This window comes from Magnolia sinica, chromosome 3 (assembly GCF_029962835.1).
Source record: "Magnolia sinica isolate HGM2019 chromosome 3, MsV1, whole genome shotgun sequence".
Classification (NCBI taxonomy): Eukaryota; Viridiplantae; Streptophyta; class Magnoliopsida; order Magnoliales; family Magnoliaceae; genus Magnolia; species Magnolia sinica.
This window is the reverse complement of record NC_080575.1, coordinates 59,515,523-59,587,611: the sequence shown is the minus strand read 5'-3', so window position 1 is coordinate 59,587,611 and position 72,089 is coordinate 59,515,523. Positions and strand designations below refer to the sequence as shown.

The following is a 72,089-nucleotide window of genomic DNA, read 5'->3' as shown; positions in this document are numbered from 1 at the left end:
AATGAGGCACTACGGAGGTTGTCGGCACCGGATTCGATGATTGGGAATTTTATGAGCCCGTTTTCTGAGTTTGGGGCATGACAGTGGATCTCTCCGAAAACATCACTGTGGGGTCCACCGAATACGTCAGCGTAATGAATTTCATAGGATACGCATGGCCGTGAAATTCGGGACTTATGGGGAGTTGTACGTGCATGATCATCGCCGAATGGCTGATCCAAACTGTCCAAAATCTTCAGAGGGTGGCTACAACCTTAGCCATGAAGAAAAAAAAATCAAGTCTTGGATAACAACCGTCCAAAAAATTCAATTCAAATACAACTTGTTGCGTTTTTCTTTCGCATGCAAAATGTGTTACGCATGCAGCTTCTTTTGTGTAAAGCGCCACCACCTCTGCTGCAAGCCTCCACCGACTCCCCTCCTTATGCTTATAAAAGGGAGAGAGAAAGAGAGAGAGCATCATCTTGGATGTGTGAAGAAGCAAAGGCGAGAGAGAGAAAGAGAGGGCGTGGGACGGCTCAGGTTCCTTCTTCCTTTTCCTTCTTTGCTTTCTTTATATCTTTCCTTTAAAAGATCTTAGCATGATCATGATTATGTTAGGTTAAACCTCTTAGCTAGGGCTAAGAGGTGAAGCTTGTAGTGTGATGGGAGACTTTTCTTTATGTCTTTAATTTATGTTTAAGTTGAACTAATTTTGATTATAGTTTAATTATAAGGAATGTTTTTAGTTTTTAATGGTTTATTATGACTTAAATTAAAATGGATCTGCAATAGCTCTGAGCATGTCCTTTTCATTATTATGAGTTTGAAGTTAGGAAGCCTCGTTGTTCACCATCGTCTCATGGACATGGTTGGATGATGGAATCCTTCCTTACGTTCATAACTCTCTTAGATTGGATGTGGATTGGTTAAATTCTGTTGTTTACTTTGTCTCATGGGCATGGTTTTGTGATGGAATCAATTCTAATTCTCATACCTCTCATCTCTTGAAAACTAGATCAAAGGAAGTTCAGATTTAATTTTGATGAAATATCTTCCAACTAGATAAAGATGGGACTCTAAATCCAGTTGTGTTTGTGAGTCAAGCATTGATCTCCCTGATCTCTACAAGTGGATCCTTGGCACCCTAGTTTCTCACTTTTGAATTTTACAAGTTTTAGTTTAATATTTCACCATCATTCTCTTAAATTTCCCTGATTTAGATTACATCTTCTAGTTCTAGTTACTTTTAGATTACGTACAAGGTTCAGTCCCTATGGATTCGACCTCGGTCTCATCGAGATTATTACTACATCGCAACCCTATACTTGGGGTGGTGAACAACGACCTTGATTATTTAGTATTTCACATCCTTGATTAGAAACTTTAACACTATGATTATTATCAAAGATTTGAGATATGCTTAGCAGATTGTGTTTCAAACCTTCAACATATAAAACATCTTTAAAAACAGGAAGATTGAGAAGTTTTACATTACCTCTTCCACTGATTTTGCAACTGCTGCCATCTCTAAATGTTACCGAGCCTCCATCAATGTGATTGATGTCTGAAAGTATCTCCTTATCACCTGTCATATGTCTAGAGCATCCACTGTCCAAATACCATCTTGAATGGCTACTAGCTTTGAAAGTTGTGTGGATAACAAGACACTTATTTTTTAGAACCTACTTCAATATGGTTTTGGGTTTAGGAGGATCTTTAATCATATAATTAGTTTGAGAGCAATAATTTTTCTTATTCTCACTTACTCTCATAATTCTAGAGTTGGATTTCAAAAGCTCCTTAATTAAGTCCACTATCTTATCTGCAAGAGAAGGATTATAAATCTTCTTTTGATAATTGAACTTAGTTTTTGGATAAAAAGGTTTTTGACAAGGTTTTTTCTTTATTTCCCTTGTAGTTTCTTTTTTAGATTTTGAAGATTCACCTTTAACAAATATAGGAGTAGTATTTTTAGATTTTTGTGAATGACTCTTGATATAATCCAAACCAGATTTGTTATTACTTCGACGAGATGTAGATAGTAGCTTTTCAAGTCTCGGGTCCCTATGGGTATATATCTAAGTCTCTTTAGAATTTTTTAGAGAAGTAATTTCTAATAATAAATTTTTATTTTCAATTTTGAGATCTTCAATTTTCAAATTTTTTATATTGAGTTCAAATTTGGTTTTCTCAGAATAATCAGAAAAATGTGATTTCTCCAAAACAGCTTTTTCAAGTTCTAATTTTAAATATGCAAATTTATCCTTTTGAATTTTTATTTTGTTACAATCTTACAACTTTCTTTATATAAGGCATCATAAGCTACTTGAAGATCTTCTTCATTTTCAACATCACTTCTTGGCATTTCATAATCAGATGTTTCATCTTCATTTGAGGAAGTAAGTCTAGCTAGCGTCATAAATGCCTTTTGATCATTTTCAGTTTCATGATCTGATTCGTCAGTTTCTGAATCGGATTCAGATTCAGACGATTCATCCCATGTGGCGATCATGCCTCTTCTTTTAGATTTATCCTTTTTAGGACATTTTGCAGGTGAATGCCCATATTCAGAACAATTGAAATATTAAGAGTCTTTAGATTTAGATTTCTAATTTCCTTTTCTTTTGTCAATCGGTTTTTGAAAATCAGATCTGTTTTTATTTTTAAAAATCCTATAAAACTTTTTAGTAAGCATAGCCATGTCATCCTTATTTTCTTCATTATCTGAATCTTTTGATTTGGATTTTGAGGATTTTAGGGATATGGATTTACTTTTGGGAATTTTGAAATTCAACTCATAGGTTTGTAGAGATCCCACTAATTCCTCTACCTTCATTGTATCAGTGTCCCTCAATTCTTATATAGTAGCGACTTTAGAATTAAACCTGTTAGAGATTTTTACACACACTTTGCTTTTAGGGACTTTTTCTCCAAGTCCCCACATGCAATTAACAATGTCATTTAGTTTGGTGAAGAAATTCATGAATGATTCGTTTTCTTCCATATGGATTTCTTCAAACCTTGTTGTAAGGATTTGAATTTTAGATTTTTTGATAATGTTAGTTCCTTCGTGTGTCATTTCAAGTATATCCTACTCTTATTTTGCTGTATCACATGAGATGATTCTTTTGAACTCATCTTGTGATAAAGCACAAGTGATAGCATTAAGTGCTTTTGCATTACCGCTACTTTCGCTTTTCTGACCCGGAGTCCAAAGATTATAAACTTGTATTTTCATGGACTTGGTTCCATCCACACCTACTACTTCTAAATTGGAGGGACCCATTGGGTTATGGTAGCTTGCTACACACTTTCATCAATAGATTTGAGGAAGATCCTCATTCTAACTTTCCAGTAGGAATAGTTCAAGCCATCAAAGGGCGGTGGCCTGAAAATGGATAGACTATCAAAATTTGACATTCCAATAGCTCTGGATCTAGCTGTAAGAAGTTAATAAAAAAAAGAAGAGTAACCTCACTTTGATACCACTGGAAAGGATGAGCTATAAATGTCCTAAAGGGGGGGGTGAATAGGACAATGCCAAATAATTTGATACAATGCAGAATAATGAATCAATTAAATATAATATTACAAAGTATTGAATCCTTGATATCAAATACTTTGGAGGATAACCTTTTACCTAAAAAATTTAGGTAGGACAACTTTATTTCACAATATCTTTGAAATCAAAGTATCAAACTAATTGTAAAGAGTGACAAAAGCACAATAGCACAATTAATAATATCCATCACCACATTGCACAAAAGAGTTATAGTGGGTCGGTGCCTTAATGCAACCTACTCCACTCCCAAAATTACTACCCTCCCAATTTTGGCTTTCACTATTTCAAGGTTTTCCAGGATCACCTTAATAACCTTATACAGTTATTTCGATTTTTACGGCCTATCACAATCAAACCCACTTTGTGATTTTACGGGGTCACCACAAACAAACCCACTGAGATTTCCAGGCTATCTCAAAAAAAAAAACCCAAACTGAAGTAATTAAAACAAACTGTACTTATCTTTAATTTGGCAAGTCGAAGTCGTAGCTGTAGCTTAAGTGCCGCAATCTTCTTCTGGGGATTATGATGAAGCCAATGAATGAGTTCAACCCAAAAAGATGTAAAGGGATCTAATAGATTTTCAATGAAATAAATGAAACCCTATTGCTACAGATTCAATTATCATTCTTTTCAAAGTAGAGTATAGATTACTCTTATCAAAACGATTTAATCTAACTTTGAAAAGGAGAATAAAATAAGCTAATAATAAAATATGAATTACAACACAAATAACTTAAAGAAGCTCGAAGGATCTTTCTATACAATGCAATAAAAGAATATGAATTTTTGTGATTTAGAATGTAAGAGAAAGCCTCTATTTATAGCCAAGGATCTGTGTAGTTCAGCTGGCCCAAGATTCAAATCGGTTGGCCAAACTCTAAATATTACGTTCCAATCAGAATCTGAAAATCGTGAGATAAAATCTTTCAAAACTTCGGTTGGCCTAAGTCTAGGTTCGGCTAGCAGAACACCCAGTTCGGCTGGCCTAAGCTCAAGTTCGGCTAGCCTAACTGACCTGGATTCTGAAATCGTTCCATTACTGGAAACTTGACCAAACCACCTTAGGCTGGCTAAAGTTAGGTTTGGTTGGCCGAACCTACCGCAAAATAAGATCTTATGTGATCTGAATTTTGTCCGCATTTTGTATGGTTGGTCCAAGTAGTTAGGCTGGCCAAACTGGATGTTGGGCTGGCCTAACAAGTGTGTATTTGACATCAAATGTGGTTCAAGATATGCATGAGTAAAATACACCTAACCTATGGTCCAACTAGGTTTATACCACCTATAGGTTGACTTACACGAAGTGTGCTGAACTTCTAATCATGAATGATCTTGCATTGAGATGTTGAATCTTCTTTCTAGGTACTTGATTGAGTTGATAGCTTGTCTTCAGTCGAGCTTGTGATCGTAACCGGACTACGAAATTTAACAAACTGATACGTGCTTTAAGTATAAGCACTTACACCACCCCTTACATAAATTTCTGAATGTATTACAACTTAGTGGGGCCCATTGGTATACCTGATCACATTATCTAACCTTTAGGACAATCCAAACTGTTGATCAATAAGGCCCACCTTATAAAATTCTTACATTCTCCCAGTTGGGCCACATTGATCAATGTCAATGATTAATCTTTTGAAAACATTTTGAAAAACATATTTTTATTTGAAGAAACATCCAAATGGTAAACCAATGCAATTGTTGGATAATACGAGTAATGCTATTACAATCTGGTCCATCAAGACTGCTAGTATCAGATCGCGGTAGCCATCATAACATTTAATCTAAGCAAAGTAGGACTAAACGCGGCCATAAATACTATCAGTCTTAATATAGATCATGAACTAGGAAGTGTGGTATAAGGATTACACAGGTAGTGTGATGACATGTGCCTATCCTTAAGAGGTCCTGAAGCTTTTAAATGTCTCCGATGAGACATGACTATAGTTCTTGTCACGCCCCAAATTTGGGGACGGACAACTTCCGTAATGCCCCGAATCTAGCACGCGACTTCCATACACTAAGTCCCAAGTTCGCCGCACCACAAGGAAGATTTTTGACTTTTTTTTAAAGATAATAATACCTGAGCATGATGATCCGTAATCACAATACTAAGCAACAGTCTCCATTATAATCTTGATGGTTATAAGTACAATGCTTTTCCAATAGGTACACAACATCAATATTGCCAAATCACAAAATAGATACAATGCATCGAGAAAGCTATGTCCTCTAAGTTACTCTTGCCCTGAAAAAAATGGGAAATAGGAAGCTTAGGCAAAATGCCTAGTGAGTACACTTGTGTGTGCTTAGTGTACAAGCATGCAGTAATATCAAAATATCAAAGTACACAAGCTGAAGCATAGTGATCAAGTAATGCTACATAAGGCCAAGAGGGCATGATGTAATGCAAGAGATGATATGCAAAAGTATGCCGGGTGTATGCAGGAATACAAATCCTCCTCTAAAAGTCCACATCACAATACAGTTATCATCACGAGGAATCACCAGAGCCTAGTATCCAGAACAAGTTCGAAACTTGTTGAATAGAGGCCTCGCATACCCGCCTTGTCAGTGGGGGGCTTATAGCCATGCCAATACCCACCCGACATGCCTGTAGTGGACCCATTTCAGGGGTTGGTCAAACCCAACCACATTCTCTCCAACTCTTCAGCTAGGTGTGGTTGAACCTCTTCTCACCCGACCACGTTGGCAGAAGTCAGGCTACTATGGTCTTCGGCATTAGGTGACCCATGGCATCCACTTGGTCTTAACGATGAAGATCGAGGGTACCACTAGAGGTTTAGGGAATTTCACCAAGGGGTCTGGGACCCAGTATAAGAAACCCAAATTTTTGGTGTCCACAAATACCAACCACGATGCTGATGTGGTGGTCTCATCAGTATAACCACGATGCCGCTGTGGTATTCAATCCATCTCATGAGGATGCTATGCAAAATGCAATGATAATCCATAAGCACGCTATGCATGTAAGCCATATATGTATACGAGGCAACCCTAATACCAATCGGGCTCCTCTGCCAACCACATCCGATTTGCAATCCACGCTCATCGTGGAAAGGATATACATGTAATATCAGCATTGGCATAAACATAAATTACAATGAAGTATCAAGTGAGCTTTAGGGACATCAACCCAGGGACCGTGCTCGATATATTCGCTTAGGGACTTCAACGTAGGGACTAAGCCCGCGGTCTCTTGGACCAGATAACATCCGCACATACTCCATCATGTGCACCCCACACCAACATCCTCTACCACATACTCCATCATGTCCACCCCACACCAACATCCATTACCACATACTCCATCATGTGCACCCCGCAGCAACATCCTCTACCACATGCATATGATCTCTGCATGATCAAACTATGCACACCATGCACTCCTGATCCATGATGCATGTACATGTATGCGTGTGTATAGATGCAATATGCACAAATATCATTAGACCAATTAAAATGATCACGGTACCAACATGGAAAAATAGTATTCTAATGTGCACTCTTCCTCGTGATCATGGGGCTACATGAGTGTCCACACTTCCACATCACAAGTGTGCACCAACCACACAATAGCCCAACTAGAATCAATCCATCACTCAACACCAATCGCATGGCCAAAATCTCATACAGTGTCACCACAAAAGATTGTATATTAAACATATTCAAGGAATACGCACATACCATAACATGTATTAAATCCACATATAAAGATCTAAGCATTTGAACATAAGCTAGCATTATAACACACAATCATTGCGTCAAGCTACATGTATCACATCACACAATCACCTCACACTTGTCATCACTATATTCATAATTCGATTTCAATCCAACATCTCAACAAGTCTAGCTATCGTCTTAAGTGGACTAAGGCCCAGTTCATTACTGCACTTGAATGGGCCGGTTAGTGGGTCGCTACATCCTAATCTTATGGCTTGTTGGGTGGTCCATTTGATTATCATAAATGGTTCATTCGAGGACTCAATCATAACTCATTCACAAGGCCCAAATGGGACTTGGCATACATACATCACAAGGAGTCTCATGCACTTACCAAGAAGCCTGAACATAAGCCCAATATGCACTTCTCATGGAGTCTTACGTTCTCAGTAAGAGGAAGTAACCTATGGGCCCAATAGGTTTACCACTAATGGGCCCATAAGGCGTCCACCCAAGATGAGCTTTAAGGCTAATAGGCCCACCACTCTAACATCATTGGGAACATATTAGTGGAGTCCACAAAGCAAGCCCAATACTATTAATAAGATGGGTCCAACAATCAATTTGACACACGTCCTAAGTTCACATACCTAAGAGATTACATCATCGGCATAGTCCACGAGTCTGGAGTGAGCACATAATTCTTATATGCCCACATGGTCCTGTGGCCACTCCATTATCAGAAGTCCATATGGTTGAGTGGCCACACAAATGTCACTCTACTTGCCACAATAAAGGATTTAAGGTCAGATGGTTACTTATTTTTACTACACCATAGCTCGCATAATGGGGCAACTACTTTATTAAACTTTCTCATGGTCAGGTGGCCACTACCACAATTTCACATAGATTAGTACATATACGATTACTATCATGATCTACCTGTTCAATCAAGCCAATCGATAAAAGCACTTCTATTTCATCCATATTTTAAAATATCCAAACATAATTGAACAATCATAACCCTACACACGAATACAAGGCTACACTAATTATGCTAAGTCTTAGGCAACAACCACCTCACACTTCACACGGCTAATAATCTTGGTTTAGTGTCACATGATGAATGGACTAAGGGCCACATTTAATGACATCACATATAGTTTAGCGGTCCTTACTTCCATCTTATTAATAAGCATAATATAAGGTCCATAATTATGTCACACTATACCAAATTGAGGTCCACTTTATCATCAAGTTGTACATCATAATTCACATGACTTAAAAAATCCACACGTACAATTTGATTGTACATGATTCGAGTGGCCATGCCTATGCTCATAAGCATGTGGTTGAGTCATTGGATGGCCATTAATGCTAATTGATTTCATACGGTTAGGTGGCCTCGTGTGCATTTCACATTCATCTAGTTAGATGACTACATATACTTCACCATTGCCTATGATTAGGTGGCCATACATACATCAAATACCTACATGATTAATGGGCCACATAGGTATATCTCACCCTCACACCACTAGAGTCTACGGATGTCATGCCCCAAACTCGAAAATCGGGCTCATAAAATTCCTGATCGCCGAATCTGGCGCCTACAGCCTCCGTATTACCTCATTCTTGGCTCCTAGCGCCCATACGCCAGATTCTGATCCTAGGATCCTACAAGGAGGATTTTCTAATGTACATTTATCTACCAGGCCCTACCCACATCAATGTCCGCCATGTGTGCCCGCCCACGTGTGCAACAGTGACAGAGTGTCACAATATCCACCACCGAGGGTAGAGCCAAGTCTAAGTACAATAAGTGGGCTTCCTTACCCTCTCTACCGGGCAATAAGCTCGACTTCCCTATGGGGCCTAATATATACATAAGGTGGGCTCCAAGGTGAAAGAAATAATCTTACTAACAACCAATGGGGGCCCAACATCTTGGGTTAGCCCAATGAGAATAGATGGATCATGTAAATGAGGCCCAATGATTAGGGTCAACCCACTTAAAGAATGATGAGAATGGGCATAACAAGGCCTAAGGAAAGGTCACAATGAAGACATTTAACCATCATTGCCCATCAACATGGACATTTAACCAACATTGCTCCCAAGGAGTGGCCCACATAGAGCTAAACATATAGTGGGCCTATGGCCTCATACAAGGGCCTAATATATATCACCATGGGCCTCACTCAAGGGCCTAATATACATCACGATGGACCTCACTCATGGGCCACATATACATCACAACGGGCCTCATTAAATGGGCCATAAATACATCATATTGGGCCTCAACATATGGGCCAATATATATATATATATCACATCGGGCCTCATCAAATGGGCCCCAAATGCATCATATTGGCCTCACTAAATAGGTCACAAATACATCACCTAGGACTCATCAAATGGGCCTCATATACATCAAGTGAGCAGCATCACATGGGCCTCGTATACATCAAGTGGGCCGCATCTCATGGTCCTTATACACATCACAATGGGCCCCATTACTCGGGTCTAATATATATCACAATGGGCCCCATTACTCGGGCCTAATATACATCACAATGGGCCCCATTACTCGGGCCTAATATACATCGCAATGGGCCGCATTACATGGGTCTTATATACAACACATCGGGCCTCATCATATGGGCCTCATATATATCACTATGGGCCGCATCACATATGGGCCATAATTACATCACATTAGGCCTCATTCATAGGCCACACAAATATCATATTGGGCCTAATGGGGCAGCCCATGATCTAGTAAATGGAATGACAACATGCATAACATATACACCAAGGTGGGCCTTACAGGTCGCCCCTATAGTTTAGAAAAATAGATGGATGGTGTCCTTACAATACACATATCAAGGTGGGGTCCCACAAATCTGGACAATGTAGATAAAATGCATCACGGTGGGGTCCACATCTGTTGGACAGCTTGGATAAAGTACATCATAGTGGACCTACTGCCACTAGACCGTTTGGATAAAACACATGGGTGGACCCTATTGCCGTTGGACGGTGCAGATAAAATACATACATTATGGTGGGGTCCGCATCTAGAAAATAGACGAATGAAGCGGCTGAAACACGTACAGCATGGTGGGCAAACGTCCAGGAAATGGACGGATGGTGGATATACAATACATACGTTTAAGTGGGTCCTATGGATGGTGTGTATACAACACATACAATAGGGTAGGGCCCACCGCTACTGGATGACATGGCAGGTGGATCTCATAGATGGACAGTGAGGATAAAACACTTACATCATAGCGGGCCCGTCAGACGGATGGCGCAGATAAAATAACACATCATGTGGGTCCCACGCCCATCAAATGGACGGACAGCGAGGATAGAACCCATACATCGAGGTGGGTCCATGTCTAGGAAGGGATGGATGACTAGGATATAAAACACTTATGTTGTATGGGTCCCACCGTCCCTATTTGGATGGTGGACTGCATGGATGAACACATACATCAAGATAAGGCCCACTGTCCTAATCTGGTGGGCCACGTCAAAATGGATGGGTGGTGGGCTATAAAGCACATGATCAATGGTGGGCCCCATGTGCTGGAGTCAACACGGATGGCGTCAGATGCAACAGATCAAGGTGGGTCCACGTGGTGGCCCACCATAGCTTTGGATTAGATGATATTTGTGTTTTTCGTTCATCCAAGGCCTGTCCTAACAAGCAGGCAGCAAGGTGGGCCTCACGATCGGGCGGTCTGGAACAGGTGGTCCACACATCATCACAGAAGAGAGAGAGAGAGAGAGAGAGAGAGAGAGAGAAAGAGATAGAGAATCGAGTGATGGAGGGCTCCGCCACTATGAGCCCTCCTACTATTATAATATATACATAAAATGGGTCCTAAATAGGATCTATACCATCAATCGATAGGCCCCACTTGGCCCATCATAAAAACACAATCTAATCCTACAAATCACCCACCGATTGCAAATCTTCTAGGCTCCTTGATCTCCCGAGCTCTTAAGCTTCCTCTTTGATGAAGGATGATGAGAATTGAAGGGTTGGATGGTGAGGATCTTAGGGTAGGAAGCGGGCCACACTTGGCTCTTCTCTCCTTAGTCTTTTTCTCTTAGTTGCTAGGAAAATGGTAGAGAATGAGTGAAAGCTGAGAGATGTAAGGAGAGAGGGATGGGTGTGTAAGAGGGATGGGATGAGAGGTATGGTGGTATAAGGAGATATGACATGAGGGTTGACTTTTGGGTAAGGTTTATGTAAGAGAGAGATGGGTGTTGTACTTGATTGATTGTTGGGATTGATTGATAGATTGTAGAGATTATCTTTTCGCGATTTGCAACGTGCGGCATTTTCTCCAAATAAACGTGGGCCCACAAATCCTTGCCTGAGTATCACATTGGCGCGCGAGACGTGGTGTTGGAATCGTGGCGATGGCACGGTCGTTAGTGTATAAGTCTTGAGTCGAGTCAACTCAGATATATAGGATGCGACTTAGGGTCACGCGCAAATGCAGATTACAGGTCATGGTTACCGAAATTCAACAGGGAGGATCGCGGGAGTCTAAAGAACGGTATGGACTATGATACGGGCCTCACATATTTGTTATAATTGAACATGTTTAAGGGTTTAAACACAAGTCACATGATCTTATTACTTGGGGCCGCACTCCAACTAAAGTGCCAAGTGGTCAAGGGTTGTCCACTCATTACATAATTATCTAATCTAGGGCAGTAACCCAATCCCACACGATTTAGGGTAGATAGCACATCACATGATCATGTGGTGGTAGACCAATCATGCCGCACAATTTCATGTGGTTTAAGACTCATATACATTACAAGTTCATATGGCTTAGAAGCTGCCCAAGCATCACTGGATTTCATGGTTAGGAACCGTAAGTTCACATGTTAGTGATCACCTAAGCACCACATAATCATAGGATTTGGGCTATGCATTCATCATAGTTGTATCAATTTCAGGCTGTCCATGCACTACATAGTCACATATTTGTACACCGTCAATATATAGTAATTTTAACAAAGATCCAGACCATTCACATATCACATTTGCAAACAATCCAATTTGCATAATTAATGGGCTACTAATCTATTGTGCCTACACATGGACGCATACATGTAGCGTGGATTCTATGCCAACGAGTAACATTGATAAGATGTATACACCGAGATGGATCTCACCGTGGTAAAATATATAACAGTGGGTCTTGTACCGCCCAATCTATCGAGATGAACGTTGTGGTTAAATACATATGTCAGGTGGGTCACACGGTCTAGTGGGTCTAGCACTCAGGTAAGATATCAAATCAACATCATGATGAGCAGTAAGAAGGCTTTAACAGTGGGTGCACCCACTGCTTGTAATGGTGGGGCCCACCAAGATGGATGGATAGCGGATGGATCTCATACTCACATTGGGTCTCCAGATCTTGGGATCCACGCTAAATTGGTATGGAGAAATGAATGAATGGTTTGGATAGAACATATATATTATGGTGAAGCTCATGGAGACCTCCCATGAGGTTGAGTTGTGTGAGGCCCACCTGATGCATGTCAACCCTCAACACCATCAGTCAGATGCACCAATCCATGGTGGGCCTGGGGCTTGAAATCAAGTCAATCTGTGACTTGTGTGGGTCACACCACACACAAAAGTTAAGAGGGTTACCCTCCATTAAAACATTCATAATCATTTGTTGGGACCACCAAGACATGGTTCATGAATCCAGCCCATCCATTTTGTGTGTAACACTTTTTTGAGGGGTTAGACCAAGTTTCAAATGAATCCAAATTTCAGGTGGATCCCAGTAAGTGTTTTTATATCCTCGAGCTTCGAGTTGTACGAACGGTTCAAAGAGATCAAAGTTACATGGGTCCCAAAGTGATGTATTTATTATATCTACACCGTTCATCTATTTTTAGAGATCATTTTAGAGCATTATCTAAAAAAAAATATCCAAAGATTATTTAGACCACACCACAAATAGTAGTGGAGATAATGATTTCACCGTTAAACAATTTACAGGGCCCACCATAACGTTTATTTTCCATCCAATCTATTCATAAGGTCAAAAAGACCTAAATTAAGAGGAAAAATAATTTTCATATTGGTCTAAAACTTCTATGACCCCAAAAAGGGTTTCAATGGTAGACGTTCAATTTGCTGCTGCTTTTTGTAGTGTGGACCACTTGATAGTTAGATTTGTCTCATTTTTCTTCTCAAGCCTTAAGAAGAGCTTGCCAAATGGATGGACGGTTTGGATATAAGGCATACCTTCATCCTATCCTTGTAAATTCTCGAGTTCTCGTACGCATCATTTCGGATTTATTCGAGTTCATTTAACTGAAGTTTGCATAGTGAGCCAGTGTTGTCCAGATTGAAATTCAAAATTTTGATGCCCAGTAGGCTCTATGTTCCAACTCCACACGCAAGGGGCAAGCTTTCCCATAGACAAGTCTAAAAGAAGACATTCCAATAGGGGTCTTAAATGCGGTACTGTACACCCATAAGGCATTGGTCAATCGGATTGATCAATCCTTACGGTCAGGATTAACCGTCTTTTCCTACATGTGTCTAATTTCTCTATTGAAAATCTCAGCTTACCCACTTGTTTGTGGGTGGTATGGAGTGCTCACTCTATGAGAGATGCCATATTTCTTCATTAAGTTCACGAATGGCCTATTACAAAAATGTGAGCCTCCCTAACTAATAATGACTCGAGGTGTTCCAAAACGGGAAAGAATGTTCTCTTTTAAGAATTTAATGACCATTTGATGCTCATGTTCCGGCATGGAATTTGAAAAGGCCGAGCTACACGTCTTATAGGGGGGTGAATAGGATGATGCCAAAATAAAAATTAAATGTGGAATTTAAAACAAGATAGCACAATCAAATAATACAAAAGCACAAGTAAATAGCAACCTCAAATATACTAGTATTGAGAGGTTGATACAAACTTAGTTCTAAGGACAACTTAAAACTAAAAACCAAAGGCTTATGGCAAGACAACCTTACTAGAATGTTTGTAAGTATAAAAAACCCAAACCAATAAAGAGGCAAAGGAAATGACAAATAAAATAAACTAAGTTATTACAACATTCCCACAAATGCATAAAATAAATTACACCATTCACCACAAATGCTTAAAGAAAATTACAACATTCACACACATAAGCATATACAATCATCCACCACAACACTAGGAATTATAGCGGTTTGCTTGTGTGTACACCAACTGTTAGAAAATAGCCACACAACTACTCCACTCCTAATATCTACTCCCTTGGGATATTAGCATTCACTATGAAAAATGTTTTCCAAGGTTTACCTTAAAACCTTCACAATTATGTCTTTGAATGGGCTTACACAATTCCAAAAACCCCACATTCTGAGATTTCCTGGATTACCTCAAACAAACCAAAAACAGATTTTTTCTGGCACAACTTTAAAAACCAAAAAGGATATACAAAATGTAAATGTACTTACCTGGAAATTCTCCTTTGAAAAAGCCTGGTAGAACCGATCCGATGTAGATGAAGATGTTCAATGTCCAGTCTCATAGATGAAAAGGTTCTAGTTCTAAATGATTTTTAATTAAATCAACCTGGGTTAGCTTGATTTGATTTTGATCTCAAGAAAGGGGAAAACTCAAATCCTTTCTTAAAATAAGATTGGAATAACGATCTCAAAATCAAATAACAAAAGCTAATTAAAGAGAATATTAAATGAGCATAATATAGCTTTAAAATATCACGAACTTATCTCTCAGAGTGGTGTCTTGATTTTGCTTTTATGAATGAATAAACTTTGAAGTTCGTGCTTTATTTATAGGTGAAAATATTATTCACTCAACTGGTCTAAGGGTCGGTTCGACTGGTCGAAGGACCAACAAAATTTCAAAATTTCTGGCGCAATAAGATAAGACGGTTACTGTCACGCCCCAAACTGGTGAACTGGGCTAACAAAATTCTCGATCATCGAATCTAGTGCTGACAGCCTCCGTAGTACCCCATTCTCAGTTCCCAGTGTCCATATGCTAGATTTCGATCCTAGGATCCTATAAGGAGGATTTTCCAATGTACATTTAACTTGTTATAAGCATAACCACAAGTTTACCCAAATCACAAAGGCAACATCATTATCACATATCAACTAATATAAATAGTTGAATACAGTACTGAAAGGGAAATACATATATAAAAAAATTTAAAGCTTTAGAAGACCGCTGCATGCTCCAAGCTCATCGCTGTTGCAACCTAACGCCACCTGCACACATCTATCATGCATAAGCTTAGAGAAAGCTTAGAGGGTGGTGAAAGTGTGTACGATTCAGAGTAGGTGGAAATACTGACAATCCATAAATTGTACAATATCAGAGTAATGCGGAAACATGCTGGTAAGTCCATAAATATCATCAGCCTTATCCAGACTATGCGATGTAAAGACATAATAGGCCAATATCATATGCTGAGGAAGCAATGTAGATCAGCTATGCAATGCGGAGACATAGTAAGCCAAATATCAGATACTGAGTTCACAAATACCATCAACCTTAATCAGGTTGTGTAATACAGAAGCACAGTAAACCAAATGCTTTGTACTGAGGATGCAATGCAATATGCGATACGAATGAAATGACCAAATTGGAGTGTGAAGTCGAGATGATAGTACATAGTATTGCAGGCTACGGGGTCCACCACAAGGGACTTCTATCTAAACCAGTCCCATACCTAAATTTGGATAATAAGACTCAATGTGGTAAACTCCTGATCTCAAGTTAGTCGTGCGCCCTAACCGAAATCCTTGCCATTGTGAAGGTACATGTAACAAATAGTTGCGCACCACCAGCCTAAGTCGATAGTGAAGAATGAATGAATGAGTATGCAACTCCTACTTAATAAGTCCACATATCAGTACTGTACATCTCGGGATCATCACCGAGGTCTATTACATTCCACGCCACTTGCTGCCCTTATTCGAGCGCACAACTGGTAAGTGGAAGAGACCTCACTATTCACCTACCAATATCAGGCCCGACTTGTCGATAGCGGACCCATTCCTCAAGCTAGTCAGACTCAGCCTAACATTGCCTACTCCCTTAAGCGGGTAAGGCCACACCCCCTCCCAACCGACCACAACATAGTGGAAAACGTGGCCTACTGGTATTCGGCACTCGGGCGCTCATATATACACTCGGTCTAGACGTTGGGGCATCATCTGGTACTAAGAGGGTTTATAGATTTTCACTCAGGGCCATCTATGGCAGCCCAATGCTAAAATTAAACATTTTCGGTGTCTCATCTGGCCATCCACGACATGCCTGTGGAGGCCACGGCCCTGATGTTGCTAGGGCGTATGATGGTCATATCACAAAATGCAAGGTGCATGAATCACATAGTCCAATCATGCATTAATCCTGTGCATACTGTACGCTGATCTGGGGCAACTTCGTCTCTCAGGGAGTCCCATAAACAACTTGCCCTATGGCATATGCAATGGTCAATCACGTCTCATAACAAACATGTAGGTGATGCGTATGGGCATGTATTATGTTGCTATGCTGTCACATACTTATAATCAGTATCAACAACTGGCACCGATAATTAACATCGATAATCGGCCTATACAATCGACCTCAATAATCAACCTTGACAATCGGCTTGGACAATCGAAATCAGCCTTGATAATTGGCCTTGACAATCGGTCGGAATCGGCCTCGATAATCTGCCTTGACAATTGGAATCGGCCTCGATAATTGACCTTGATAATCGGCCTTGACAATCGGAATCGGCCTCGACAATCGGAATCGACCTAAGGGAAGGTCGCGATGTGGACATTTAACCATCATCACCTATCAATGTGAACATTTAACCATCATCGCCCATCAATGTGGACATTTAACCATCATTGCTCCTAAGGAGTGGCCCACAGAACCAAACGTATAGTGGGGCCCATGGCCTCACACAAGGCCTCAAATACAACATAATGGGCCTTGCACAAGGGCCTCTTATACATCATAACGGGCCTCATTGCATGGGCCATATATACATCACATTGGGCCTCAACATAAGGGCCTTATACAATCATAATGGGCCTTACACAAGGGTCTCATACATCACAATGGGCCGCGTCTTATGGGCCTATATACATCACAATGGACTGCATCATGGTGGGCCACGTACGTCATAATGCGTTGCATCACAGTGGACTAATACAATCTTGATAGGTCACATCCCATGTGCCTCAAATATATCAAGTGGGCCACATCAACGGGCCACACTAATGGACCTCATAAATGTCAAGTGGGCTGCATCAACGGGCCACACTAATGGGCCTCATAAACATCAAGTGGGCCACATCAACGGGCTGCACCAATGGGTTGACAAACATCAAGTGGGCCTTGTCCCATGTGCTACACCAATGGGTCAATATACATCAAGTGGGCCACATCACATGGGCCGTACCAATGGGCCTCATATACATCAAGTGGGCTGTATCAATGGGCCGCACCAATGGGCCTCACACATTAAATGGACCGCATTATATGGGTCTCACCATCTACACCATTCTTCTATTTTTAGAGATCATTTTAATGCATTTACCGAAAAGAAATGGATCACATTGGAGGATTATTTAGACCATACCACAAATAACAGTGGAGATAATGGTTTCCACCGTTAAAACCCCACAGGGCCAACCATAACATTTATCTTCCATCCCATCTGTTCATAAAGTTATAAGGACCCGAATTAAGAGGAAATACAAATTTCATATTGATCCAAAACTTCTATGACCCAAAAAGGGTTTCAAGGGTAGCCGTTCAATCTCCTCACTGTTTTTGCAGGGTGGTCCACTCAATAGCTGGTTAGGAAATAACACATACATCATATGGTGGGCCCCACACATGGATGATGTGGATTAACATACACATCATGAAGGGACCCACAGATCTACTGCATCACAATAGATATTTCCTGATGGTGCGGTACTTTAGTCGATCTACGTCCACAGTCTAGGGATTTGACGGTGTGGATGTACTGCATCTTCACAAGGTGGGCCCCACACGTTGCCATGATGAGGTCTACGGAATTTGCCGACGTCCAGCAAGTTGCTGGTGTGAGACGCACTAGCTAATCCACTTCATCAAGTGGGTCCCACATGGGCCTCACCACATACAAATATCTAATATTTATTATATATTAGATCCAGTCCACGTTTGGATGGACGGTATAGATATAACATATGCATCGTGGTGGGGTCCACACATGTGGCCCACCAACTAAATGGATAGTGTTGATGAAACGCTGATGGACGGTGTGGATAGAACGCTAACATCATGGTGGGGTCCCACAGTCCCAGACTGTGGATGGTGGGCCACGCGAATTGGATGGAGCTGATATCTGTATTCCCTTCGTCCAGGCCCACCGTCTTAGACGGTCTAGATGAAGCACACATGTCAGGTGGGTCCCACGTGGGGCCCACCAGCTATATAATATATACTATATTATATATATATACCATTTTATTATATATGTATCATATTATTTTATTATTATCTATATTTCTTCTTTCTCTTTTTTTAGGTGATCAAACATCTAGTCCTGAACGTTCACGGACGAACGGCCTGGATGGATTGCTTCGTCCAGATGGCCTGCCTCCCTGGTCTGGACTGACGACCTGGGTAAAAAAAAATCAAGGTGGGCTACACATCACTACAAGAGAGAGAGAAGAGAAAGAGAGAGATGGGAGGGACCCCGCCACTACGGGTCCCTCTAAATACAACGCATACATCAAGTGGGCCCTAAATAAAAAACCAATATGATGAAACACCCACCTTTGATCTCCGCTTCCTTATTCCGCCTATGGCCTCTAGAGTTCCAAGGAAACAATTTCAACGGTCGAGATGATCTTTGGATGGTGGAGATAGGAGGTAGGAAGGTGGGCCACACTAGTTGCTCTCATGGAAGCTTGGACGTGGGTTGCTTTGAGGATGAGGGAGAGAGAGATGAGAGAGAGAGGTTGTAAGAGAGAGGGATATGGGTGAGTGATGAGTGTACTTGGTTGTAAGAGAGAGTTAACTTTAGGGAGGGCGATTGTACTTGGGGATGGGTGTTATACTTTGACTAGTGATGTGATTGATTTGACATGTTTCTCTTGGGTTTACAAATGTGCGGCATTTTCCTCGAACTGAACGCGGGCCCACATCTCCTGGCCCGAGTATCGCATCGGTGCGCGAGACACGCGTCGGAACCGCGGTGATGGCGTAGTCACAAGGGTATAAGTCTCGGGTCGAGCCGACTCTGGAATACGAGATATGACTCAGGGTTGCATGTAATTTCTATATACGCATTGTGGGTCACCAGAATTCGACCGAGAGGACCGTGGAAGCCTACGGAATGGTACGGGCTAAGATACGGGTCTCACAGTTACTCGACTGGTCGAGTGGCTGCTCAACTGGTCGAGTACTACACTTGATTGGTCGAGTGGGACCCTGAAATGCTACTGGACTTTGAGTCGAGCCTGCACGACCGGTCGAGCACTATTCACTCAACTGGTAGAGCAGTCTCCAGAACTGGTCGAGAGCCCAACAGAAGATTTTGAAAAATAGCAACAAACCTTGGACTGGTTGAGAAAACTCTTTGACTGGTCGAGCCAGTACTTAGACTAGTCGAACAAGGTCTAAGACTAGTCGAAAAAAAACCTATAAACAAATGAAATGACCCACAAAGAATATGCAATGAATATGACACTATCTAGGGCCAATTTAGGGCCATCCAAACTTGTTTGTGAGTAGGAACAAATGAAACATCATTCACTTCCGAATCTTGATATCTTGTGATACTTGAAGCTTGAGTCACGCTTGAGTTCTTAAGTCTTTAGCGTACAGTTGTTGAACTTCAAACTTGAACTTGGGTTCTTGAATTTGATCTTGAAAACATGAACTTCAACATGCTTCACTTCAACTTGAAGATGTAGTCTAGTTCGATGAACATCCACAGAACTTTAAAATGTACGAACCTGATCACTTCAACTCAAAGCATTGTGCGAGTACTAAATGGTTTGGTATAACAAAATTTGACAATACAACGGGTGCTAGGTTTACACAATAGCATTTACAATATTCCCCTTTGTCAAATTTGTGACAAAACCAAATAAAGAGAATCATGTATAATAAAGAATCATGCACAGTTATACGCACAATAAAGAATCATGCACCATACATGCATAATAAAGAATCATGCACTAGTGATCAATGGACACATCTCCTCACATCTCCCTCTCATTCCATTACTCCCCCTCAATCCAGGAGAGGTGATTTGTAGAACCAGTAATATATATATATATATATATATATATATATACTCTCCACACCATATTCCACAATCATCACACATCTCTACAAATCCACCCCCCCCCCCCCATATCACAATAAGACAAAGGAAAGAAATATAAAGATATAAAGAGAAGAGAAGAAGTAAGATAAGATAGGGAATAACAATACCATGACAATCAAAATATCAACAAAAAGCACAATAGCATGTCCACATACTAAAAAGTAATAGTGTGTCCAAGCAATATCCCAACAAACATGATTCCAACACAAATCCAAGAGTAGAAAGTATTACTACATATCCAAAATAATAAATAATAAATAATTAGATTTAGATGAAGGAATAGGAATAGAAGGATCTATCTGATGAAGTCCCTTGTTAATGCGCCTAAGATACTTGCGTATGTATTTAAATTGATTTTCTTGGGACACATGCAAACCCTCTACCTTTTCCTCAAGAGATCGTAAACGCTCATCAAAATCAGAAGGCTGAAAGGTAGGATCAGCCATAGAGTCTGACTCATCAATCTCATCAAATAAGTCATCATGTTAATATCATCTGGAGGCAAAGCATCCTCCTCTTCAGTTGCTTCAGCAGCTCCTCCAGCACCCACATCAACTTGGCCAGGAGAAAACTACAATTCATCTTATTTATGTTCGAGTTGTTGAAGGGAAGATGGTTAATGGGAGCTTCTCTAACAAGCATAGCCACTAGACTATGGGTGGCTAGTGTAGTCATAAGATAGGCAAAGGGAATATCACTATGATCCGGATGGAGACGAAACTGAATAATGATGTAACAAATAAGAGATGAAAGACATACAGAGACACCAATAACAATAGAGTGAAGGATGCGAGCCATGAAAGTAGTGAGCTCAGTCTTATTACTAGACCTAGGATAGACATTATAAATGAATATCTGATGGAGAATCCTGTATCTGGGTAACATAAATTTAGAATTGAGCGCATTCTCGGAACTCTATTCCACATTTATGTTGCATAATACTCTAGTGAGCATTCTTTTCTCAGACTCAGAAGGTTTTGCTACAAGAGTAGAAATAGGAATACCGTCACCATTAACTAGAGATCCATCAATCCTGATATTAAGTGATGGTCCACATCAATTGGACCTTCTCTTGTTGTAATAGTAAACGTCAGATTCTCAGTAGAAATAGGAATACCGTCACCATTAACTACAAGAGTCACTAATGCAAGCAAATATGGATTGCGCAATGGAACAGTATGCTGGACCACCCCAATTTAAAATGTTATCCCATCCTACAGATTGAAGGAGTGGAATAATACTGAAAGGTGCCAAATGATCAGAGTTGACCGGCCGTTCAACAATCATGTTGCATAATCGAATATCCCGTACATACTCGGGATCTTCTTCAGGTGACCGAAGATGGCACACCGTGATAGGAGAGGAACGAGAAGAAGAGGGACCATGAGAGGCTCTCTTCTTATTTCTACTATCCATTGCACAAGAAAGACAAGGAATACAAGAAATGCAAGAAACAAAAGATGGGTTTCAAAGAAATCAGATTTTTAGCTAGAAAACCCAACAAACCACCATAAATCCTGAAATAAACAAGAAAAACATGGAAATGGAAGAGCAAAGAACTCAAATCTTCAAGGAAATTGAAAAAGATGCACTAACCATGGAGGAATCAAAGGTGGGTTCGACTGGTCGTGGTAGGGCTGGTTGGGGAAGATGAAGTAAATGAAAAAAAAGTGCTTTTTAGGCAATAAAAATCCTCAAACCCGAGCGGGTCGACTGGTTGAGTAGATACTCAACCGGTCGTGCCACGACTGGTCGAGTGTGTACTCGACTGGTCGTGCACTTTAAAAATTCAACATATTTTCATATTTTAAAATTTTAAAATTTATAAAAATAAATAAAATAAAAACATGCAATATATTATAAATAAACGCATGCAATTCAGTTCATATTACATATACCCATATCCAATTTCAACTTAGCAAACTTGTTTCTGTCAAGTGGTTTTGTAAATATGTCTTTAAATTGATTTTCAGTCTGAATATAAACCACATAAATAATTTTATCTTCTACCAATTCATGAATATAATGATACCTAATATCAATATGCTTAGTTCGTGAATGCTGAATTGGATTTTTAGAAATGTTAATTGAAAAGGCCTAGCTATATGTCCTAGAAGGGGGGGGGGGGTGCCAAATTAAAACTTTAACAGTGGAATTAAAATAAATAAAGTAAAGATAACACTTTAAACTAATCATAATATGGAAATGTAAAGCAAACTTCAAATTTTAGAACAAAGAGGTTGATACCAATGTTGTTCTAAGGACAACCTTGCACCATAAAAACCAAGGATTTATGGTAGGACAACCTTACTAGAACAATTTGAATATTAAAAACTCAAACTGAAAGGAAATAAAGGAAATAGCAAGAAATGAAATTCTAAACTATTACGACATTCCCCACAATGCTTGAAATGTACATATTACAACATTCACATCCACACATACATTCCACAAACTTGAATGATAAAAGATAGGAAAAATAAATCACACATCCACAAAACACAAAGAGTTATAGTGGTTTGCCTGTGTGTTCACCAATTGTTAAACAACACCCACATAGCTAGCTACTCCACACCTAATATCCTCACACAGGGGATATCAGCGTTCACTATGAAAATAGGTTTCTCAGGTTCACCTAAAACCTTCATAATTGTGTCTTTCAAATGGGCTTACACAATTCAAAAAACCCCACTTCTGAGTTTTCTGGCTCTCCTCAGATTACCAACACAATGAGATTTTTCTGGCTCAATCTCAAAAGAAACCAATACAATAAAATATTTACACAAATGTAAAATACCTGGATTTCTCCTTTTGTAGTAGCCCGGTAGAACCAATCGGAGTAGAAGTTCGAATGTGAAAGTTCAATATCCAATACTCACTTTAAAATGGTTCTAAGTTCTAATTAATTTTAAATTAAATCCAGATAGGGCTAGCTCTATTTGATTTTGATTCCAAGAAGTGGAATATCCCAATTCCTCTTTCAAAGTAGATTGGAATGCAGAAACAAAATCAAATAAGAAAATGCTAACAAGAGAGAATATTAAATATGCACAATTATCTTAAGAATGAACATAGACTTATCTCAGAGTGATGCCTTGATTTTACTTGAATTGAGTTATAAAACTTTGAAATTTGTGTTATATTTATAGTTGCAGAAATCGCACCTACGACTGGTCTTGAGGACACTACGACTAGTCGTAGACCGAACAAATTTTAAAAATTTTAAGCGTGATCGGATAAAACCATTTCACGACTGGCCATAGGGTGTCCACGACCGGTCGTGAGCCCTCCATGACTGGTCGTGAGCATCTTACGACTGGTCATTAGGCACCTGATTTGATCATTGTAGTTTGAGTCGAAGGTGCACGACTGGTCCTAGAACAAGTCGACATTGTTCCTATGACCGGTCGAGCAGTCTCCAGGACTGGTTGTAGCTCAACCAAAAAATTCCAAAAAATTGCAACAACTTAGGACTGGTCTAGGAATTTCTTGGACTGGTTGAGCCAGAGCTAAGACTAGTCGAACAGAGTTTAGGACTAGTCTTAGAATAGACCAAACATCTATAAAATTATTCAATTTGAATTATGTATACAAAATGACCAACCCTAAGGTCAATCTAAGGTCAATCATACCTTGAAAGTGAGGTATGAACATTGAGACTTCATTTCTTCTGATGATAGTTAACCTTTGAAGATTGTGAAGCTTGAGATCTTTCTACTTGATGTAACCTTGAGCTTGAGATCTTCTAGAGCTTGAATTACACTTCATCTTGCGTTGTACACTAACTTGAGTCTTTGAACAAGATCACTTCTTTCGTTGTATCTTGTACTTGCATTTCTTGAAATGGTTTGAAGTAGTTCTTTGTTCTTGACTTGAAGCAAAGTGTTTAGAGAGGTGATGTAATGTCTTAAACATATATACCTATGAGCTACATAAGACAGATTGAGGTTTGGCACCACAAAATTTGACAACTAAAGGAGCAGGAAACCATAACACATACAATCTCCCCCTTTGTCAAATTTGTGACAAAACACACTCTAATAGAAAATAAGAGAAGTATGAATCATGCACCAGTCATATATAAGAGAACTAGTTATAGCCTGGTTAAAGAATCATGCACCAGTTGTCATTAACTAGCACAAATTCTTCCTTACTGATTTACTCCCCTTGAGTAGCACACAGATATATATCGTAAAAATTAATGCTACTTCCCCAACATCACAATCCACATATCCATTCCAATCAATCCAAACTTCCTGAAATCTTCTCCCCCTTTTTATCACAATATGACAAAGGAAGGAAAAAATATTGGAAAAGAAGGATTGCCAAGAGAGTAATAAAGGAAATAACTAGGCAAGATAAGAAAGCAATTTAAAAGTGCACATATCAATAACCAGTTCAAATTCCACAAACATAGGTCAGTCAACCAAACTGAAGTAAAAACAAAGTTCACACACCAACAAAGGTAAAATAATATTAGAGTTAATACAGACTAAAGGAAAAAACTCTTAATCAGATCCAGATGAAGGAGCAGGTATGGTAGGATCAAGTTGATGAAGGTCCTTGTTTAAGCACCTAAGATACTTGCGCATATATTTAAATCGTAAATCATGGGCCACATTCGTATTCTCTACCTTCTCCTCTAGAGCACGAAGACGAGCATCAAAATCAAATGGCTCATAGTCAGGATCATTAGCAAAATCAGATTCAATTTCATCAAAAATATCATCCATATTAATATCATTAGGAAGATCGCCAGCTTCATCTTCATTCCCTGCTTCAGCTCCTCCAACATCAACATCCACTTGGCCAGGAGCCAATTCCAACTTCATCTTGTTAATATTTGAATTGGTAAAAATAAGATGATGAATAGGAGCCTCTCCAACCAGCATAGCAACTAACATGTGATTAGCTAACACAGTCATAAGGTACGATCGGTCGGGCATCTGCTCGTTGGAGAGGAAATAGGAAATGAGGAAGATGAAGTTTTTCCCAAATTTTAAAAGGGTCAGCGCGCTACACGACTGGTTATGGGTCGTCCTCGACCAGTCGTGCCACGACTGGTCGAGCACGTCCATGACTAGTTGTGTACCATAAAAAAACATGCATTTTTCATAAAAATTTAAAATTTAAATAAATAAATTATCAAATATATATATACTATGATACAAATATGTATGAATAATCAATTTAAAATGCACATACCAAGATCAAATTTCAATTTATTAAATCTGTTTTTATCAAACGGTTTAGTAAAAATGTCAGCAAGTTGAGTCTCGATAGTAATGTACTCCAAAGATATCAGCTTTGCTTCCACTAATTCACGAATGTAATGATACCTAATGTCAATGTAATGATACCTAATGTCAATGTGCTTTCTACATGAATGCTGAATTGGATTTTTTGAAATGTTTATAGCATTAGAATTATTACAATATAATATCATTGATTCCCATGCAATTCCATAATCGCTTAACATACGTTTCATCCAAACAAGCTGAGTACATGCATTTCCAGCTGTGATGTATTCAACCTTAGCAGTAGTGAGTGATATAGAACTTTGCTTCTTGCTAAACCAAGAAACCAAACAATTTCCAATACAGAAACAACCACCACTAGTTGATTTCTTGTCATCAATATTACCAGCCCAATCAGCATCTGAGTACCCAGCCAGTTGAACACTAGTATCATATGGATAGTAGAGACCCAATTTAGCAGTACTTGCGACATATCGCATAATCCTCTTAACAATTGTTAAATGTGACTCTTTAGGATCAGACTGATATCTAGCGCAAATACCAACACCTAAAGTAATATCAGGTCTACTAGCAGTTAAATAAAGTAAACTGCCAATCATACTACGGAATAATTTAGGATCCACATTTTTACCTGTAGAGTCCTTTGAGAGTCTAAAAGTTGTACTCATAGGAGTATCAAAATTATTACCGTTCTTAAATCTGAACTTTTTGATTAAGTTCAGAGCAGATTTGGTTTGAGAAATAAAAATACCATCAGATTGTTGTTTCACTTGCAATCCTAGGAAATAATTCAATTCTCCAACCATGCTCATTTCAAAATTAGATGCCATTAAATCTGCAAACTCAACAGTCATGTTAGAACAGGTAGATCCATAAATAATATCATCAACATAGATCTGCACTATTAAGATGTGATCATTAAGTTTCTTAACAAAGAGAGTCTTATCTACACTTCCCATTTGAAAATCATGACTTAGTAAAAACTTGGTCAATTTCTCATACCATGCCGTGGGAGCTTGTTTTAAACCTTAGAGAGCCTTTTTAAGGCGATAAACATGATTAGTATTCTTAGGGTCTTCAAAACCCATTGGTTGTTTAACATATACTTCTTCATGTAGATCACCATTTAAGAAGGCACTCTTTACATCCATTTGATAAATTTTGAATTTTCTAAAGCAAACAATGGATATGAATAGTCTGATTGACTCAAGAAGAGCTACTGGGGCAAAGGTTTCATTATAATCAATACCCTCAATTTAAGTGTAACCTTGAATAACCAGTCTAGCCTTGTTTCGAATTATATTACCAAGTTTGTCAGACTTATTTTTGAAAATCCACTTAGTTCCTATAATATGTTTATCTTTAGGTCTAGGAACAAGATACCAAACATCATTTCTCACAAATTGGTTAAGCTCTTCTTACATCGCAACAATCTAGGTTTCATCAGTAAGAGCTTCTTTTACATTTGCTAGTTCAATCTAGGATGTAAAACATACGTAATTACATGTCTTCTAGTCATCTATGAGTGTGTACACCAGTGAGAGGGTTTCTAAGAATCTGAGTGGTTGGATGATCTTTAACAGTCCTCAGTTCAGAGTTAGTTTGATTTGATGAAGTATCTGGTTTGTCAATTAAAAGAACTTCATCATTATCTGAACTTGGGGCAGGTGTATTCAAGTGATCGTTTATGACCACATTAATAGATTCTTGAATAACACTGGTCCTTTTGTTTAGTACACGATATGCACAACTGTTTAAAGAATATCCTAAAAAGATCCCTTCATCACTTTTAGTGTCAAACTTTCCCAGATTTTCACGATCACGTAAAATATAGCACTTACTGCCAAAAACTCAAAAGTATTTGATAGTAGGCTTCTTATCAAACCACAGTTCATAAGCAGATTTATTATTTGACTTATATAAACTCGGTTGATAGTATATCATGCAGTATTTACGGCTTCAGCCCAAAGATTTAGGGAGCTTCATATTATTTAACATTACATTAGTCATTTCTTGAAGCACTCTATTTTTTCTTTCAATAATTCCATTTTGTTATGGAGTTTTAGGTGCAAAGAATTCATGTAATATCCCCTGATCGCTACAGAATTTCTCAAAACTGCTATTCTCAAACTCAGATCCATGATCACTACGGATTTTACTGACTTGAGAACCTTTTTCATTTTGGATCTGTTTGATAATCCTTTTTACTTCATCAAGGGTTTCTGATTTATCACTTAGGAAGGCTACCCAAGTGAATCTGGTAAAATCATCCACGATTACTAATATCCTCACACAGGGGATATCAACGTTCACTATGAAAATAGTTTCTCAGGTTCACCTAAAACCTTCACAATTGTGTCTTTCAAATGGGCTTACACAATTCAAAAAACCTCACTTCTGAGTTTTCTGGCATTCCTCAGATAACCAATACAATGAGATTTTTCTGGCTCAATCTCAAAAGAAACCAATACAATAAAAGATTTACACAAATGTAAAATACTTGGATTTCTCCTTTTATAGCAGCCTGGTAGAACCAATCGGAGTAGAAGTTTGAATGCGAAAGTTCAACGTCCAATACCACTTTAAAATGGTTCTAAGTTCTAATTAATTTTAAATTAAATCCAATTAGAGCTAGCTCTATTTGATTTTGATTCCAAGAAGTGGAATATCCCAATTCCTCTTTCAAATTAGATTGGAATGTAGAAACAAAATCAAATAAGAAAAAGCTAATAAAAGAGAATATTAAATATGCACAATTAGCTTAAGAATGAACACAGACTTATCTTAGAGTGATGCCTTGATTTTACTTGAATTGAGTTATAAAACTCTAAAATTCGTGTTCTATTTATAATTGCAGAAATCGCATCTACGACTGGTCTTGAGGACACTACGACTGGTCGTAGACCAAACAAATTTTTGAAATTTTAAGCGTGATCGAATAAAACTATTTCACGACTGGTCGTAGGGTGTCCACGACTGGTCGTGAGCCCTCCACAACTAGTTGTGAGCATCCTACGACTGGTTGTGAGGCACCTGATTTGATCGTTGTAGTTTGTGTCGAAGGTGCACGACTGGTCCTAGAACGAGTCGACATTGTTCCTACGACCGGTCGAGCAGTCTCTAGGACTGGTCATAGCTTAACCAAAAAATTCTAAAAAATTGCAACAACTTAGGACCGGTCTAGGAATTTCTTGGACTGGTCAAGCCAAAGCTAGGACTAGTCGAATAGAGTTCAGGACTAGTCTTAGAATAGACCAAACATCTATAAAATGATTCAATTTGAATTATGTATACAAAATGACCTACCCTAAGGTTAATCTAAGGTCAATCATACCTTGAAAGTGAGGTATGAACATTGAGACTTCATTTCTTCAGATGATAGTTGACTTTTGAAGATTGTGAAGCTTGAGATCTTTCTACTTGATGTAACCTTGAGCTTGAGATCTTTTAGAGCTTGAATTACACTTCATCTTGCATTGTACACTAACTTCAGTCTTTGAACAAGATCACTTCTTTCGTTGTATCTTGTACTTGCATTTCTTGAAATGGTTTGAAGTAGTTCTTTGTTCTTGACTTGAAGCAAAGTGTTTAGAGAGGTGATGTAATGTCTTAAACATATATACCTATGAGCTACACAAGACATAGATTAAGGTTTTAACACTACAAAATTTGACAACCAAAGGAGCAGGAAATCATAGCACTTACATTAATTGTACTAAAATTGTCATAATACAATAATATAAAATCTTGGGCAAATCCATAATTACTTAACATTCTCTTCAGCATGCATTACCAGCTGCTTTATACTCAGCCACAGCTGTGGAAAGTGATACGGAACTCTGTTTCTCACTATGCCATGAAACTAGACAGTTCCCGACATAAAAACATCCACCACTGGTAGACTAGCGGTCATCAATATTACCAGTCCAATCAGCATTCGAATAACTGGCTAATTGAACATTAGTATCATGAGGATACTAAAGACCAAGTTTGGCTGAACTTTCGACATATCTCAAAACGCGCTTTACAACAATCTAGTGGGACTCTTTAGGGTCCGATTGATTTCTAGCACAGATTCCTACACTGAAAGCAATATCAGGTCGGCTTGCAGTTAAATATAATAAACTACTTATCATACTGCGATACAACTTAGGATCTACACTTTTGCCTGTCGAATCCTTAGAGAGTTTAAGTGTCACACTCATAGGAGTATCGAAATTTTTATTGCTCTCAAAGTTAAATTTTTTAACTAAATTTAGAGTGTATTTGGTTTGAGAGATAAAGAACCCATCAGGAAGCTATTTTACTTGCAACCCTAAGAAATAGTTCAGTTCTCCAACCATGCTCATTTCAAATTTGGACTTCATTAAATCTGTAAATTCAACAGCCATGTCAGAACAGGTAGATCCATAGATAATGTCATCAACATAAAAATGTACTATCAGTATGTGATCATTGCGTTTCTTGACAAACAATGTCTTATCAACACTTCCCATTATAAAGTTATGACTTAATAAAAACTTAGTCAATTTCTCATACCATGCCCTGGGAGCTTGTTTCAATCCATAGAGTGCCTTTTTCAGGCGATAAACATGATCAGTATGCGTAGGGTCTTCAAAACCCTTAGGCTATTCAACATATACTTTCTCATGTAAATCACCATTCAAGAATACACTCTTAGTATCCAATTGATAGATTTTGAACTTTTTATAATAAGCAATGGATATAAACAGTCTGATAGATTCAAGATGAGCTAATGGGGCAAAGGTTTCATCATAATCAATGCCTTCTATCCGAGTGTACCCTTGTACAACCAGTCTAACCTTGTTTCTTATAATATTACCAAGTTCATCAGACTTATTTTTAAAGATCCATTTAGTTCCAATAATGTGTTTATTATTTGTTCTATGAACTAAATACCATAAATCATTCCTTACGAATTGATTAAGTTCATCTTGCATAACAAAAATCCAGTTTTCATTAGCAAGGGCTTCTTTTACATTGGCCGGCTCAATTTGGGATGTGAAACACACATAATTATAAATGTTTTCTAATTGTCTACGAGTGTGTACACCAGTGAGAGGATTCTCAAGAATTTGATCAGTTGGATGATCTTTAACTTACCATTGTTCAGTGTCATTTTGACTAGATGAAGAGTCTGGTTTATCAAATAAAGGAACTTCATCATCTTCTGAACTTGAGACAGGTGTATTCAAGTGATCATCTATAACCATATTAATGGATTCTTGAATAACACCGGTCCTCTTGTTGAGAACATGATAGGTTCGACTATTTACAACATATCCTAGGAAAATACCCTCGTCACTTTTAATGTCAAATTTTCCTAGATTTTTCCGGTCACGTAGAATGTAACACTTGCTGCTAAAAACTCGAAAGTATTTAACAGTAGGCTTCTTGTTGAACAATAGTTCATATGCAGTCTTATTATTAGACTTTCTCGTATAAACATGATTAGTGATATAACACACCGTGTTCACAGCTTCAGCCCAAAGATTTTTAGGAAGTTTTATACTATTTAACATTACATTGGCCATTTCTTGAAGTACTCTATTTTTCCTTTCAACTACACCATTTTGTTGAGGTGTCTTGGGTACAGAATACTCATGCGATATTTCATGATCGCTACAGAACTTCTCAAAACTGCTATTATCGAACTCGAAACCATAATTACTACGAATTTTGGTGACATGTGATTCCTTTTCAGTTTGGATATGCTTGAGTATCATTTTCACTTCATCGAGAGGTCTCATATTTCTCTCTCATGAAAACTGCCCATGTATATCTGGTAAAATCATCTACAATTACCAGAATATACTTCTTACCTCCTTGACTCTCCATTTTAGTTGGTCCAATGAGATCCATGTGGAGGAGAATAAATTATATCCATTTTCTTTAACTTGGGTAGACCTCTTATTACTTCACTTTTACTCAGTCTATAAAGATTACGACAGTGTACATGTTCTAGGCGTTTATGCCATAGTTCGGTCTCATCGGTTTGGACCATGTAACATGATAATTTAGACGAGCTTGAATCACTGACTATGTAGCAATTCTTAGATGTTCTATGACCAGTTAATATCACAGAACCATTTTCATTAGAAATCTCACACCCTTGGTTGGTGAATTTGACACTATGTTTGTTATCACAAATTTGAGAAATGCTTAAGAGATTATGCTTAAGACCCTCTACAAACAACACATTCTCAAATGAAGGAAGATTAAAGAGTTGAACCATACCTTGGCCAATAATCTTGCAGTTGCTACCATCACCAAATGTGACTAAGCCATCAGACATATCTTTTAAGATTGGTGAACAAATCTTTATCACCTGTCATGTGTCTAGAGCAACCATTGTCTAGGTACCACTTTGATTGACTCGAAGCCTTGAAAGTGGTGTGCGCAACCAAACAAGCAACCTTAGGAACCCATTTCATTACTGTTTTGGGTTTTGGAGTATAGTTGGTCTTTCTATGATTGTAGTTATTGTATATTCTACTATTCAAGTTAGATTTTAAAAGCTCCTTAAGTAGATTCACAATTTTCTCAGCTAAGGGGTTATGATTCTGATATCTATGGTTGATATGGTTGTTTTTAGGTTTCATAGCTTGAAAAGTTTTAAAATTTTTATAATTATTTTGATTCACACTTTTCCCTTTTGAGTTAGAGGACTCCCCTTTAACAAATTTAGGAGGAGGAGTCTTATATTTAGGAGGGGTATAGCCCAGACCAGATTGATCGCCACATTTTCTTGATCCGGTTAGTAATCTTTCTAGTTTAGGATCACCCTGGGCATACCTCCAAGTATCCTTCATACTCAAGAGAGAAGAGACTTCTAGTTTTAGTTTTTCATTTTCAGATTTTAGGTTTTCAATTTGGGAAGTTTTGAAGTCTAAATCACATTTAGCTTTTTCAAAACAATCTGAAAAATGTGATTTTTCTAAGACTAGATTATCAAAATTTTCTTTTAATTTTAAAAACTTTTCTTTTTGAAGTTTTAATTTTACAACTATCATACAACTTTCCCTGTATAAGGCATCATAGGTATCTTATAAATCTTCATCATTTTTAGGATCACTTCTCAGATTTTCTTCACTAGTTGAATCACAACTATCCGAGAAAGTGAATTTAACTAGAGTCATTAAGGCTTTGACCTCATTAGTAGACTCAAGTTTAGAATCATCTAACTCAAAAGAGGCTTCAGAGCAATACGATTCATCCCATGTGACTAACATGCCTTTCTTTTTAGATTTGTCCCTCTTTGGACATTTGTTTGCCAGATGCCTGTATTCATGGCAGTTGAAATATTGACTGTCTTTAATAGATTTCTAGTTTTTAGATCTAGTTCTTTTCTTTTCTGAAGGTTTTTGAAAATCTACCCTATTTTTACTTTTAAAAATCTTATAAAACTTCTTGGCTAATAATGCCATATCATCTTCAAAGTTTTCATAATTAGAAATTTTAACATTATTTTGAGAAATATTTTTAGAAGTTTTAGAAGACTTAAGGGCGATGGACTTACCTTTAGGAGCTTTAAAGTTTAACTTGTATGTTTGTAAAGAACCAACCAGTTCTTCAACCCTTATATTATCTATATCACAAAGTTCCTGAATGGCAGTGACCTTTGAATTGAACCTTTCAGGTAATAAGCGTAGTATTTTTGTACCGACTTTGCTTTCTAGGATACTATCTCCAAGACCCCACGTAGATTTGACTATGTCATTTAATTTAGTATAGAAGTTCATGAAATTTTCACTTTCTTCCATACATATCTCCTCAAACCGAGTGGTGAGGATTTGAAGTTTAGATTTCTTGACAATAGTTGTACCCTCGTGTGTCATTTCTAGAATGTCCCAGGCTTGCTTTGTAGAATCGCAAGATATAATTCTTTTAAATTCATCTGGTGATAGTGCGCAAGTAATTGCATTTAAAGCCTTTGCATTGGCACTACTCTCATTTTTCTGAAGTGTGGTCCAAGAAAAATAAGGTATAACTTTCTTAGATTTGGTTCCATCAATGCCTAGAACTTCAGCGGTAGGAGGGGTCCATCTAGTCACTGTGGCTTGCCACACGCTCTCATTTATGGACCTTAAAAAGATCCTCATTATGGCTTTCTAATAGGCATAATTGGAGCCATCAAAAGATGGAGGCCTAGTGATTGAGAGGCTTTCAAAATTTGACATCTTATAAGCTCAGATTAATTAGCATAGAAATTAATCCAAATAAAAAGAAGCTATTAGGCTCTCATACCACTTCAAAATGTCGAGTTACATGTCCTACAAGGGGGGGGGGGGGGTGAATAGGACGATGCTAAAATAAAAATTAAATGCGGAATTTAAAACAAGATAGCGCAATCAAATAATACATAAGCACAAGTAAATAGTAACCTCCAATATACTAGTATTGAGAGGTTGATACAAACTTAGTTCTACGGACAACCTAACACCAAAAACCAAAGGCTTATGGCAGGACAACCTTACTAAAACGTTTGTAAGTATCAAAAACCCAAACCAATAAAGAGGCAAAGGAAATGACAAATAAAATAAACTAAGTTATTAAAGCATTCCCACAAGTGCATAAAATAATTTACACCATTCACCAGAGATGCTTAAAGAAAATTACAACATTCACACACATAAGCACATACAATCATCCACCACAACATTAGGAATTATAGTGGTTCACTTGTGTGTACACCAACCGTTAGAAAACAGCCACACAACTACTCCACTCCTAATATCCACTCCCTCGGGATATTGGCGTTCACTGTGAAAAATGTTTTCCAAGGTTTACCTAAAAACCTTTAGAATTGTGTCTTTGAATGGGCTTACACAATTCCAAAAACCCCACACTCTGAGATTTCCTGGATTACCTCAGACAAACCAAAAAGAGATTTTTCTGGCACAACCTTAAAAACCAAAAAGGATATATAAAATGTAAATGTACTTATTTAGAAATTCTCCTTTGAAGAAGCCCGGTAGAACTGATCCGATGTAGACGAAGATGTTCAATGTCCAGTCTCACAGATGAAAGGGTTGTAGTTCTAAATGATTTTTAATTAAATCAACCTGGGCTAGCTTGATTTGATTTTGATCTCAAGAAAGGGAAAAAATCAAATCCCTTCTTAAAATAAGATTGGAATAATGATCTCAAAATCAAATAACAAAAGCTAATTAAAGAGAATATTAAATGAGTACAATATAGCTTTAAAATATCACAAACTTATCTCTCAAAGTGGTGTCTTGATTTTACTTTTATGAATTAATAAACTTTGAAATTCATGCTCTAATTATAGGTGAAAATACTGTTCACTCGACTGGTCTAAGGGTTGGTTCGACTGGTCGAAGGACCAACAAAATTTTAAATTTTATGGTGCGATAAGACAAGACCGTTACTCGACTGGTTGAGTGGCATGCTTGACTAGTCGAGCACTGCACTCGACTAGTCGAGTGGGACCCAGAAATGTTGCTGGACTTTAAGTCGAGCCTACATGACCGGTCGAGTACTGTTCAATCGACTAGTAGAGCAGTCTCTAGGACTGGTCAAGAGCCTAATAGAAAATTTTGAAAAATAACAACAAACCTTGGACTGGTTGAGAAAACTCTTAGACTGGTCGAGCCAATACTTGGACTAGTTGAATAAGGTCTAAGACTAGTTAAAAGAAAAAAAAACTTATAAACAAATGAAATGACCCATAAAGAATATGCAATGAATATGACATTATCTAGGGTCAATCTAGGGTCATTCAAACTTATTTGTGAGTAGGAACAAATGAAACATCATTCGCTTCCGAATCTTGATATCTTGTGATACTTGAAGCTTGAGTCACGCTTGTGTTCTTAAGTCTTTGACGTGTAGTAGTTGAACTTCAAACTTAAACTTAAGTTCTTGAATTTGATCTTGAAACCATGAACTTCAACACGCTTCACTTCAACTTGAAAATGTAATCTAGTTTGATGAAGATCCACAGAACTTAAAAATGTATGAACCTGATCACTTCAACTCAAAGCATGATGCAAGTATTAAATGGTTTGGCACAATAAAATTTGATAATACAACGGGTGCTAGGTTTACACAATAGCATTTACAGAATCGCTTCGACCTATTTAGTGGCATAGTATACAGTGAGTAAAATATATAAATTTCTAAAACATTGGGGGAATAGTCCTATGAAATCAATGCCCCAGCAATCAAATGCTTCAATGATCAAAATGGGGTTCAGAGGCATCATATTTCGATGGGATAATGCTCCCAACTTCTGACAACACTCACAAGCTTTACAAAACTCATGAGTGTCCCTGAAAATAGTGGGCCAGTAAAAGCCACACTGCAGAATCTTGGTCATGGTCTTTTTTACAGAGAAATGACCACCACAGGCCTGATAGTGACAGAAAGAGATGACACTTTGATGTTCATTGTCTGGCACACATCTCCTTAAGATTTGGTCTGGGCAATATTTAAACAAATATGGATCATCCCAGAAGAACTTACAAACCACGACGAAGAATTTTTTTCTTATCTTGCGCAGTTCAATGTGTCAACGTGAAACCTGTGGCAAGATAATTAGCAATATTAGCAAACCAAGGTGAATGGGAGACTTTGAACAAGTGTTCGTCAGGGAACATGTCATTTATGTGTGTTGTCTCAAGGGAATCAGAGAGATCAAGGTAGAAAATATGGTCAGTCACTACGTTCTCTACTCTCTTTTTTATCTTTTATTTCCAAATCAAATTCTTGGAGTAGAAGGATCCATCTTATTAGGCAAGGCTTAACATCATTCTTAGAAAGAAGATACTTGAGTGCTGCATGATCTGTGTAAATGACGATCTTGGATCCGATCAAGTAAGACCTAAATTTGTCTAAAGCAAACACTACGGTTAAGAGTTCCTTTTCTGTAGTCTAGTAGTTCGCTTAGGCAGAATTTAGAGTTCTACTTGTGTAATGAATAACGTAGGGCTTCTTTTCTTTTCTTTGGCCTAAAATTGGCCTAAGAGCATAGTCAGACGTGTAGCACATAAATTCAAAAGGAAGGCTCCAGTCGGGTGGCTGTATGATAAGTGCAGTGGTTAACATGCCCTTGAGCTTAGTAAAAGCTCCCTGGCATTGCTCAGTCCACTCGTATGGTGCATCCTTTTGAAGTAGATTGCATAAAGGATGAGAGAGGTGACTAAAGTCCTTTATGAATCTCCTGTAAAAACCAGCGTGTCCTAGGAAGGATCGCACGTCTCTTATGTTCTTGGGTGGAGGTCTACCTCAATTCCCTTGGACGAGATGTTGTGTCCAAGGACAATTCCCTTTCGAGCCATGAAGTGGCACTTCTCCAAATTCAATACCAAGTTCTTTTCCACACATCGCTTTAGCACATTTTTTAAATTATCCAAGCATTTGCATAAGGATGGACCAAAGATCGAGAAGTCATCCATGAAGACCTCTAAATATTGCCCCACCATATCAAAGAAAATACTCAACATGCATTGCTGAAAAGTGGCGGGGGCATTACATAGCCCGAATGGCATTATTTGGTAAGTAAAGGTGTCATAAGGACATGTAAATGTAGTCTTTTCCTGATCTTCAAGGGCTATCTCTATCTGATTGTACCCTGAATAACCGTCAAGGAAGCAATAGTAAGAGTGACCAGCTAGCCTTTCTAAAAATTGATCGATAAAGGGTAAATGAAAGTGGTTATTCCTCGTGATGGTATTCAACTTTATATATAGTCAATCACATTCTCCAACTAGTACTGATCCTAGTTAGCACGAGTTTATTATTAGCATTGGCTACGATGGTGATTCTGGACTTCTTAGGAACCACCTGAGTTAGACTCACCCATTGGCTATCAGATATAGGGTATATGATACCCACATCCAATAGCTTAAGAACCTCGGCCTTCACTACTTCCTTCATATTTAGATTTACTCTACGTTGTGGTTGTCGCGAGGTCTTCGCATTATCCTCAAGATGAATGCAGTGAGTACAAATCAAAGAATCAATTCCCTTGAGGTCCGCAATCGACCATCCAACGGCTCCCTCATGCTCCATGAGAGTAGAAATGAGCACATTCTCTTGTTCTTGCTTAACGTGGGAAGAAATCACCATCGGATATGTCCCATCTTGACCTAAGTAGACATATTTTAAATCAGAGGGCAAAGGTTTTAAGTCAAGCTTCGGTGCCTTGAGGTTAGACAGTAGAGACAGTACATTAGTTTGGGGTAATTCTTCAAATTGTGGCCTCCATCGGTTAACTTCAAGTACTAGCACGGTATCAAGCATGACCCCCATCTCCTTAATCACATCTTCATCAAAATCATGGGAGTGGGTCAGGCACGTCTCTAGAGGGTCAGAGGATAAGGTCAAAAGTGTTTTATCTTCCATGAAAGACTCAATCATGTTAATGTCGTGAAAATCGTCATCATCCTCTAATTGTTTGCCCGTATTGAAAAAGATATTTAATTTCAATTTCATATTCCCAAAAGACATACTCATGACTCCATTCTTATAATCAATGATTGCATTTGATGTGGCAAGGAATGGACGACTAAGAATCACAAGAATTTGAGTGCTCATGTTACTGATGGGTTGTGTATCCAAGACGATAAAATCTACTGAGTAGTAGAATTTGTCAACCTGGACCAATACATCCTTAATTACTCCTCTAGGTACACAAACTGAGTGATCAGCAAGTTGTAATGTGGTTATGGTAGGTTTTAATTCAACCAAACCTAACTGTTTGTAGACTGAGTAAGGAATTAGATTCCGCCCGCTCCTAAGTCAAGAAGTGCATGCTCAATTCAATAGTTCCCAATTACACAAGGCATGGTTGGTCTACCGAGATCTTTGTATTTATGTGGCACATCTTTCTTTAGGATGACACTCACTTTTTTAGTTAAAAAGATTTTCTTTTAAATATTTTATCGTCTTTTGGTTGTATAAAAGTCTTTTAGAAATTTGGCATATGAAGGTATTTATTTTACGACATCAAGTAGAGGAATATTGACCTTCACTTGTTTCAACACCTCTAGAATGTCCTGAGAGTTAGAGAGAGGTTTTGGTGCAACCAACCATTGGGGAAATGGAGCAATCGGCTTCCCTTGAGGTTCCAGTTCTAATTCTTGTAGGCCATGGCTAGATCTATCACTGTTGTCCTCTTCTGAGTCCTTAGGCTTTTCAGCCCTAACCAGAATGGTTTTGTCAATGGTCTTCCCACTCCTAAGAGTGGTGACAGATTTAGCTTGCTCCATCTGATTTGAAGAGCTTAGGTCACTAACTTCATATCGTGGTTTTAAATTAGGAAGAGGTTGAGCTGGAAGGCTCTCCTTGTTCTCAATCACACTTTTAGTCTCAAGTCCTTGTATGGCCTTTGTGAGGTCTTGAAAGACTTGTAGCATACCCTGATTAAAATGCTCTTGATTTTGAAGATGCTTTAAAACTGGATCCTCCTGAGGTTTTCCTTGATGTGGAATTTGGTTAGGAAATCCTTGAGGTGTAACAGTTTGCCCGTTTCTCCAACTAAAGTTTGGATGATTTCTCTAGCTGGGATTGTACGTATTAGAGGTGGGCCCACTGAAAGGTCTTTGGTAAGTACTCACGACATTAGATTGCTCATTTTGTACCTCTTGAAAAGCAGATATTGTTAGGCAATTTTCAGTTGTGTGAATGCTGCAACCACAAATACCGCAAACAATTTCCTTACCCTTATCCTTCTTTAATTCCATGGCCTCGAGTTTTCTGGTGAGATAAGCCACTTTAGCATTGATATCATCGTCCTCTTTTATGAGATACATTCCACCCCTCTCTTTGGATTGAGTCGGCCTAGACATGTTGCTTGATTTTGGGGAGATGTCCCATGATTGTGTGTTTTCAGCAAGCTTATTAAAATAATCCCACACATCATTGACACTTTTATTCATAAATTCCCCATTACACATTGTCTCGACTAATTGCACATGGGTGATGTCAGTCCATCATAAAAAAAGTTCGTGATGCGCCACATTTCAAAACTGTGTTGTGGGCATGAACTGACAAGATCCTTGAACCGCTCCCAACATTGGAAGAATGTTTCATCTTTCTTTTAGGCGAAGTTCATGATCAACTTTCTAAGGGTGTTCGTCTTATGGTATGGAAAAATTTTCTTTATGAACTCCCTTGTCATGTCATTCCATCTACCAATAGATTGACGACGTGGTGAATGCAACTACGTCTTAGCTTTCTCTTTCAAATAAAAAGGAAAGAGTTTCAACCTGACCTTGTCGTCAGACACGTTAGGAAATTATAGAGTGGCTATGATTTCATCAAACTCTCTCAAGTGTAGATATGGATTTTCAGATTTAAGCCCATGAAAATTTGGAAGGAGTTAGATCACCCCTGGCTTGATATCCATGTCCCATATTTTCTGAAAAAACCATGCATAAAGGTGTACTCACCCCTGCCACTTGTAAATAGTCTCGTAAAGTACGAGGCGGGGGTGGTTGATGCACCTCCTTCTCATCTTGGGCTTCCTTAACCCGAGGTTGAGGTTGTCTTCACGGTTCATTGACTGGTTGATTTACAGTCATAACCTTAATTAACTCTGAGGATCTCAAGTGGTGTCTAATCCTGCAATGGATAGATAATCCCTCAACCAATCCTCTTTCACTCAAGAGACGTAGAGTGCTGTCACGGACCCACTTGGGTATGAAATACTCTTAGCCCTCAATTTCAGATTTTAACCTAAACCTAAAAGAACGAAAGGAAATAGAAATATAGAAATAGAGAGAGAGAGTGAGAGAGGGAATTAGAAAGAAGTTGCCAAATTAGAAGTTCCTAAATTAAGATCCTGCAAAACAAAACAAAACAAGTCAGTTTCTTTTAAAAAAATAAAAATTCTAAAAGTTGAAAGTTTCTAAAAACAAATTAGGAACGTAAACTAATTTTTAAAAAGGAAAGTTTCTAAAAATAGAAAATTAGAAAGTTTCCAAAAAGAGAAAAGGAAAGTTCTTAAACCTAGAATTAGAAAGTAGATCTAAAAAAGTTTCTAAAAAAAGTTAGTTTCTAAAAAAAATTAGGGAAGTTTCTTAACCTAGAAATAGAAAGCTAAGTTAGTTTCTAAAATAATTCAGAAAACCCTAATCCCAAAAATAGAAACTAGAAAAACCCTAATCTTAACCTAATTCCAAAACTAGCTATTCTTAGAAAAATGCAACCGTTAGTCCCTGGCAACAGCGTCAAAAACTTGTTCACAACCCCAACTATAGGGTCACGATGTAGTAATAATCTCGGTAAGACCAAGGTCGAATCCATAGGGACTAATCTTGTGAGTATTCTAAAAGCAATTAGAAGTAGAACTAGAAAAAGATATAAAACTAATTCTGAAGTGATTGAGAGAGTAATTGTAATTAAAGCGATTAAAACTAAGATTTCAAAGGTGGGAACTAGGGTTTCCAAGGATCCACTTGTGGAGATCAGGGAAATCTATTACTTGATTTAAGGACACAATTGAAATTAAAGTTCTATCTTATCCAGTTGGAAGATATAGCAATTAAGATCAATCTGAACTTCCTTTAACTTAATTCTCAAAAGAGGAGAATTATAATAATTGGCAGGGATTCCATCACCAAACCATGCCTATGAGACAATGGCAAACAACAGGATTTACCAATCTTATAATCTCTAAACATGCAAAGAAGATACTTAAAGCTATTGCAGATCTACTGTAATTTGAGTCATAATAAACCATTAAAAACTGAAAGTATTCCTTAAATATCAAACTAGAATCAAAATAAGTCCATCACAAACATGAATCAAAGCAATAAAAACATCCCATCACGCTACAAGCTTCACCTTTTAGCCCTACCTAAGAGGTTTAGCCAACTATAGACATAATTGAACTAGAATCTATTAAGAAAAACATAAAAACAACTAAGGAAAAGGAAGAAAAACTCTTGGCAATGGCTTCTACACGCTTTTGCTCCACTCCTCAAACCCTAGATGATGCCTAGGGACGTCCTAGGCACTCCTATATGTAGAAACCGCCTCAAATTTACACAGTTTCCCAAAATAGACTTCACTTTACGTAATTGCACAGAATACCTTGAGTTTTAGAATATGCTTCTTCAGGACACTTTCAGGAATATGTTTGTTTTCAGGACAATTTTAGGATTCCTTTTCTTCACTTCAAATATTTGATTATCTTCATTCCTCACTTGGTTTTCTTGAATCTTTAGCATGTGAATTCTTCAATCTTAGCCATCTAAGATCTATCTCTTGCCTTGGTGATTCTTGAGCATCAAAGCCATGCTTTTAGCACCCTTTTTAATCCATGTTCTTAAATTCACCTTACAACACAAACATGATTAAAATAGAACATTAAGCATTATCATGTTTATAAAACCAAGTAATAGATGGGGTCTAATATGCAAGATTTGACCCTCAACACTCTTCAGCTAGGCGTGGTCGAACCTCTTCTCACCCGACCATGTCGACGGGAGTCAGGCCTATTATTGTCTTCGGCACTAGGTGACCAATGGCATCTACCTAGTCTTGACGATGAGGATCGAGGGTACCACTTGAGGTTTAAGAAATTTTACCCAATGGCTGGGACCCAGTATAAGAAACCCAAATTTTCAGTGTCCACAAATACCAACCACGATGCCGCTGTGGTAGTCTCATCAATATAACCATAATGTTACTATGGTGTTTAATCCATCTCATGAGGATGCTATGAAAAATGCAATGATAATCCATAAGCACACTATGCAATATAATTGCACTCAAGCAATGCTATGTATGTAAGCCATATATGCATACGAGGTAACCCTAATACCAATCGGGCTCCTCTACCAACCACATCTGATCTGCAATCTCATCGTGAAAAGGGTATACATGTAATATCAGCATTGGCATAAACATAAATTACAATATAGTATCAAGTGAGCTTTAGGGACTTCAACCTAGGGACCGTGTCCGATATATTCGCTTAGCGACTTCAACGTAGGGACTAAGCCCGTAGTCTCTCAGACCAGATAACATCCACACATACTTCATCATGTGCACCCCGCACCAACATCCTCTACCACATACTCCATCATGTGCACCACGCACCAACATCCACTATCACATACTCCATCATGTGCACCCCACACCAACATCTTCTACCACATGCATATGATCTCCGCATGATCAAACTACACACACCATGCACTCCTCATCCATGATGTATGTACATGTATGCGTGCGTGTGGATGCAATATGCACAAATATCATCAGACCAATCAAAATGATCACGGTACCAACATGGAAAAATAATATTCTAATGCGCACTCTCCTTCATGATCATGGGGCTACGTGAGTGTCCACACTTCCACGTCACAAGTGTGCACCAACCACACAATAACACAATTAGGATCAATCCATCACTCGGCACCAATCGCATGACCAAAATCTCATACAGTGTCACCACAACAAACTGTATATCAAACAGGTTCAAGGAATACGCACATAACATAACATGTATCAAATCCACATATAACGATCCAAGCATTTGAACATAAGTTAGCATTATAACACACAATCATTGCATCAAGCTACATGTATCACATCACACAATCACCGCACACATGTCATCACCACATTCATAATTCAATTTCAATCCAACATCTCAACAAGTCTAGCTATCGTCTCAAGTGGACTAAAGCCCAGTTCATTACCACACTGGAATGGGCCGGTTAGTGGGTCACTACATCCTAATCTTATGGCTTGTTTTGTGGTCCATTTGATTACCACAAACGGTTCATTCGAGGACTCAATCATAATTCATTCACAAGGCCCAAATGGGACTTGGCATACATACATCACAAGGAGTCTCATGCACTTACCAAGAAGCCCAAACATAGGCCCAATATGCACTTCTCATGGAGTCTTATGTTCTCAAAAAGAGGAAGTAAACTATGGGCCTGACAGGTTTACCACTAATGGGCCCATAAGGTGTCCACCCTAGGTGGGCTTTAAGGCTAATAGGCCTACCACTCTAACTTCATTGTGAACATATTAGTGAAGTCCACGAATTAAGTCCAATACTATTAATAAGATGGGTCCAACAATCAATTTGACACACATCCTAAGTTCACATACCTAAGAGATTACATCATCGGCATAGTCCACAAGTCTGGAGTGACCACACAATTCTCATATGCCCACATGGTCCTGTGGCCACTCCATTATCAGAAGTCCATATGGTTGAGTGGCCACACAAATGTCACTCTACTTGCCACAATAAAGGATTTAAGGTTAGATGGTTACTTATTTTTACTACACCATAGCTCGTATAATGGGGCAACCACTTTATTAAACTTTCTAATGATCAGGCGGTCAGTACCACAATTTCACATAGATTAGTACATATACGATAACTATCATGATCTAGTGTACATATTTCAAAATATCCAAACATAATTGAACAATCATAATCCTACACACGAATACAAGGCTACACTAATTATGGTAAGTCTTAGGCAACAACCGCCTCACACTTCACACGACTAATAATCCTGGTTTAGTGTCACATGATGAATGGACTAAGGGCCACATATAGTTTAGCGGTCCTTACTTCCATCTTATTAATGAGCATAATATACGGTCCATAATTATGTCATGCTATACCAAATTGAGGTCCACTTTTTCTTCAAGTTGTACATGCATCATAATTCACATGACTTAGAAAATCCACATGTACAATTTGATTGTACATGATTCAAGTGGCCATGCCTATGCTCATAAGCATGTGGTTGAGTCATTGTATGGCCATCAATGCTACTTGATTTCATATGGTTAGGTGGCCTTGTGTGTATTTCACATTCATATAGTTAGATGACTACATATACTTCACCATTGCCTATGATTAGGTGGCCATACATACATCAAATACGCACATGATTAATGGGCCAAACAGGTATATCACACCCTCACACCACTAGAGTCTATGTATTTGTTATAATTGAACATGTATAAGGGTTTAAACACAACTCACATGATCTTATTACTTGGGGCCACACTCCAACCAAAGTGCCAAGTGGTCAAGGGTTGTCCACTCATTACATAATTATCTCATCTAGGGCAGTAACCCAATCCCACATGATTTAGGGTAGATAGCACATCACATGATCATGTGGTGGTAGACCACTCATGCCGCACAATTTCATGTGATTTAAGACATCATATACATTACAAGTTCATATGGCTTAGAGGCTGCCCGAGCATCACTGGATTTCATGGTTATGGATCGTAAGTTCACATGTTATTAATCACCTAAGCACCACATAATCATAGGATTTGGGCTATGCATTCATCATAGTTGTATCAATTTCAGGCTTTCCACGCATTACATAGTCACATATTTGTACACCATCAATATATAACAATTTTAACAAAGATCCAGACCATTCAAATATCACATTTACAAACAATCCAATTTGTATAATTAATGGGCTACTAATCCATCACGCCTACACATAGACACATACATGTAGGGTGGATTCAATGCCAACGAGTAGTATGGATAAGATGTATACACCGAGATGGATCTCGCCATGCACTAGAATGGTACATTCTCATGGCAAGGTGGCCCAAGAGTTTGGGTGGTAAAATATATAACAGTGGGTCTTGTACCGCCCAATCTATCGAGATGAACGTTGTGGTTAAATACGTATGTCAGCTGGGTCACATGGACTAGTGGGTCCACCACTCAAGTAGGATATCAAATCAACATCAAGATGAGCAGTAAGAAGGCTTTAACAATGGGTGCAACCCACTACTTGCAACAGTGGGGCCCACCAAGATGGATGGATGGTGGATGGATCCCATAATCACATTGGGTCTCTAAATCTAGGGATCCATGCTAAATTGGTATGGAGAAATGAAGGAACGGTTAGGATAGAACATATATATTATGGTGGAACCCATGGAGACCTCCCATGATGTCGAGTTATGTGGGCCCACCACGATACGTGTCGACCCTCAACACCATCAGTCAGATGCACCAATCCATGGTGGGCTTGGGGCTTGAAATCAAGTCAATCTGTGACTCGTGTGGGCCACACCACACACAAAAGTTAAGAGGATTACCCTCCATTAAAACATTCATAATCATTTGTTAGGACCACCAAGACGTGGTTCTTGAATCTAGCCCATCCATTTTGTGTGTCCCACTTGGTTGAGGGGTTAGACCAAGTTTCAGATGAATCCAAATTTCATGTGGACCCTGCAAGTGTTTTTATATCCCGAGCTCCGAGTTGTACGAACGGTTTAAGGAGATCAAAGTTACATGGGTCCCAAAGTGATGTATTTATTATATCTACACCATTCATCTATTTTTAGAGATCATTTCAGAGCATTATCCAAAAAAATGAATCATATCCAAAGATTATCTGGACCATACCACAAATAGCAGTGGAGATAATGATTTCACCGTTAAACAATTTACAGGGCCCACCATAACGTTTATTTTCCATCCAATCTGTTCATAAGGTCACAAAGACCTGAATTAAGAGGAAAAACAAATTTCATATTGGTCCAAAACTTCTGTGACCCCAAAAAGGGTTTCAATGGTAGACGTTTAATCCCTCGTTGCTTTTTGTAGTGTGGACCACTTGATAGTTAGATCTATCTTGTTTTTCTTCTTAAGCCTTAAGACGAGCTCACCAAATGGATGGATGGTTTGGATATAAGGCATACCTCATGATCAGACCCATAAAACTTGTTGATTTATCCGGTCTTCACATGATTTTAGATGGTGTGGGCCACCTGAGTTTTGTGTATGGCTGATTTTTAGGATATCCCATAATCTAAAGGGAACCCATCAAATGCACAGTGTTGATGTTTGACATACATCACGGTGGGGCCTGTGGTGGCACCCACCGTCCTACCTCATTCCAAGCAGCAGGACACTGCTTGCTGCAACATCATCTAGATGCTGACAGCAACAACGTCCAGCCTCTAATGCTTTTTTTTAATGGTTTTTCATAGGTGGGGCTCACATCAGGATGATCCACTCCACCTGTCGGGTTCTCTAGCTCGTGACAGGTCCAATGAGCCCAATATTCAATATTTTTAGGTGTACAGAAGCATCACAGTGGGCCCTAACAGTTTGATAGTAAATACCACTATTAAAATGATTCTTTTAATGGTGTGGCCTACCAGAGATTTGGATTGGCTTCATTTTTTAGCTTAAGGCCTAAAATGAGCTGGGATATTGGATGGACAGTGTGGATCAAATACATACATCATGGGAGGGGGGCGTTGTGGTCCCATAGCCCCTCCCCTACTCAAGCAGCAGCAGGGACGTTGCTTGCTGCAGGTCCTCTGGACGCTGGCAGCAACAACATCCACCCCTTTTTATTATTTATTTATTTATTTTATATACACTACATATATAGGTGGAGTGTGGTGTGTGTGGGTTTGACTAGCCCAATGGGCCTCACTTGGACAGTTTGAATGACATACAAACGTTACAATGGGCCCACGATAGGGCCATGGTTAATGAGTCCCTATTCCATCATCATTATCATTATCATCACATCATCACCACAATTAATCATCCAAATAATAAAGAAAGAAAAAAAAAACCATAAGAGTGGAGGGGGTGTACTCACCTTGATGGACTAGATGGATGGTTGAGATGGATGGAAGGGATGGGATTGGTGGCCCACCAAGATCACTTCTCTTTCTCTCTCTCTCTATCTCTCTCTCTCTCACTTATGGTAGGAAAAATGGTGAGAATGTTGAGGATTGAAGGGGGTATTTGTAGAGAATTTGCTAAAATTGTGGTAGGTTAGATTAATGTGGTTATGATTAGCTTAGGTAAGGATTATGACAAGTAATGCATGATTAGGACTTAATGGTAGATTAATGAGACATGGGGTGACATGGCATGATGACATCATGCATAAGGTGTTGTATGGAGAAGGATTGACTTTGGATACACATGAGAGAGGGGTGATATGGGTGTGTGACATCACACACATGGGTAGAGATTCTCTCACCCATGTGTGGCATGGTGCATGTGTGCGTAGCATGTGTTGTGCACATGTGTGGGATGGAATATATGGCACCATGCACATATGATACACCAACAATTCCTTGTGGCGTATCTCACTAACGGGGCATCGTACAGATGCATGGGTTTTACTTTCGCGACCGCGGTGATGGGGTGGTTGATGCAGCAAGGGTTTCGAAGTCTTTGAGTTCCGGTCAGTTGGGTGTGCACTATGCATGGTCAATCTAGGTCTCACCAAGGGCGTCGATCATCGTGCACATAGATATAGAAAATGGTACGGAATGGACGGGGTCTTATAGTTCTACTTACTCAAAATAGATTACACATACTTAGAGAGAAGAAGAAATTAACTTTATATCATAATCATCAAATAACTTTATTAAATAAAATCTCTTTAATATCTATGAAAATAAAACACGCTCAACTCCCACTAACTGAAAACATCTATGAGATCAATGATTCCCATGGATATTACATGCTCCTAAAATGGCATGATAGGGAGCCCTTTAGTGAGTGGATCCACAATCATCTGCTTAGTGTCGATGAACTCCATAGACACTTGACAATTCTGAACTCTTTCCTTTACAACAAGATACTTGATGTCGATGTGCCCCAACCTTGATGAATACTTGTTATTGCTGGAGAAGAAAATTGCAGCTGAATTGTTGTAAAATATTCTCAATAGTTTTGGGATATGCTCTAGTACTGGCAAACCTGAGAAGAAATGCCATAACCACAATGCCTGATTAGATGCCTCATGACAAGCAATGAATTTAGCTTCTATGGTGAATGAGGCCGTGGTTGACTGTTTCACACTTTTCCAAGACATAGCCCCACCAACCATTATGAAGATGTAGCCTAAGGTGGACTTTTTAGTATCAACGCAGTCAGCATAATCTGCATCTGAGTATCCAACCAACTCCAAATGGTCTGATTTTCTGAATGTGAGTCTGAAGTCCTTTGTTCTTTGTAGGTAGCGTAACACTTTCTTCACAGCTATCCAATTCTGCATTCTTAGATCAGATAGATACATGTCCAACATTTCAACACCAAAGGCAATATCTGGTCACGTGTAGACTTTAGCATACATGATTCTTCCTACTACTATGCGTAAGGAAATTCCTTCATTCGATTCTTTTCTAAAACATTCTTAGGATATTGGAATTGTCCAAATTTATCACCTTTAATAATGGGTGATTGTCTAGGAGCATAATTTTACATGCCATACCTTTCGAGTACCCTAGTATTATAGGCCCTCTGTGATAGGCTGAGTAGTCCACATGATCTATCACGGCGAATCTCAATGCTGATGACATAAGAGGCATCACCAAGGTCTTTCATCTTAAATATTTAAGACAAGAATTTCTTAGTGTTGCTCAACATCCTGATGTCATTGCTAACCAATAGAATTTCATCAATATACAAAATCATCATAACAAACTTACTCCCACTGATTTTAATGTAAATACATTCATTCACAGTGTTTTTTTACAAAACCATATGAGGAAATCACTTCATGAAACTTTAGGTACCATTGTCATGATGCCTGCTTTAACCAATAGATGGATTTCTACAGTTTACAAACTAGATATTCTGAGCCATTGGCTACAAAACCTTCAGGTTATAACGTATATATGTTCTCATTTAGATCCTCATTGAGAAACATAGTCTTTACATCCATTTGATGCAACTCAAATCCATATGAGCCACAAGAGCTATAATGATCTTGAATGAGTCTTTCTTAGATACTGGTGAGAAAGTCTCCTTAAAGTCAATGCATTCATACTTGTTAAAACCCTTGGCAAAAAGTATGGTTTTATATCTTTCAACATTACCCTTGGAGTCCCGATTAGTTTTAAATATCCATTTACAACCAATCGGCTTTATTCCTAAAGGTAATTCTACAAGATCCCATACTTTATTATCTTTCATAGATTTTAACTCATCTTTCATGGCATCAATCCTCTATTTGACTTGAGCAAAGGATTTAGGATCCTTTTCCAACCCTATATTAAACTCGTGCTCCTGTACGATGTAATCATCGATTTACAGGCCTTCTCTCTCTTTTAGATCTTCTCAATGGCTCAGTCTCTTGAGTGTGATTATGATTTCTTTCATTAGTGAGTTGTACAGGATGTTCATAGTGGTGTTCTGCAGTGATTTCAGACTCGGCTGCAAAATTAATATCCACATGATTTGGAGTGACTATGATTAGAGTTATAGTGCTTTCTTCCTCGAATACAAAGTTCCTAATGTTTGAGCTCCCACTATTTTCAGTGTCCTCCATGAATCTGGCATTCCTAGTCTCAATAATCTTAATAGAGTGGGAAGGACAGTAGAATTGATAACCTTTTGACCTTTTTGGGTATCCTATAAAGAAACAACTTTTGGTTCTGGGATCGAGTTTTTTTTTTTCATGCAGGTTATAAACTTTGGCCTTAGCAGGATATCCCCAAATATGTATATATCGGAGACTTGGCTTTCTTCCATTTCATAACTCAAAAGGGTTCTACTTATAGCCTTGTTAGGAACCCTGTTAAGGATATCAAATGCAGTTTTGATCATTATCATGCTTCGTACCATGTCCATAAGGGTGCAATTACGCCTTTCAGCCACACCATTCTGCTATGGAGTTTTAGACATGGTATATTGGGCGACATTGCCACAATCTTGTAGGTATCTAGTGAATGGCCTTGGATTGCGACCTGATTCATCATATTTACCATAGTATTTGCCACCACGGTCTAATATGATGACTTTAATCTTCTTATCGAGTTGATTTTCAATTTCAACCTTATAGATTTTAAAAGCATCCAGGGCATCTGATTTTTCACTGATAAGATAGAGGTACCCGAAACAAGAGTAGTCATTTACAAACGTGATAAAATATTTGTGTCTACTCCATGATGTTATAGGGAATGGTCCACAAATGTCTGTATGTATTACCTCTAAGAGTCCTATACTTCTTGTTACACCTTTCTTTCTGATTGTGGTCTGTTTTCCTTTAATGCAATTAATAAACACTTTATAGTTGAAGAAGTCTAGAGAATGAAGTATCCCTTCTCGCACAAGCTTATCTAATCTCTCATGAGATATATGACATAATCGCCTATGCCACAACATGGAGAAATTCTCATAGTCTAGTCTTCGCTTAGATCCTACTTTATTTTCATGCAGGTCATTGTTCACAACCCCAAGTGTAGGGTCGCAATGTAGTAATAATCTCGGTGAGACCGAGGTCGAATCCACAGGGACTAATCTCGTGTGTTTTCTGAAAGCAACTAGAAGAAGAACTAGAAAAAGATGAAAACCTAAATCTGAAATATTTGAGAGTAATTGTGAGAGAATTAATGAAAAACTTAAGAAATTTAAAGGTGGGAAACTAGGGTTTCCAAGGATCCACTTGTAGAGATCAGGGAGATCTATGCTTGATTCAAGTCACATGATTGGAATTGGAGTCCCATCCTATCCAATTGGAAGATATCTCAGTAAAATCAAATCTGAACTTCCTTTGACCTAGTTCTCAATGGATGAGAGGCGTGAGAACTGGAAGTGATTCCATCACAAAACCATGCCTATGAGACAAGGAAAATAATAGGATTTACCAATCATAGACATGATTGAACTAGAATCTCTTAATAAAATCATAAAAATGACTAAGGGAAGAAAAACTCTTGGCGAAGGCTTCTTCATGCTTGTGCTCCACTCCTCAAACCTTAGATGATGCCTAGGGGTGCCCGGTGGAACCCTATTTATAGTTTTAGGCCTTAGACTTTCGCACTGAGTGAAAATTTTTAAAAACTGTCTCAAATTTATGCAGTCCGCATAAAAATTGTATAACCCTCGACTGGTCGTGGGCTATACTCGACCGGTCGTGGGACATCCTCAACTAGTCGAACAGGTCGCTGGAGTTCGAGTCGAGGCACCTCGACTGGTCAACCAGAGTCTAAGACTGGTCAAGTGTATGCAGGACTAGTCAAGCTGGAGTTAAGACTAGTCGAGGAATACACAAATTCAATTCAAAACTCCGATTTTCTTCATTCTTGACTTGATTTTCTTGGATCTTTGGTGTGTGCATTCTTCATTCTTGGTTTCATCAGATCCATTCTTGGCTTTGGTGATTCTTGAGTGTTAAATTCATGCTTTTAACATCCTTTTCAATCCAAGCTCTTAAATTCACCTTGCAACATAAACATGATTAAAATAGAACATTAAGCATTATCATGTTCATAAAACCAAGTAATAGATGGGGTCCAATATGCAATATTTGACCCTCAACACAATCCCCAACCAGCATTTTGCTAGTCCCAAGCAAAGTATGCAAAAAATGAACTTTAATGCGTAATGTTCAAACCTTTTTCAGAAAATGATCTTTTTGTGTAATCAAGTATGAATGAGTAGACTTAAGATGAGAAATTGAGATTTTGAAAACCTAGAGTTGAATCACATAAGCAATTAATCAAATAAGTCCTTTATAGGGATGTACACGAGCCAAGCTAGCTCAAAAAGCTCGCTTGGCTTGGCTCGATTTAGCTCAACTTGACTCGACTCAAACAATGAATCAAGGCGAGCCAAGCTTTATATGACTTAGCTCGTTATGAAAACAAGCCAAGTTCAAACATAGTGGGGTTTGACTCGACTCGACTCAACTTGAACTCGATTTGGCTTGAAGTTCGAGCTCGAGCTTGGCTCGAATCGAATATATTATTATTATTATTATTATTGTTATTATTATTATATATTAATACATATTATATTATATTTAAAAATTAAAAAAATTAAAACATAAACCCTATTATACCCGTTCGTCTCTCTTATACTATTTCCTTTCCTTACCTAACCCACCACGCTCGAGCTCCTCTCTCTCTCTCTCTCTCTCTCTCTCTCTCTCTCCACTCGTTCACTCGCCTGAGCTTGACTCAACGTCTACCCGGCTTGTCTCAGCTGTACGGCCTACACTCACTTGGGCTCTCCTTTCTCCCTCTCTCCCTCTCAGTATCAACAACAAAGTACCATCTATGGTTTTATCCAATATTATATATGTGTGTGTGTGTGTGTGTGTGTTATTAATTAAATATTTGATTTGGGGGTTGGGTCGGTTGGGTCGGGTTACTGGGTTAAGTCAGGTGTGGGTTGCGAGTTGAGTCAGGTTGGGAGTAAGCTCAACTCGATCCATTAGCTCGCCTCGAGCTCGACTCGACAGTTTTGGCAAACAAGCTAAGCTTCAATAGTAAGCTCGAGGCCAAGCTCGAGCTCAAGCTCAAACTCGAGAAGATCATGGACAAGTCAAGCTAAGCTTGGCCCACCTCGACTCGATTCGGCTCGTTGCATAGCCCTAGTCCTTTATCCATTAGGTCAGAGCTTGGTTTTCAGATCAATTTTTTCAAAGTGCTTAGGAAAAATACTATCTTTTCATAATGTTGGCCATGCTCATCACGTCAAGATTGGTTGAAGACACAAGTACTGATTCCGAACTTATCCCCTTTTCCTTCTTTTTTCGGTTTTTGATTTTATATCGATAGTCATTTGTATTTATTCCTCTTCTTTAGACATTACATCCTTTTCAAAGACATTTTTCATTCCCTTGAAAGATGTTGTCATTCTTCATTCTTTATGACCTCTTCGTCGATCTCCTATTTTTTTAACTGGTTCTTTCTTCTTTTAAGGTGGATAAAATTCTCCAAACTCAGTTCTCAATATCTTTCAATGATCATCACACTAACAATTAGAAATTATAGTACTATTCATAAAAAATAATTTGAATAACATAATATTCGAACTTACTCATAATCAATTGAATGTAAGAACCATAAGTGATAGGTTACTTAGTTGCTCCAACTCCAACAATTCAAAATTCAATTTTTATCCTATCATCATACTCAAAATAGTCTTAAATACACAACTTATTGCTCTCTAAATAGATAAACATTGAAAATTTTTTAAAAATTTTGCAAATTTTGCTCAAAACTGAGAAAACACTGATTAGTATACCTAATCTCACATCCCCAACCTAAAATCTACATTGTCCTCAATGTAAAGAAATAAGCATGATTTGTAAAAGAACAACATAATTGAAGGAAAAGTGATGGAACGATAGTACCTGATGAAGAAATTATGAGGCTTTTTCTAAAGGATCTCGGCGTGAAGGTAGGTTAGCACAAGAGCTAAACCAACAAAAAGTAAACTATCCTAAACAGTAGAAACAACCTATCCTAGAACGGCAGAAAGCAAACTATCCTAAACAGCGGAAAACAGTAAACCTAACTACACCTCTGTCAGACTAGGAGATCAATCCTGATAAATAGGATCATTCAGAGGTATGGACATGTCCTCTGAATCAAATTTCTCAACAAATGGATTTAATCAATGTCCATTTACTTTAAACTCATTGTCATTATTTGGATTCCAAATCTTGACAACCCCATGAGGATAGACATTGGTAACAGTGAAGGGGTCGGTCCAACGAGATCGGAGCTTACCTGAAAAGAGATGTAACCGAGATATGTACAAGAGGACCTTCTGACCTGGTATGAATGATTTCTTAAGAATGTGTTGGTCATGAAACAGCTTCATCGTGTCCTTGTAAATTCTCATGTTCTTGTACGCATCATTCCGAATTTCTTCAAGTTCATTCAATTAAAGTTTGTGTAACGAGCCAGCGTTGTCCAGATTGAAGTTCAAAATTTTGATCGCCCAGTAGGCTCTATGTTCCAACTCCACAGGTAAGTGGAAAGCCTTCGCATAGATAAGTATAAAGGGATACATTCCAATAGGAGTCTTAAATGCGGTACGGTAAGCCCATAAGGCATTAGTCAATCGAATTGACCAATCCTTTCGATCAAGGTTAACCATTTTCTCCAAAATGTGTTTAATTTTCCTATTAAAAATCTCAGCTTACCACTTGTCTATGAGTGGTATGGAGTGCTCACTTTATGAGAGATGCCATATTTCTTCGTTAAGTTCGCGAATGGCCTATTATAAAAATGTGAGCCCCCATCACTAATGATGACTTAAGGCATTCTAAATCGGGAAAGAATGTTCTCTTTTAAGAATTTATTGACCGTTTGATGGTCATTGTTCCGGCATGGAATCTCTTCTACCCATTTAGTGACATAGTCTATGGCGATTAAAATATATAAATTTCTAAAAGATTGGGGGAATAGTCTCATGAAATCAATGCCCCAACAATCAAATGCTTTAATGATCAAAATGGGGTTTAGAGGCATCATATTTCGACGAGATATGCTCCTAACTTCTGACAACTCTTGCAAGCTTTGCAAAACTCATGAGTGTCCCTGAACATAGTAGGCCAGTAAAAGCCACACTGTAGAATCTTGGCCGTAGTTTTTTTACAGAAAAATGACCACCACGGGCCTAAGAGTGATAGAAAGAGATGGCACTTTGATGTTTATTGTCTGGCACACATCTCCTTAAGATTTGGTCTGGGCAATATTTAAACAAATATGGATCATTCCAGAAAAACTTACGAACCTCGGCAAAGATTTTTTCCTTATCTTGCGCAGTCCAATGTGTCGATGTGAAACCTATGGCAAGATAATTAGTAATATCAGAAAACCAAGGTGAATAAGAGACTTTGAACAATTGTTCATCAGGGAACATGTTATTTATATGTGTCATCTCAAGAGAATCAAAGAGATCAAGGTGGGAAAGATGGTCAGCCACTACATTCTCTACTCCCTTTTTATCTTTTATTTCCAAATCAAATTCTTGGAGCAGGAGGATCTATCTTATTAGGTGGGGCTTAACATCATTCTTAGAAAGAAGATACTTGAGCACCGCATGATCTGTGTAAATGACGATCTTGGATCCAATCGAGTAGTTCCTAAATTTTTTTGAAGTGAACACTACGACAAAGAGTTCCTTTTCCGTAGTAGAGTAGTTCACTTCTGCGGCATTTAGAGTTCTACTTACATAATGAATAACGTAGGGCTTCTTTTCTTTTTTTCTTTGGCCTAAAACTGCCCTAAGAGCATAGTCAAACGCATCGCACATAAGTTCAAAAAGAAGGCTCCAGTCGGGTGGCTGCATGATAGGTGAAGTATTTAACATGCCCTTAAGCTTAGTAAAAGCTTCCTTCCATTGCTCATCCACTAGTATGGTGCATCCTTTTGAAGTAGATTACATAGAGGACGAGAGAGATGACTAAAGTCCTTATGAATCTCCTGTAAAACCCGGTGTTTCCTAAGAAGGATCGCATGTCTTGTATATTCTTGGTGGAGGTAGGTTAGAGATAAGATCAATTTTAGCCATATCTACTTCAATTCCCTTGGACGAGATGATATGTCTAAGGACAACTCTCTTACGAACCATGTAATGACACTTCTCCTAATTGAGTACCAAATTCTTTTCTTCATATCTTTTCAATACACATTTAAGATTCTCTAAGCAATCACCAAAAGATGAACCAAAAATAAAGAAGTCGTCCATGAAGACCTCTAGATATTGCCCCATCATGTCAGTAAAAATACTCATCATACATCGCTGAAAAGTGGCGGGGGCATTACGTTGTCCGATTGACATCCTTCGATAAGCAAAGGTGTTAAAGGGACATGTGAATATGGTCTTTTCTTGATCTTTAGGGGCTATCTATATCTAGTTATAGCCCGAATACCCATCAAGGAAACAATAGTATGAGTGACCAGCTAGCCTTTCCAAGATTTGATCAATGAAGGGCAAAGGGAAGTAGTCCTTCCTCGTGATGATATTCAATTTCCTGCAGTCAATGCACATTATCCAACTAGTAGTAACTCTAGTTGGCACGAGTTTATTATTGGCATTGGCTATGATGGTGATTTGGACTTCTTAGGAACCACCTGAGTTAGACTCACCCATTGACTATCAGATATAGGGTATATGATACCCACATCCAATAGTTTAAGAATCTCGACCTTCACCACTTCTTTCATGTTTGGATTTAGTCTACGTTGTGATTGCCGAGAGGTCATCACATTATCCTCAAGATAAATATGGTGAGTACAAATCAAAGGTCAATTCCCTTGAAGTCTGCAATCGACCATCCAAGGGCTCTCTTATGCTCAATGAGAGTAGAGATGAGCATACTCTCTTGTTCTTGCTCAAAGTGAGAAGAAATCACCACCTGGTATGTTTCATCTTGACCTAAATAGACATATTTCAAATCAGAGGGCAAAGGTTTTAGGTCAAGCTTCAGTGCCTTGAGGTTAGACGGTAGACGCACTACATCAGTTTGGGGCAATTCTTCAAATTGTGGCCTTCACTGGTTAACTTCAAGTACCGGCATAGTATCAAGCATGACACCCATCTCCCTAATCATGTCATCATCAAAATCATGGGAGTGGGACAGGCACATGTCTAGAGGGTCAAAGGATAAGGTCATCAAAGTTCTATCTTCCATGAAAGAGTCAATCATATTAATGTCGTGAAAATCGTCATCATCCTCTAACTATTTGCCTGTGCTGAAAAATATATTCAACTCCAGTGTCATATTTTTAAAGACATACTCATGACCCCATTCCTACAATTAATGATTGCGTTTGAAGTGACAAGGAAAGGTCGATCAAGAATGACGAGAATTTGAGTGCTCATATTACTGATGGGTTCTGTATCTAGGATGATAAAAGCTACTGGGTAGTAGAATTTATCAACCTGAACCAACACATCCTCAATTACCCCTCTCGGTACACAAACTGAGTGGTCAACAAGTTGTAATGTGGTTAGGGTGGGTTTCAATTCACCCAAACCTAACTGTTTATAGACTGAGTAAGGAATCGGATTTAGATTTCCTCCTTAGTCAAGAAGTGCATGCTTAATCTAACAGTTCCCAATTACGCAAGTGATGGATGGGCTACTGGGATCTTTATACTTTTGTGGTACATCTTACTTTAGGATGACACTCACTTTTTTAATTAAAAAGATTTTCTTTTTGATACTTTACCGTCTTTTGGTCGTACACAAGTGTTTCAGAAATTTGGCATATGAAGGTATTTGTTTTATGGCATCAAGTAGAGGAATATTGACCTTCACTTGTTTCAACACCTCTAAAATGTCCTGAGAGTTAGAGAGAGGTTTTGGTGCAATCAACTGTTGGGGTAAAGGGGCAATTGGCTTGCCTTGAAGTTTGGTTCCAATTCTTGTGGAGCAGTGATAGGTCTATCATCGTTGTCCTCTTTCGGGTCCTTAGGCTTTTCAGCCCTTTCCGGAATAGATTTGTCAATTATCTTCCCACTCTTAAGAGTGGTGATAGACTTATCTTACTCCATTTGATTTGAAGAGCTTGGATCACTTATTTCAGATTGCAGTTTAGGATTGGGGAAAGGTTGGGCTAGAAGAATCCCTTTTTCTCCAATTGAATTTTTTGTCTCACGCCCTTGTATGGCTTCTGAAATGTCTTGAAGGGTTTGCAATATACCCTGACTGATAAGCTCTTGGTTTTGAATATGTTTTAGAACCAGATTCTCTTGAGATTTCACTTGATTTGGAATTTGATTAAAAATACCTTGAGGAGTAGCAGTTTGTCCATTCCTCCAACTGAAGTTTGGATGATTTCTCCAATTAGGATTGTATGTATTGGAGGTAGGTCCATTGAAGGGTCTTTAGTAATTATTCATGGCATTAGATTGCTCATTCAACACCTCTTAAAAGGCAGGTATTATTAAACAATTTTCAGTTGTGTGAACGTTGCAAGCACAAATACCGCAAACAGTTTCCTTAACCTTATCCTTCTTTAATTCCATGGGGTTGAATTTTCTTATGAGATTAAACACTTTAACAATGATATCATCATCCTCTTTTAGAAGGTATAATCCGCCCCTCTCCTTTGATTGAGTGGGCCTAGAAGTGGTGCTTGATTTTGGGTAAGTTTCCCATGATTGTGTTTTCAGCAAGTCTATCTAAGTAGTCCCACACATCATCGACATTTTTATTCATGAATTCCCCATTGCACATTATCTCAACCAATTGGTGCATGGAATATGTTAGTCCATCATAGAAAAAGTGTGTAATGTGCCACGTTTCAAAACCGTGTTGTGGGCATGAACTGACAAGATCCTTGAACCACTCCCAACATTGGAAGAATGTTTCATTTTCCTTTTGGGAAAAGTTCATGATTAACTTTCTAAGGGTGTTCATTTTATGATGTGGAAAAAATTTCTTTATGAACTCCCTTACCATGTCATTCCATGTGCCAATAGATCTGGGATGTAGTGAATGCAACCACGTCTTAGCTTTCTCTTTCAAAGAAAAGGGAAAGAGTTTCAGTCTGACCATGTCTTCAGACACGTTAGGAAAATATAAAGTGTCTATGATCTCATCAAACTCTTTCTAGTATAAATATGGACTTTCAAATTCAAGTCCATGGAATTTTGGAAGGAGTTGGATCACCCCTAGCTTAATATCGATGTGTCCCGTATTTTCTGGAAAAACTATGCATGAGGGTGTGCTCACCCCCTCCAGTTGTAAATAATCTCACAAAGTACAAGGCGGGGGTGCTTGATGCACCTCATTCATCCTGGACTTCCTCAACCCTAGGTTAAGGTTGTCTTTCCAGTTCATTGTCTGGTTGATTTGCAGTCATAACCTCAATTAACTCTAAGGATCTCAAGTGGTGTCTAATCCTATGATGGATAGATAACCCCTCGACCAATCCTCCTTCACTCAAAAGATGTTGAGTGTTATCACAGACCCACTTGGGCACGAAACACTCTCAGCCCTCAATTTCATATTCTAACCTAAACCTAAAAGAGATAAAGGAAATAGAAATCTAGAAATAGAAGAGAGAGGGAGTTGAAAAGAAGTTACCAAATTAGAAGTTCCTAATTAAAATCCTGCAAAACAAACAAAACAAGTCAGTTTCTAAAAATAGAGATTCTAAAATTAGAAAGTTTCTAAAAATAAAAATAGAAAACAAGTTAGTTTCTAAAAATGAAAAAAGGAAAGTTTCTAAAAAATAGAAAGTAGAAAGTTTCTAAAAACTGATTAGGAAAGTTCTAAACCTAGGATTAGAAAGTAAGTTAGTTACTAAAAATAAAAGAAATCCTAGAATTAGAAAGTTTCTAAAGACAGAAAACAAACCCTAATCTAAAAATAGAAAATAGAAAAACCCTAATCTTAACCTAATTCTAAAACTAGATAATCTCAGAAAAATGCAACCGTTAATCCCCGGCAACAACACCAAAAACTTGTTCACAACCCCAAGTGTAGGGTCGCGATGTAGTAATAATCTCGGTGAGACCGAGGTCGAATCCACAGGGGCTAATCTCTCGTATTTTCTGAAAGCAACTAGAAGAAGAACTAGAAAAGGATGAAAACTTAAATTTGAAATATTTGAGAGTAATTGTGAGAGATTTAATGAAAAACTTAAGAAATTCAAAGGTGAAAAACTAGGGTTTCCAAGGATCCACTTGTAGGGATCAGGGAGATCTATGCTTGATTCAAGTCACATGATTGGAATCGGAGTCCCATCCTATCCAATTGGAAGATATCTCAATAAAATCAAATTTGAACTTCCTTTGACCTAGTTCTCAATGGATGAGAGGTGTGAGAACTAGAAGTGATTCCATCACAAAACCATGCCCATGAGACAAGGCAAACAATAGGATTTACCAATCCCATCACCAATCTGGGAGAATTGTGAAAGTTAGGGATGATTCCATCATCCAACCATACCCAAGGGACGATGATGAACAACAGGATTTCCTAATTTCACAATCTCAATATATGAAAAGAACATCTTAAAGCTATCGCAGATCTATTGTAATTTGAGTCACAACAAACCATTAAAAACTGAAAGTATTCCTTATAATCAAACTAGAATCAAAGAGAGTTCAATATAAACTTGAATCAAAGCAATAGAAACATCCCATCACACTACAAGCCTCACCTCTTAGCCCTAGTTAAGAGGTTTAGCCAACCATAGACATGATTGAACTCGAATCTCTTGATAAAAGCATAAAAACAACTAATGAAAGGAGAGAAAAACTCTTGGTGATGGCTTCTCCATGCTTTTGCTCCACTTCCCAAACCCTAGATGATGCCTAGGGGTGCCCTAGGGACCCCTATTTGTAGTTTTAGGCCTTAGACTTTCGCACCGAGTGGAAATTTTCAAAAACCGTCTCAAATTTACACAGTCCGTGTAAAAATTGTGTAACCCTTGACTGGTCGTGGGCTGTCCTCGACCGATTGTAGGACATCCTCGACCAATCATGGGATGTTCTTGACTGGTCGAGCTGGATGGCAATTTAATTGTTTTACTCGCTGGAGTTCGAGTCGAGGCACCTCGACTAGTCGAGCTTCGACCGGTCGAGCAGAGTCTAAGACTGGTCGAGCGTACGCAGGACTAGTCGAGCCGAGTCAGGATTGGTCCAGGATTATGCAAATTCACTTCAAAACTCTGATTTTCTTCAGTCCTGACTTGATTTTCTTGGATCTTTGGTGTGTGCATTCTTCATTCTTGGTTTCATTAGATCCATTCTTGGCTTTGGTGATTCTTGAGTGTTAAATCCATACTTTTAACATCCTTTTCAATCCAAGCTCTTAAATTCACCTTGCAACACAAACATAATTAAAATAGAACATTAAACATTATCATGTTCATAAAACCAAGTAATAAATGGGGTCCAATATGCAATATTTGACCCTCAACGTCATTTATATTATAGACGTGTGAGGCATTCAAGTCCATTTGGTATAAGTTATTCACCATAGAGCCAGTGCCAACTTTAATTGAAACAAAGTATATACTCAATCTTTTATTCTCAAATTGGAAAGAATAACCTAATTTATCCAACTAAGAAATAAATATCAAATTACGCCTTATAAAAGGCACACAAAATATCTAGTATATCAAATAAATGACATGACCTTAACCTAAGCCTACAAACTCCGACTGCTGTTGAGGGTCAAATATTGCATATTGGACCCCAGTTATTACTTGGTTTTATGAACATGATAATGCTTAATGTTCTATTTTAATCATGTTTATGGTGCAAGGTGAATTCAAGAGCTTGGATTAAAAACGATGTTAAAAGTATGGATTTAATGCTCAAGAATTACCAAGACCAAGAATGAAGAATGCACATACTGAATATCCAAGAAAATCAAGTCAAGAATGAAGAAAATCAGAGTTTTGAAATGAATTTGCGTGATACTTGACTAGTCCTGGCTCCCAGCTTGACTAGTCCTGCGTACGCTCAACCAGTCCTGGACTTTACTCGACTAGTCCTGGCTCGACCAGTCGAGCTGTCTCGACCAGTCGAGCTGTCTCGACCAGTTGACTCGAACTCCAACAACTAAAATTGTTAAAATCAGGTGATCCTCGACCAGTCCTGGGTTTGTAGCCAGCACACAAAGTGCAGAAATTTGAAGTGGTTTCCAAAAATTTCCAACTCAGTGCGAAAGTCTAAGGCCTAAAACTATAAATAGGGGTCCCTAGGGCATCCTTAAGCATCATCTAGGGTTTGAGGAGTGGAGCAAAAGTGTGGAGAAGCCGTCGCTAAGAGTTTTTCTTTTCCTCGGTAGTTTTTATGCTTTTCTTAAGAGATTCTAGTTCAATCATGTCTATGGTTGGCTAAACCTCTTAGCTAGGGCTAAGAGGTGAAGCTTGTAGCGTGATGCGATGTTTATATTGCTTTGATTCATGTTTATATTGAACTCTCTTTGATTTTAGTTTAATTATAAGGAATACTTTCAGTTTTCACTGGTTTGTTGTGACTCAAATTACAATGAATCTCCAATAGCTTTAAGTATGTTCTTTTCATGTATTGAGATTGTGAAATTAGGAATTCCCATTGTTCACCATCGTCCCTTGGGCATGGTTGGATGATGGAATCATCCATAACTTTCACAATTCTCCTAGATTAGTTATGAGATTGGTAAATCTTATTGTTTGCCTTGTCTCCTGGGCATGGTTTTGTAACGGAATCACTTCCAGTTCTCACACCTCTCATCCATTAAGAACTAGGTCAAAGGAAGTTCAGATCCTTGGAAACCCTAGTTTCCCACCTTTGAATTTATTAAGTTTTTTTCATTAAATCTCTCACAATTACTCTTAAATATTTCAGATTTAGGTTTTCATCCTTTTCTAGTTCTTCTTCTAGTTGCTTTCAGAAAACACATGAGATTAGTCCCTGTGGATTCGACCTCGGTCTCACCGAGATTATTACTAAATCGCAGCCCTACACTTGGGGTTGTGAACAACTGCCTCCACATAAGCTTTAACGTCATTGCCTTTATATACTAAGTGTTCCATATTAGTTGGTGGCCTGCTCTATAACAGTTCCTGCACATAAGTACATATGTGAATAGTTGTTTTCGAATCTATCCACTAAGAATCTACCGACACATCAATTAGATTGGATTCAAAACAGACTAGTATTGTATTAATGTCCTTCCATATGAGTCACTACTTGTAGTTTCTGCGGTCTTTCTTCAGATGACCCAGCTTCATGCAAAAGAAGCAATTTTCCTTTTTAGCCTGCTTATGTCTTAATCAAATCCCAAGTTGATTGTCAATTGGAGAACCTGGAGGACTGTGAGTACTTAAGGATACCTCCACGTTTCCTTTTTCTGTTTCCATTATATCCAGGTACATATCCTAAGGTTACAAGATTAATATTCTGACTATTTTCAAAGGATTTTGAAGGTTCAGATTTTTCTGGAGTAATGTCCAAATATAAGCATTACAGGATTGTCCCTATGGACTCTATCCATTGAACATAATTAGACTTGGTTGGGATGGGAAGTAGACGTGTATGAGTTGGAATTGTAACTGGTTGCAAAATATACTCACATTAGTAGATTGTTTACATAAAACAATTCATGAATGAAACTGAATATCAGGTAAAATTTATTTCAAGTTTAATTGATTTGGGGCCTTTAATTAAACTAACCAGGATAAAGATGGGCCCAACCATCCAATCCTGGTGAGAATCGGTTACATCGTCATCACTCCTGTGGGAGGTAATTATAAAATGTAAGTGACTCTCCTGAACATGAAGCTAAGCGATGCCAATTATGTAAATCTAAGACACTCAACACTAGTGAGTAGGATGAGTCTTTCAACTTTATGTTACCAGCACCATTTAATCAATCCCATTCATGCCCCTGCCAAATGGTAATCATTTGTGTTTTTGAAAAGGAGAGCTTAAGATGTCCTGGGGGGGGGGGGGGGGGTGAATAAGATAATGTCAAATAATCGAACTAAGTGCTGAATATGTAAATAAAGTAAAGATCTCAATTGCTTAAGTATTGAAACATTGATTCTAAATAATTCATAGGACAACGCTAACCTAAAGTTTTAGGCAAGACAACCTTATTTCACGAATTTCATTAAAATCAAAATCACAAACTTGCAAGAGTAACAAAAATATTATAGCATTCATCACTCAGCTGAAATTAAATATAATCATTCACCACAAATAAAATAAAGGCATTCACCACATCACACAAATGATTATAGTGGTTCGCTGCTTTAAAAACAGCCACACTCACTTCACTCTCAAAATTACTTCCCTTGTAATTTTGGCTTTCACTATGAAAAGGTTTTCCCAGGTTCACCTCAATAACCTTACATAATTCTTGTAATTTTCGGCTATCACAATCAAACCCCTCACTGAGATTTTCAGGCTATCTCAAACAAAATCTAAACTGAGATTTTAACTGGCTATATAAAAAAAAAACAAACAGAGTTTAGAAGGTATACTTATCTTCATCGTAGAAGACGTATCAAAAGCTTATAGCTGAAAAATCATTTTCTTGAATGTAGATTGTTCCTTGTTCAATCAGATAGAAAGGGTCTAGGGTTTTATTGATTTTAATTAAGTTAAACCCAATAAGCTACTTAAATCAATTCTCTTAAATCTCAAAAGAAGAGTGTCACGCCCCAAACTCAGAAACCAGGCTCACAAAATTCCCGATCATTGAATTCGGTGCCGACAGCCTCCGTAGTACCCCATTCTCGGCTCCCAGAGTCCATAGGCCAGATTCCGATCCTGGGATCCTACAAGGAGGATTTTTCAATGTATATTTAAATTGTAATAAGCATAACCACAAGTTTACCCAAATCACAAAGGAAACATCATCATCACATATCCACTAATATAAACATTTGAATCCAGTGCTGAAAGGGAAATAAATATGTCAAAATCAAAGCTCCGGAAGTCCGCTGCATGTTCCAAGCTCAACGTTGCTGCCATTTAACGCCACCTGCACGCATCTATCGTGCATAAGCTTATAGAAAGCTTAGAGGGTGGTAAAAGTGTGTGTGCAAGGTAAGTGCCAAGAATGCAATACAATGCCATAAATCATATAACATCGGTAATACAGGCAAGATCATGAATCATACGATATCAGAGTAAGCGGAAATACTGGCAATCTATAAATCCATGAATGCTATCAACCGTACCAAGGCTATGCGATGCAAAAACGTAATAAGCCAATATGCGAATCCTGATGAGTCTACGAATAACGTCAGCCTCATCTTAAGCTATATAAGTGCTGAAACATAATAACCCCAAAATACCATATGCCGCAGATGTAATGCAATATGCAGTGTGAATGAAATGACCAAGCTGGAGTGAAGTCGAGATGATAGTACGTAGTATCACAAGCTATGGGGTCTATCACAAAGGACTTCTATACAAACCAGTCCCATACCTAAATTTGGATAGTCAGACTCAATGTGATAGACTCCTGATCTCTAGTTAGTCGTGCGCCCAACTGAAATCCTGACCATGTGAAAGTACACAATAATTAGTTGCGCACCACCAGCCCGAGTGGATAGTGAATGAATGAATGAATATGTAATTCCTACTCAATAAGTCTACATATCAGTACGGTTCCTCTCTAGGGAATCACCGGGGTCTATTACCCTCTAAACCAGATTTCTGCCCCATCGCGCACAACAAGGTGGGTGGAAGAGACCTCACTATCCACCTGTCAATATCGGGCCCGACTCGTCTATAGTGGAACCTTTCCTTGAGCTGGTCAAACTTAGCCTAGTGCTGGCCCCTCCTCTCGGGCAGGTAAGGTCGTACCCCCTTCCAACTGACCAGACACAGTGGGAGACGCGACCTAATGGTATACGGCCCTCATGTGCTCATGCATCCACTCGGTCTAGATGTTAGAGCAACCTCTGGAACTAAGAGGGTTCTGGAACTTTCACCTAAGGATATTTATAGCACTCTATGTAGAATAGATTTTCGATGTCCCATCTGACCATCCACGATATGCATGTGGAGGCTTCAGCCCTGATGTCTCTAGAGTGTACAGTAATCAAAATCACAAAATGTGAGATGCATGAGTCACACAGTCCAATCATACATCAATCCTACGCATACCGTGCGCTCATATGGGGTAACTCCGCCCATCAGGGAGTCTCATGAACCACCTACCTCATGGCATATGCAACGGTCAATTATATCTCATATCAAACATGTAGATGATGCATATGGGCATGTATCATGATGCTATGCTGTCACATACTCATAATCGGTATCAACAATCGACCTCGATAATCAGCCTCGACAATGTGGACATTTAACCAACATTACTCCCAAGGGGTGGCCCACATAGAGCCTAACATATAGTGGACCCATGGCCTCACAAAGGGCCTGATATAAAACACCATGGGCCTCACTCAAGAGCTTAATACACATCATAATGGGCCTTTCACATGGGCCTAACGTACATCACAATAGGCTTCATCGCCTAGCCCTCAATTGCATCACAGTGAGCCTCATCACATAGGCCTCATATACATCACATTGGAACTTAAACACAGGCTGAATACACATCACAATGGGCCTTAAATATGGGCCGCATATACATCACATAGGTCTCGATAATCGACCTCAGCAATCGAAATTAGCCTCGACAATAGAAATCGGCCTCAATAATCGGCATCCACACTCGGAATCGACCTCGACACTCAGCCTCATCAATCGGAATCGGCCTATACAATCGGCCTCGACAAATCAAAATCGGCCTCGATTATTGGAATCAATCGATAATCAGAATCGGCAAATCGGTCACGTCAATCGGAATTGGCAATCGGTCATGACAATCAGAGTCGATCGATAATCAGAATCGGCAAATCAGTCACGTCAATCAGAATTGGCAATCGGTCATAACAATTAGAATCGATCGATAATCAGAATCGATCGATAATCAGAATCAGCAAATCGATCACAACAATCGAAATCGACAAGTGGTCATGACAATCAGAATCGATGGATAATCAAAATCGACAAATCGGTCACGTCAACCGGAATCGGTAATCGGTCATGACAATCAAAATCGATCGATAATCAGAATCGGTAAATCGGTCACGTCAATCGGAATCGATCGATAATCAGAATCGACAAATCGGTCACATCAACCGAAATCGGCAATCGGTCATAACAATCGAAATTGATAGATAATCAGAATCGGCGAATCGGTCATGTCAACCGAAATTGACAATCAATCATGACAATCAAAATCGATCAATAATCAGAATCGATAAATCGGTCACGTCAACTGAAATCGGCAATCGGTCACGACAATCAGATTCGGCAAGAATGGGTTTAACAAGGCCTAAGGGAAGGTCACAATGAGGACATCTAACCATCATTGCCCATCAATGTGGACATTTAACCAATATTACTCCTAAGGAGTGGCCCACATAAGGGATTCATATGCAATGTAATGGCCACACACACATCACATCGAGCCTCACCCATGGGCCTCAAATACATCACAATGGGCCACATATCTGGGTCTCAAATACATCAAATGGGCCACAACATATGGGCCAAGAATACGTCTCAATGGGCCACGAGCCATGGGCCTCAATACATCATAATGGGCCGCAACCCATGGGCCTCAAATACGATAAGTGGGCCGCATCAATGGGCCTGCTACACAACACAATGGGCCTTATACTTGAGCCACAAATACACAACAGGTGGGCCCTGCATATGGGCCTAATATACATAACAGGTGGGCCTTGCACTTGGGCCTCAAGTACATAACAGGTAGGCCCTGCACATGGGCCGCATTATATGGGCCACACCAATGGGCTTCATGTACATCAAATAGGTCTCACCGATGGGCCTCATGTGTATCCAATCGGGCCCACCCTTATGTATATTTGAGAGCCGACCTATTCATAAGTTAACATAGAGATAAATGAAGTGAAAACAATATCAGCTTAAATGGAGACTACCATTGACCTTAAAAGTTTGAACGGTGGATATCACAGTCCACTATTTAAATGGTGAGGTCCACTTGAACTTTAGATCGGACCCATTCTTTTGCTCACGCCATAAAATGATATCTCAATTGGTTGGATGGTTTGTATACAACACATGTCTCATGGTGGGTCCCATAGATAGACGACGTGGATGAAATAGATGGGACCTACGAAACTTGATGCTATGTTTAGCAGCTGGCGGTGGGGTCCACTTGCTGCCGTACACAGTAACAATAGGGCAACTGTTGCTACCTAAAAGAGGCAGACGTGGGTCCCATGTAGGGCCCATCGTTATATATACATACATTATATAATACAATATATATATTATCTATATTATATAATAGCTGCTGCTGTGTAGCTTTTAGGCATTAAAGGGAGATGTAGGTCCCACGTAGGGCCCACCACAATATTCAAATTGTAAAGTAATATATAATATATTATATTATATGCTAATATAATATGGACATTCATACATCACACGTGGGTGGGTCCTACGTAGGGCCCACCACCTCATATATATAGAATATAATATATATATATATATATATATATATAATATAAAATATATACTATATATGGTGAAACGAGGTATCTATCACCCAGTTTACCTCTTGAGCTATGGATCTGGGTCTCACTGTGAACGGTGATGATAAAACCCATACATCACGTAGGTCCGTGGGGTGGCCCAGGGTCCCATGGCCCAAGCTAATATTTATGTTTCTCCTACATCTAGACCCACCCAAAGACGGTCAGCAAGGTGGCCCCTACGGATGGGATGACGTGGACCATTCATCACAGTGGGGTCCATAATACATGAGAAGGAGAGAGAGAAAGAGAGAGGGAAGAGAGATCGGAGATAATGGAGGGGCCTCGCCATTATGGACCCCTCTTAGATATAAGCATACATCAAAGTAGGTCCCACCATATGTGGGCCCGTAGATCTCAAAAAGACAATTTACAAAAGGATAAAAATGTGGGTCCAAGATCACCCACCGTCCACTCTTCTTGCTCCCTTGGCTTCCTTTGCTCCTTAGCTTCGATCCTAACGGAAGAGATGGAGTTTTGATGGTTGAGATGGGAGATGAGGGGTAGGAAGTGGGCTACACACAAAGCTCTCTCTCATGGAGGTTTGGGAGAGCGTTGGACGTGTGATTTTTCTTGCTTGGGAAAGGTGAGTTTGAGAAATGAGAGAGAGAGAGGGTTGTAAAGAGAGAAATGGGTGATGGAGTGATGGATGTGGTGAGTGATAGGTGTAAGAACTTTTTGACTTTAGGGTAGATGATGTAAGAACTTTTTGACTTTTGGGGTTGCTTGGGGATGGGTGAGAGGTGATGGTGTACTTGACATGTACTTGACCCTTGATGGGATTGATTGATGGATTGAGGTGACATGTTGTAGAGATTCTCTTGGGTTTTGCAACACGTGGCGTTTTCGTCGAACCGAACGCAGGCCCACATCTCTAGGCCTGGGTATCTGTAACACCCCGTACTTTTAGTACTCGGGTGTCCCCACGTAGATCCAAATTAGCTCACATATATGCATTGACCCACATAATTTGCCTTACACAACGACCCTCAATCTATTCATCTTAACCCTTAGATTTTAGACTATAACAACTCACAACATCATAATAAGATTTGAGATCAATTTGTCCGTTTGACTATCACAAGTTGAACTATATTTAAATAAATGAAAATCTTATGTTTATAATCTTGACCGTGATGACATCTCATCATACACCTATTTAGTACAGTCGAACCGTATGAAACCAATGTAGGGATCAAAATCACAAGATCCACCATTCATCAGTTTACAACGCCCCGTAGAAAGATCCTTTCTATTCAACTCCCAAATCTCACCTAAAACATTCATTAGGACCCCTAGGGTTATCAATAATGAAATACTAGGCAATCCAATTGTTGGATTAGTTTATAATGGTCCTAACTCCTAATGACCTATAGTGTGGCCCACATCATGAATTATATATATAGTGTGCAGACAATAATAATAATAATAATAAATATAAAAAATGATATAAATATATGTATACACATAACAAAATAAATGAAATAAAATAAAATTATGAGTATTATATGGGCAATAAGAAATCTTGAAGAGGTAGACAACTCATAGGGCCACTTTAACTGTTGACGATTGATATGGGGAAAATCTGACCACCGGAACAATTATAATCATCCGTTAAGGGTCAAGATCTAGTTGGCATGGCCCACCTGGGTCTCACCATCGACTCGAAATGGGACGGGGTCCCTATGAAGGGTTCCTAATGCGAATGGACGGTATGGATCATGATACTCACATCTCAGCGGGTCCCTACACGGTGCATGTGCACTAAAGACGCTGGTACACGAGCCACACTGGACCAAGCCCTTTTGCAAACAAGAAATATCTCCCGCCTTTCTCTCTCTGTTTTAAACCGACCTACTTCAACCCTATAAGTGGGCCACCATGATCGCTTTCCGAGCTTTGTAAACCGTTCAAATCCTTCATGGGACCCACACGATCAAAACGGTATAGCCGTTCGACCATTCGTAAGCGGAGGAGGGAGATTGAACGCCACCGTCCATCTTAGCTTAAAAACAGCCCGACCCGAGAGCCTGTGGAAAGAGAGAGAGAGAAACCGACTTCCCCTTTGGGAAGGGCTAAGCTCGGCCATCCACGGTAAGGACGATCACAGCCGTCCATCTCTCTCTCGCTGACTATAAAATGAGGTCAGTGTAGCCCTTGAATTCGCACCAAGTGAGAAGGAGAGAGTGCGAAGAGGAAACCCAGAGAACCATCTTCTCTTTCATTTTTTTTTTATTCTTCTTCTTCTTCCTCATAGCTTCATGTCATATGTCTCTGAACCGGAACCATGCCAAGCAAATGGTTGGGTTCGGTCCAGCCACAGTAACGTCGGGACGAGCCAAACAATGGCCGTTTCAGACCACATTACAGGCCTCATGACGAGTCTGTTTTGAGCTCTCTGTAGAGTTTCGAAACTAGCTCGGAGGGCAAGCCAATCAGTGGCAATAGGTGGACTGTTGAGACTGTCGTTAGGTCCCTGTTCGGACTAGAACTGAGCCATTCCATGGCCCTGTTCCGGGCTGAAAAACCGACTCAACTAAAGCTCTGTTCAGAGCTAAGGGCTGTTTCAACTGAAGCCTTGCTAGGATGCAAAATCTAGGGTAACGATATTCCAGGCCAAACTATGCCAAATAATGGCTAGTTTTCAGGCCAAACTCGGATAAAAGGTAGGGACCTGTTCGGGACTGAATCACGTTAAAAGGCTGGTGGGCCCTGTACGAATACCCTGGGCCACCTTGCTGCATATCCACACCGTCCACCATCTTCCTCTTGAAATTTTGACCATGAAGGGCGAGCTTTGATCATCTGATGATGTGGCCCACCTAGGTAATCAAGCCTCAAAAGTAGCCGAACGGTCTTCTTTCGACCCCCGTAGAGACCTCGTGAATGTGAGTGGCCTAGAAAGATCAACGTGGTTTTGAATGGTTTTCCTCCCTCTACCTGATGAACGGTTCAGATCCACCATTTACTCCATGATGGTGGCCTACAACGAAGAAACGGAACCTCTGTTGGGAACAGAGTCGACGCACATTACGTGAGGGTTGGTGGGCTGACTGACGGTCTGGGCCCTGCAAAATGCAGGTGGGCCTCGTCCAACGTCAGTGGGCCGACCCTGAATGTGAGCCCTGCATCGGCCGTGGGCCCCACCAAATGCCGGTGGATTGCTCTAGTGCTTGGCCACCATGGGCCATTTATGTATGAACCGTCCATCAGGGACGATGGTCCAAATGTGGGCCCTGGGCCGGACGTCCAGTACGGGGCAATTTCTTTTGTTTCTTTCTTTCTTTATTTTATATATTTATATGTATATATATA

The 72,089-nt window shown here is 38.9% G+C and overlaps 2 non-coding genes across 2 annotated transcripts; both read left to right on the top strand.

Moving 5' to 3' along the window:
* Nucleotides 1–39,929: 39,929 nt before the first annotated feature.
* LOC131241682 (small nucleolar RNA R71) lies at nucleotides 39,930–40,036 on the top strand. The gene has a single exon (XR_009169239.1). It is a non-coding gene; the product is annotated as a small nucleolar RNA R71 (small nucleolar RNA).
* An 18,937-nt stretch (nucleotides 40,037–58,973) lies between these two features.
* LOC131241711 (small nucleolar RNA R71) lies at nucleotides 58,974–59,080 on the top strand. The gene has a single exon (XR_009169267.1). It is a non-coding gene; the product is annotated as a small nucleolar RNA R71 (small nucleolar RNA).
* The last annotated feature ends 13,009 nt before the right edge of the window (nucleotides 59,081–72,089 follow it).